Source organism: Clarias gariepinus, chromosome 12 (genome assembly GCF_024256425.1).
Source record: "Clarias gariepinus isolate MV-2021 ecotype Netherlands chromosome 12, CGAR_prim_01v2, whole genome shotgun sequence".
NCBI classification, from domain to species: Eukaryota; Metazoa; Chordata; class Actinopteri; order Siluriformes; family Clariidae; genus Clarias; species Clarias gariepinus.
In genome coordinates this window covers 23,065,692-23,126,639 of record NC_071111.1, presented here as the reverse complement: position 1 = coordinate 23,126,639, position 60,948 = coordinate 23,065,692, and the positions used below count along the sequence as shown (strand labels likewise).

The window sequence follows — 60,948 nt, the reverse complement described above, 5'->3', positions numbered from 1 at the left end:
TTTATAATCAAACAAATCAATTAAAATAAAATAAAAATCATTCAAAATGCAAACCTCACAGTTCACTGACAGACTGTTTCACATATTCACAGGTAATAATACTCGCCAACAAAAACATCTCCCAAAAAAAAAAAAAAAATCACATCACATTTTATTCAAGCAACCACATTATAACCTTGTCACCTAAAACAGTACTGACGAAGAAGAACTACAGTAAAGTCTTTCAATGATTAGGATTCAAGGCATCTATAAAAGACAGTCTTTTGGGGAAAATAAAGAGAAAAGAAAAAAGAAACATCCAGAAATGTTTAATAATAGGATTTGAAGAAATACAGATTAGGAAGAAACGTGTGATGCGTTAAACGCAGCTGATGCTTTTAAATAATAAAAATTTTAAAAAAGTATATCTAGAAAGCATTTAAGTTGAGACATCATAAAGAAATGAGTATATAAAATCAAATAAAAAAATTTTTATAATAATAATAATAATAAAAAAATTAAAAAAAAACACAGATTCGGGTATATGCACATCCAAGTGTAATAAATTCAAACTAAATGAGCTTGAAGATTTTAGATTTTTATTTTTCCATATACATTTACAAAGCATATTTACAACTGCAGATTTGCGAGAAAACAATAAACGAGCACTTCTAAAGGAAACAACCTGTACGCATTCGTTCACAGTGGCTATGCCTAAACCAAAGGAGAACTGTCTGAGCAGGAGGTGAGTACACAGTACAAGGTCCGAGAAGATCACCATCGTATAGCCCTGTGGTCATTTTGTTTAAGAGCCGTTTCCCTGAGGAATGCAAACTGTGATATGGTCAACAAGAGGTACGCACACACACACAATAAGAAACATGATCAAGTTTTTTCTTTTTTCTTCCAAGAAAGTTAGGCTCATCAAGAGCAACGCAATTAAAACACACCTCACAGACAAGGGTGTGTTTCCATGTGTGTGTTTGAAGCCAAGTTGTGAGAGCCATAACAAAGACACCAGCACTGTGCGTCCATATCGTACATAAAGAATTGGCTCCACACACTGGCACAAGCATCTACTGTTCCTCATATTTTGACTTGAGCCGTGAATCCATGGTGTGCTGTGTGCATGTGTGTATGTTTGGGGGGGGGGGGGGGGCAGGGCTCTCTGTGTCCATATTCCTGTCTGCTCCAACAGGGGGAGCTTTAGGACTGGCTGTAGGAGCTGCTCTGATTTCCGTTAGCGCTCTGGTCATTCTCACTGCAAGATATTGAAAAAAAAATTAATGACTTAAAAAAAGGAATTAATGAATGAATCAACTTTGAGCTTTTATTACGGCTATGTTCACATTACTAGCCTGAAGTAATACATTTCTGGTTTTTACACTAATGTAACAAAGATTTGTGTGTGTGTGTTTTTTAAGCACTATCTGAGAGCACAAATCTGATGTTTTTTCAGAGTCATTTTTAGATGCGGTCCGAGATTGGACATACAGTATATCCAACATGTGGTCACATGATTTAAATAACAATCGGAATTCATGTGACTTTTTGCATCTGTGTATGCGCAGGATGCTCGATGATGTCACCAGTCAGCACCAGCAATGCAGGGATTGCATAGCAGAGCCAACAACAGCTGCTAAAACAGATAAAGCGAGACATCTGGCTTTCTTCTGGACCTTAACAGATAAAGCCGACTAACTGCTTGCAAAATGCGAAAAATGGCATCTATTGTATAAAATTAATGAGTTCTTACACAAATACGATGTGTTTTAAGTCAGATAAAAGCTGACTATAATTACAGTGCTTTGGAAAAGTATTTGCATCCTTCCTGAATTGATTTATTTTTTGCATATTTGTCATGCTTAAGTAATTGAGATTATCAAACAAATTTTTATATATAATAAACTTTATATTTTAATATTTAATGAAATCATTTAAAGACTGCATTTTGTATTCACATGTATTTTTATGTTTGTATTTTAATATTAAAATTTTTAGATTACATGGATCATTTAAATGAAAAGTATTCCAAAAAAAAGGAAAAGGGCAAATACTTTATCACAGCACTGTTATGAATGTTAACCGCCATGACATGTCAATTCGATCTGAGCAAAAACAAATGTTCTTGTAATGTGAACGTGATTCTGTGATGTTAAACAAGCTAAAAAAAGTATTTGATTTAAACCGCGCCATTTCTAAGCCCCTGTTAGAGTTTTTATTTACATTTGAAATTGTTACTTTAAAAACCGAGATGTTATCTCACTTTCTGCACGCTCTTTTCATCAGACCGCTCTCTAATGTCATTAATACTATGACTAGTAAATTATTATCCACTTTAAAATGTGAATTAATCACAAATCAGCTATCAACTTTCTTTAAAGCCTGTTTTAATGGACAGCATACAGTCGGGATTTGATAAAATTTTCAACCTCATTCTTTGTGAATGCTCTAATGTGGGAAGCTGGACATTTCCGGCTTGTTGTGAATGCGGTATAAAGTTGTAAATCTGCGTGCATTTTGTACCTGTTGGGCGGTGGCTTGGGCTTCGGCACCTTGTTTAGCACGGTAGGCATTTCTTTACGGTCGTCGAAGTTCTTCCACTGATCGTACAGCTTCAGGATTACTCGGATAATCTCCAGGATCTGTCTCAAAACATGGCACCAGAGCAAAAAGGTTTAATCAACACCTGCATAAACTCAACTTGGATTAGGATTAACAATACTCAGCTGCACTGTGACGCCTCAATAATACAACAAAACAAAATCCACACAAAATTATAGTTTATCTACTTCTGAACGCTTTTTCCTGAAGTACTATTATATGGATGGAAATATTGATCAGCACTGATATTTGTGTATATTACATTACATTACATTACACTGCCTGGCCAAAAAGAAGCTTTGCACACAGATTTCATTTAATCACATTTAGCTTTGATTACGGCACACAGTGTGGTGTGAAATGATTCCTCATTCTCCCAGAAACACTCTTTCACAATTTGAGTCCTAAAATATGTCCGTGCCATCGGTGACGAATCATCGGTGAAGCAACCCCAGATCATAACACTGTCTCCAGAGGCTTGTACAGTGGACACTATGCATGATGAGTGCATCACTTCATTCTCTTCCCTTCTTACCCTGATGCACACATCACTCTGGAATAGGATCAATCTGGACTCATTAAATCACATGACCATTTTGTACCACTCCAAATTCTAATTCTTAAGCTCCCCAGCAAATGAAGCCTTTTTTCTGATTAGTCTTGTTAACAAGTGGTTTTCGATTTTAGTCCCAATCCCTGTGAGTTCTCATCACATTGTGAGTGTGTTTCTACCCCAAAGTTGATGGTTCAGCACCATCCTTTCAGGTTTTGATAACGTGTTAAAGAGTTCATAAACCAGTCCCAGTAATTACAAATCTCCTCAGTTGTTTTCTTTGCTTAATGCAGCCCAATAATTTGTCCCTTCTGAAAACTTTTATTTTGGCCAGGCAGTGTTTATGTAAGCTCTAATTCTGATCTTCTATGTAACTCTGAGCAGCATTACAGCCTTGTCCGGAGCTTGGAATTAAAGAATGCTGAACATACCTTATCCATATCCACAGAGAGCTCAGCGAACCACTGCCGGGCATCCTTCTGCTGCACTACACATGCCACGTGCAAACACGCTGAAGCAGAGAATTAAGCAAGGTTAAACCTTTAACGCCAGACATAACGTGTAGCCGAAAAACATTCTATGAAAACAATTTTTTTTTTTGTGGTTTATATATGTATTTTAAGTCATGTGATGGAACAACACAAGGCTTACATGCATAATTAAAGAAAATGAGCATCATCTAAATATATGAAAAGGTATGTGTGGGCTAACAATGCCATGAAGATTTTGTGTTTGAAGGAGAGTTAAGCCTGTTTTTTTAAAAAAAACTAATTCTTAAAAAGGTTTCAGTGATCCTGTAGGTGTAATATTCAGTATTACAGTATCCAGTAATGCATTTGTAGATTCATCACATATGAAATACATTATTTGTGCTCAGGCAGTGAGAAGGAAGTGCATACAAACAATAACAACATATATTAGGTGACCTTTCAGCACCATAAAGGAAAAAATTACCCAGCGCGATCATGAAGGGAGGGTAGAGCAGGCACAGGTCTGTCCTGTACGTGTCGTTCACGATCCTCCTGCAGAGGGAAAGACAGATATGACTGACTCCACTAATGCGTAAAACATCACAAACTGCTAGTACACGGAAGCCATTTACCTCAACAGCATTTCAAATTAATACATGATCAATTTAAAGGCTGAATATTTTTTGTAAAAAAATATGAGAAATCTTCCCAGAATGCATGCACTTAAAAAAATCATTTTAAAAATCTATTTACTTAGTCACATGAATAAGGCTCATTATCAGATTTAAGAAAAAGGAAACATGGCTGACTAGGAGTAAAAACAAAAGAGAGTCGAGCAAAGACTGAAAGAAATCTGTCAAGAAGGGATGGCACCAAACACTTTTTAATTAAAGGAGACAATACGTGAAGAGTTCAAGGTGGAGGTGGGTCTGCATCAAGGATCGGCTCTAAGCCCCTTTTTGTTTGCTCTGGTGATGGACAGGATGACAGATGAGGTTAGACAGGCGCCTACATGGACTATGATGTTTGCAGATGACAATGTGCTTTGTAGCAAGAGCAGGGAACAGGTGGAAGAAAATTTGGAGAGGTGGAGGTACACTCTGGAAAGCAGAGGAATATAGGTTAGCCGTAGTAAGACGGAATACGTGTGTGTGAATGAGAGGAACCCAAGAGGAACGGTGAGGATACAGGGAGCAGAGGTAAAGAAGGTGCAGGAGTTTAAGTACTTAGGGTCAAAGGTCCAGAGCAACAGAGAGTGTGGAAAGGAGGCGAAGAGGCGGGTACAGGCAGATTGGAATGGGTGGAGAAAAGTTCCAGGAGTGTTGTGCGATAAAAGAGTATCAGCGAGAATGAAAGGAAAGGTGTACAGGACAGTGGTGAGACCAGCGATGCTCTACGGCTTAGAGACAGTGGCACTGAAGAAAAGACAGGAGGCAGAGTTGGAGGTAGGAGAGCCGAAGATGTTGAGGTTCTCCTTGGGAGTGACAAGCATGGATAGGATCAAGAATTCATCAGAGGGACAACCCATGTTAGATGTTTTGGAGATAAAGTCAGATAAAGTCATTGTGAATATATCGGTAGAAGGATGCTGAGGTTTGGACTGCCAGGCAGGAGGTCTAGAGGAAGACCAAAGAGGAGATTTATGGATGCAGTGAGAGAGGACATGAAGTTAGTTGGTGTGACAGAAGAGGATGCAGAGGATAGAGTTAGATGGAGGCAGATGATTCGCTGTGGCGACCCCTGAAAGGGAACAGCCGAAAGACAAAGAAGAAGAAGAATACGCATGACTGCAGGTTGTAACGTTGCGATGACTGAATTTAAGTGTTAAATATAAGAAAAAAGGTGGCAGACATTCGGCAAGTTTACACAGTTGACTTCTAGTAATGGAATGGGGCGTTTTAAATGCTGAGGTCACTGTATGGTTAATTTGGTCTGTCTTAAAAAAAAAAAAGCTTTTTACATTTTACATTATTTTGCAGAAATTAATCTTTGGCCATAACTCTATTTATGCTCCTTTTCCCATATTTTTGCTTATATCTATCATATTTGTTTTGCAAAGTTACACTAACCGATTTTATGTGCCTTATTTCATGTATACGTGAAAACCCTGTCAAAAACATGGACTTGGGGTCGCGGCGAAAAAGAGTGCATGTTTTTGGAGAGTTCCAGGAACCCAGTGGAAACCCAGTGGAAACCCACTAATCACTGGGAGAACATGCAAACTCCTCAGACACGGACCAGACAAGAATCAGATCATCAACCCCACAGTAGTGCTAATCGATAAGCCATCATGCTGCTGCCTACTAATTAAATAAAATTATATAAAATTAATTTCATGGACGCTGAGTAGGTGAATGTAATATTCAAGAAATTACGACATTCAGAGAGCATTTCCATCAATATTGGTTACTACCACCATATAAATAAAACTGAATTAAATTGAATATCATGTTACAGATTAAAATAACCTCCATAACTATATAACCACTAATCACAACATTAGTTGAGTCAAAAAAACATTAGTCACAACAAAAAGCTGAGTATTAACCATTTAGGGCAGCAAGGTTTGGTGGTGATGGTCAGCAAGATCAGACTAGCTTTGTGTAACATCATCACTAATGGGCTGACCGCAGTCCAGACCCAGGCCGAGTGACACTTCTATCTGGACCCTGATGCTTTTTTGATAAATGAAAATAAGTAATATACCACTTAATCTAGCACTTTTTCTCTCAAGGTGGGCATGGCTATAAATGCCACTCAAAAGAGGCAATCAATGCCATGGTTTACTGTGTAAAGACAAAATGGGTGGAAGACACAGAAGTGAAAGCGTGACACAGAATGGCTTACTCCAAGAAAAGTAAAGTGAACCTTTAAAGAAGAATGGACAGATTACAGTTTTTCTCCATTGGTTTGGCTCTTTTCTTGAAACAGAAATTACATTCTCAAAATTCTAAGATCATTTGGCAAAACAGTGTTACAGTTTAGCACAACTTTATAGCTCACTTGCAAAAGCTCATATCTCTCCAAAAACAGTTCACTCATGCATCAAAACTAAATTCCTTTCCCATATAAAAAGTCAGTGCCACAAAAATGGCAAATATCCTTTTCAATTGCTTCAGCCCATTTCTTGAAACAGCCTGGACATTCTCAACACTCTTGGTGCTTTTGCCAGAATAATGTGGATGGTTCGGCATAGCACCATGGTTCACCTGCAACAGCTCATACCTTTCCCAAAACAGTTCACTCATGTGTCAAATCAAATTTCCTTCTCATTTAAACAGTCAGTGCCCCCAAAATGCTTTGTCCGTTTGGCATTGTGTAAGCACTGCAAGTCAAAATGTTTAGATGTTTTGTCACTATGGCAAAGGACCATAAAATATCCCTCATGTCCACCTTACAGTCTTAGCCCAGTCCTTCATTGACAATGGTTACTGTACTGTTTTTGTCTAGCTAACAGAATACAATTGTGTATAAAACTAAAGAAAATGGTATCTCCTATTTTTATTGTAATGATCAACCACACACAAAGTAACTTCCATATATCAGAGCAAAAAGAAACTGTTTACAGCATAATAAACTGTAATATAAACACGCAAACAAAACTAGAGTGCTATAAATAAAGCTGGCGTTTCATAACAGTTCTTCACTGCCCGCCGTCCTCACTCTCCTGACCATCCACACGCTGCAGTCTGTGTGGCCACAGATTCTCGTCCACATCACAGCGTATATTCTCCCTTGCGATGCAACGAGGGAAGAAACGGTGTGAAAGTCGCAACCATCCCCTACAATGATCTCCTGTTATATCTTCACATGCAGCGTCCATTGCATGGAGCAGGGACCTCTAATCTTAAGCCCGAGGCTCATACACACTCCACCTCCAAGCGGAGAAAAACTCCTCAATAGGATTAAGGAAAGGAAAGTAAGGTGGTAGGAACACCATGACCATCCTTGGATGAGTAATAAACCAGGCCCTGATGAGCGGGCCACGGGGGAAATTCACATTGTCCCATACAATGACATATTGTGGTAGGTGAGGCTCTACGAGACCTCTCTCATCCAAGACTGGGGATGTGAGTGGCCACACCATTCTCAGATATGGCAGCACACATAGTTATATTGCCCCCTCTCTGGCCTTGCCCCCTCTCTGGCATTGTCCTTCCAATGCCATTATTCTCTACAATAGTGGAAAAAAAACATCAAATCAGTCATACAGAAGAGTCATACACTACAGTTACAGATAACTACATAGGAATGTTCTATGTTCTCCAAATGTTCAGTATACTACAGGCCACTACTCCAGTGGTTCCAAACCTGGGCTACATGTACCCCTGTGCAGAGGTAGTACAGCGAGTATTTGACAGAAAGGGGAGGGGGAAAAAGATCAATGATAGACCTACTGAAATGTTACAGTAAAACCCACAGTATTAGATTTACATGGGAGGCCCTAATTGCAGTTTTTTAACCCTTTTTCCTCTTTTATGTTATATTCCTCAATATAAGGATTATACTGATAATTGCATCATATAGTAAGCTGCAGTTTTTTGGCAAAATGTTGAAGTCAAATAAATCAAATACTTTCATCCTGGATGACCTGGATACACAAATCAGGTAAAGTGGGAACTGAAGCCAAAAAAGTTTGGGAACCACTGCTTAATTGTAAAAAGGTTATAATGATGGACAACCAGTAACTGACTTACATGTACATACTGGTACCGCAGCTCTTTCACTCTATCAGAGTTCCTCTCAAATGGTACCCTGTAAATTTGCTTTATTGTCATCTGATGCTTCTTTAATGTCAAGTCAATTGTGGAGATGCTTATAGAGTTGACATTGTGGAATAAGGCATTATCTTGTAAGATTGCAGCATGGATCTGTCTCAATGTGATGGCATTATTTGCCATCACCATGTTACAGATCTCTTGTTCTTGTTGTTTATTGAGAAGTTTTCCTCTGCCACCCATGCAAGGTTGTCGTCCAATCCTAGATATAGAATTCAATGAACACTTCATTCGCACTGTATATACGAAAGGTTTGGATGATGCAGGAGACAGTAGAGCGAAGCACATTAGCCTGCATTTGGCAACCTGCCTCCGCCATGGTTGATGACATGGTCTATAACTGTGGCCCGAATTTCATCCGGGACAGCACAGTGTCTTCGTGCAACACGGCCCCTTCCACCTATTCCACCAGCATGCACCCTTACTCCTCCTCTTCCTCGAGCAGGCAGCTGCCCTTGTTCATTTACTTGGCCAGGTGCCTCCATGTTCAGAAATAGTACTGGTCCTGCATGGTCAAGCTTTTTACATACATGCTTGGCAGCATTCACAGTCATGGGCAGCACCTGTCAGGTAACTAAACATACTGTTTGATTGGTCATCTGAGATGTGTGAAACTCCTCCTTCATTAGTCAAGTTCTAGTTTTACCTGACTGTCATTTGCTATAATAAATTGTAATCAAATGTTCCAAGGATTCACCTACTGTATGGTCTTCATGGTATTATGGTTTTGACTAATTTTGACAATTGAACATGAAATTTTGACTATTGTGCATGTAATGACTTATACAATGAAATGACGCTGACACATTTTGGAGAGAACAACCATTAGACTGAGAATTAACAATCAGTTTAGATCAACAAGATCTATTCACTTGAATATTGTGCTAAATGTAGGCTATCTGTACTTAATCATTTGCAAAGATGTACTTAGACATTTGCAATTTGATGAAATGAATGAGAAATTCAATTCTGTTTGAACAATTGCCAAGTGGTTTGGAGGTTTGTCCATGTTGTTTTAAGAATGTAATTTAAAATCTGTTTCAAGAAATGAGCCAAACCAATGGAGAAAAACTGTAATACATGTTCATTCTTCCTGCGGGAACTTTTGTCTCAGAGTTTTGAATAGTTTGTCTCATGTGTTCCGACACTGTAGCGATAATAAAAAGCATTAACGTAAAGCACATAAAAACATATCCGCAGCAGTCTGAGATAAGGACGTATAAAATACTAAAAATGAAATCCCAGTGTGACAGAGCAACCCTTTTATATTTTACATTCATTTACAGACCGACTGTTGTAAATACAGATTAACTAAAGATTGTTGTTTCTATTCCATAAATATAAAAAATCAATGTTTAACCTGGTCACTTAAAACTGATGATAAATATCTGAAGATCTGAAAGATCTGAATCCTAACAAACATGAAATTCAAAGCTTGGCTCAAAGAAAATGTTATCGACCCGACCTTCATATATTTTAACTCAGTACCCCTGCTGTATAATATTAAAACACCGTTAAAAATTAAACACCGTCTTGGTGTTTTAATGTCCCAATGTGGAAGTAGGAAGAATTATAAAAAAGATATACTTGGATGAAAATACGGTTTGTTCCTTTTTTATTTCTTTTTATTTTATTTATTTAGCAGGAGAGAAGGTATAACATGAGGAGGAAAACTACTAGCACGAAAACTACCAACGTGTGCCTTACCATGCTAGCGGGAGGAGCATGTCCTCCTGTCCCATGTCCTGTACATACTGCAGTAAAGGTCTGTAAGGATGGTACACAATAAGACAGCAGTCCTGAAACACAGCCACGGACGTCAGTTAGTGCCGGCACTCATCAGTTATATAATTACAAATAAATTAATTAATAAAACACTATGTATATGAGGACACACTAACCATCAGCTCCAGCAGGTAGAACTCGCATTCCAAGATCTATGACGTAAAAGAAGGAGAATGTGAGAACATCATTCCTTCTAGCAGCCCAATAATAATTTCATAATTTCATGAGACATCTTTACTGATCAACTGCCTTTTTATTCCAGGGATCATTTTCACTATTTCAGTGTTTAGTTTCATGCACGATGATGAGGGCGAACATAAAAGTTCAGTCTAGAGAATGTGTCTTACTAAATGAGCAGGTCATGTGACTCTCGTTGTCTCAGATCATTGATCTTATAATATACAGCTTAAATCAGGAATGATACAAATAAAATAAAATAAATAATTAAGTAAATACAAACATCACAAGCGCATTCACTAAGGAAACGTTGGTGTGTGCATGAACTAATGAGCGCACTAATTAACGCTCACGGACATGATTGCTCATCACAAAGCACTTAACACGAGTGTGTGACTGAAGAGCCAGGCTGATTTTCCGGAGTGACACGACTTCATCACAGCAATGAGATTTTCACACCAGGGCATCTTAGAGAAAGTGTGTGTGTGTGTGTGTGTGTGTGTGTGTGTGTGTGGTAAATTAGTTACAAAAACAAGATGATGCATGGTACGTGACACAGACACAAACAAGTGCATGCACATACCACACACACACACAAGAGAGAGAGAGAGAGATGAAGTCAGGTCACATGATCTAAAGGCATTCTCAGTAAGCCAGTTATGAATCCGCTCCACTCGACCCGTGGTACTTACGTGGTTCATTCGGTATGGAAACTCTTTAGGGAAGGCGTAGGAGAACCGCGTTTTCACTGCGGAGACAAACACAAAACACTTCTGTCAACTTTTCAGATACAGAACACGACCGAGAAGAGTGTGTTGATGCAAGAACATTCCTCGTGTCTTCACTTACACACAGACGTGGCTGCAGAAATAAGACGGGTGTTTGAAACAACGCCGAATTCCTGTAACGCACACACAAACAGAAGAAAAAGGTAATGAGAGAGAGTTTTGAAGTTTTGCAGTTATAAATACATCCTAAAAAAAAGAATAGATTTTTTTTTTTCGTTTTTATACCTCTACTTTAGATGCTAGAAACACACAGGTAGGAGCCATTAACACCGGGTCTATGCTCTTCAGAGAGTACCTGCGGAAACACAGTTATAAAACACCATCAAAAAACAACTACTGCAAAAACAATTTTAACAATAATAACATCATCAGCCATGATATTAACATCAATAAGAACATCAAAACCAACAATGATAGCAACAAGATAATAACAAGACAACAATAAAAATAATACCACCACCTGCAATAACATTATTAAAAATAATGACACAACATCACAACTATAACAAAACTAACAATGATAGGAACAACAACACAACCACTATACCATTACAACCAACTACACAACCACCTCAACAACACCTACACAAATACAACCAAAAACACAATCACAACCAACAAGACTGCCACCAACACAATGAACAACAAAACAACCAACAGCACGGCCACCACCGCACCAACACAATGAACACCAACACCAATACAACCAACAACACAAACACCACCACACAAATTCTGGCACCAATAATAATAACACAACAATCACCACAAGACCAACACAACCACCACTTACACCAACGACACAACCACCACTTACACCAACGACACAACCACCACTTACACCAACGACACAACCACCACTTACACAAACAACACAACCACCACTTACACAAACAACACAACCACGTTAACACAACCAACAACATAACCAACCCCACAACACAACACAACCACACCAACAACACAACCACCACAACATAACCAACTTCATACCCACCACAACCACCAATACATACAACAACACAACCACCACCACACCAATACAACCAACAAGACAAACACCACACCAATAATAATAACCACCACCACCACACGTAAAAACACAACCTTCACCACAACTTACACTAATACTGGTACCAACAATAATGTCATTAATACAACCAACAACAGATTAACCACCATCAACCACAACCATACCAACAAATCATAGCAAAAATCATAAAAAACGATAATAATAATGGCAAAAAGAAAAGTAACAAGAATAACAAAATTACAATAATAACCATAAGAACAGTAACAAGAAGAAGACGACGAAGAACAAGCTTGATGACTAAACCCAGTTTCCCATCGATCCCCGTCTCATGTTGTTTTTCATTGATGGAGACACCATAAAAATCTCACACAAACCCAACCCAACTGTCTGAAACAGACTGCAGGACAAACACACACGTTTTTTTTTTTTTTTTACAATAACAGATGTTGCTCTGATCACTGGAGACGTAGAATTTAATCATGAAGTTCTCCAAAGCTCTTCATTTGGTACTCACAGAAACGGAGACTCACCTGGCGTAGAAGCGTTTGAAGTAAACAGTAGCTGTGGCGATGACCTGCTGTCGGAGCTTCAGGTGCTCTCCTAAAGCCTGGATCACTGAAACACCACCAGAGCGATATGGTTACGACCTGATCGCACTGCATCACAGTACAGACAGTGCTTTAATGTAATCACTAAAAAAATAATAAAGGCCGGTTGTTTGGTACCATTGGCGAAAAATATCTGCAGCTTCCAGTACTCCTCCTCTGTGAGGAACTGGAGGTCTTTCTGACGCTCGTTCAGAAGGTCCTGCTTATCCAGAACCCACTGCAGACTGAAGGGAGACAAGACGGCACTAATTACCTCAGCCTAGATATAATTAATGTAGAAAAAAGTGAAGCGCTTTTAATTTAAAAATGTGATTATCTTACATTAATTAACCTGATTAAAGCCTGAAGCTGTACAGGGTTTCAGATAAATATACAGTGCAGTAATGAATATGGATTATACCTTGTACACAAATTTCTATAGATGTATTCGGGTTAAGCTTATGGTAGAACATGAGCAGCTTTTAAATGCACTAAGCGTTGTTTCCTGTTAATGAGAGAAAGGCTACAGTACTTTTTACATAAAAAGCTGAAAGACTCATTCTGTTAAAAAGCAAGCAGTGTAATTTTATTTATAGTCTGAAGTCTTATCAATGTCACATCATTTATTTCCGTCCAGAGTCACATTAATTCCTCTTCAAGATCCTTTATTGATGATGGGGGAGTCGAACCACTGTGTAAAGTCTTCTCCAGCACATACCAAAGAATCTCAATGGGATTATGGTCTGGACTCTGTGGTGGCCGATCCTTGTGTGAAAATGAGGTCTCGTGCTCCCTGAACCACTCATTCACAATTTGAGCCTGATTAATCCTGGCATTATCATCTTGGGTTTAAGCCCGAGCTATCAAGGAAGACAAAATCCACTTCCAAAATTCATCTACCTCTCATCTTACCCTGACTTTGCATTGTGTCCGTGGAAATGCTCTTCCATTTACGATTAAACATAGCGGTTAGTTCTGTTAGTTTGGGACGATTTGATTTCACCAAGCATTTAAGCATCATCATTCAAACATTCCAGACCAAATTTCCTTAAAGATGATGGCTCATGCTATTCTTCCAGGTTTTAATTGTGTGTTTTAAAGTTCTTAAGTATTTAGTAAATCTCTTTAGTTGTTTGATGGAGGACAATAAATGGACCTTTCTGAAACACAGTAACACTTTGGCCATGACCACAGGGTGCGTCTTCTCACATGGTTGTTTAAGAAATGAGAGGCTACGTCAGTTAGGGTTAAATAATTTGCAGCTGAACCAGATTAATCATTGTAGTAATTGAAAGAAGCTAACGAAAGACTCTAACTTACTTAAATGGTTGTGATTTTTTTTGCCCATGCGGTGGATTTAATTATATTCTTGGAGGTATGAGCAAGTTAATTACACTAATTAACTAGCTAATAACTAATGTTGGTCACCAGCTTCGCCAGTCTTGTTTAGTTAGTTCCGCCAGTTACGGAAGGATGTGCATTACTGGAGCAAAACTGGAACTGGAACTGTTGTACAAAAGCAATATCACACTCAAGGTCATGCTGCTGTGCTCAATATCAGCACAGCTGTGATATCGTCAGTACCACCTGCACCCTTATCCCAACCAGTTCTCTGCTGTTCCTCTACCGTGTATGTGTCAAAAAACAAAGCACATATGTAGGTACTTTACCTGGACTTTTAGGGTCCAGGTTTGACTAAATTACACTCACTATACAGCTACTATAATCTTGTGTATAAAAAGTAGTATACATTTTTTTTTTTAGATTAGAACCAAACATAAACAGGCGTTTTCAAAATGTTATGCGTTATGATTTTGTAAGGTTCAAAACATTATTTTTACTCAAGTTCTATATTATTTGCAGGTTTTTATACTGGAAAGCATAATCTTTAATAGCAAAACCAAAGCACATGAAAAATAAAAATCCAGTCTGTGTTGTGATGTCTCATTTTGACAAAAGAACTGAACATTGGGGGTTTAAGAACTACTACAGTTACCATTACAAAAGCCTAGACTCTGATTAAACTAATAGTTAAAGCAGTAGTTTAATGTTATGTAATACTGTAATGTAGCTGAAGTGAATTAGAAAATGTACATGTTTTTATATAAACACCTCATCTCTATCCAGTATTCGCCACCTGCGTTACAAAAAATTATTGAACTAGATTTCCAGTTTTGCCGATAATTATTACATTCTGACTCGTTACAGCGTGTGTGAGAGAGTCACAACAAAAACATTATTATTATTATAATCACAAACACACTGCTCAGTGCTTAGCATTAGCTACAACATATGCTAACCAACCAAACTAAAGAATTTACCTCAGTGGAAAATACAAAAATACTTACTAATGTGAACTCTGCCAAAAGTTCCCTGCCATTGCTGTTAATCTGAGGTAGAGATATTAACTATAAATGATTTTAAATATTATACAATTTATATATAATAATAGACGAGTGTCGAGTTCACTGGAAATAGCGGAGCACCTGATAAAACACTCCGACTATCCTCTGTCCGACCGGAATACTGTCCGGGTGGGGAACAACAGAAGACCTGAATATGGTTCCGGTGCTGTGTCGAAGTTGGTTCCCCCATCAGGATGCGTTTTTTTAGCCCCACCCCCGTGAAATCGGCACAGGGAACGCGCATTTAGGAGAAGGCTCGCCCGCGTAGGGTTATGCGCGGACCACTGAGATTCTACGGAGCGCGATAAAGGCCAAAAAGGAAATTGTTAGCGTTTTTTTAATTCCCTGACGAACTCTAGCCATCAGGATGTGTTTCCCTTGTTATCTTGGACATATTTAGAATGATGAACCTCGGCCGAGTCACTTGTAGGCTGTAAACATATCAGTACATGCGTTGTATTGTTTATATTTAATCACTAGTATACACTACCCATGATTTTTTTATGCTATTAAAAAAAATACAGTATATATTTAATATAAAGAAATGGACCACTACGAGTGCTGATTTCTTTCATATGCAGTTTGGGTTTATTCAAATAGATGTGACCTAGTGAATTGACATCACGCGGATAAAATGCTTATTATCTCGCATAATAATAATAATAATTATTATTATTATTATAATTATAATACCAATTATTATTATTAATAATATATATATATATATATATATATATATATAATTATTATTATTACTACTACTATTATTATTGCTATTATTATTATTATTATTATTAATGTCTTGAGACTGTATCTGACGGGTCTCTATTTTGGCATTATGGTTTTGCTGAAAAGGCATATTTGATATGAAATATCAGACAAAATACTGACATGTTTACAGCCTACAAGTGACTCGGCCGAGGTTCATCATTCTAAATATGTCCAAGATAACAAGGGAAACACATCCTGATGGCTAGAGCTCGTCAGGGGATTAAAAAAACGCTAACAATTTCCTTTATGGCCTTTATCGCGCTCCGTAGAATCTCAGTGGTCCGCGCATAACCCTTCGCGGGCGAGCCTTCTCCTAAATGCGCGTTCCCTGTGCCGATTTCACGGGGGTGGGGCTAAAAAAACGCATCCTGATGGGGGAACCAACTTCGACACAGCACCGGAAAAAGACTTGTAGTGTGTGTGCTGAAGCCGCTTGTCGTCGTCATCGTCTATATCGACGCTTTATTCAGGGTCGCGAGCTTAGCCCAGGAGTCTTAGAGTAGAACATGCACACTTCAAGGTGCAAGTGGCTACTCCATTGTGACACCTTGCTTTTGTGTGTGTATATATATATATATATATATACACACACACACACAAAATTGCGTGTGTGCGTGCTCTGCTATAGATTGGCACCATGTCCTCGTGCCTTACAGTGTCTACAGGGATAGGATCCTATATATAGACACTCCAGGACATGGTGTCAATCCATAGCAGAGCACACACACATATGGACACACAGTAGGGGCAATTTGGGAACACCAGTTAACCTAATCTGCATGTATTTGGACTGTGGGAGGAAACCAGAGTAAAATCTACCAAGCATGAGGAGAACATGCAAACATCACACACATAGACCTAAGGCAGGAATCTCTGCAATCGAAGTGCTAACCACTATGTCACTATTTGCCGTCTATCACATCACATCACATCACATCACATCAATCATATATTATATCATATATCATATCATATCAATCATATATCATATGATATGATATAATACGATATGATGTGATTCATATCATATCATATTATATCACATCGGCCCGGGTTCGATTGCCAGCTAGTGCCTAAACCCCAGCCACTGGATGCAGCCGAAAAACCAACAACAACATTTATATTATATTATATTATATTATATTATATTATATTATATTATATTATATTATATTATATTATATTATATTATACACTGCCCAATCAGAAATTATTGGCCTGAATGCAGTAACAAAAACAATAAATGAGATTTTAAATTACTGGAACTGGTTTAATAACTGTCCGACACATTATCAAAACCCTGAAAGGTTAGTGCAGAACCATCAACCTCAGACCCCGCCCAGGTTGTACCCTGTCTCGTGCCCTAAGTCTCCTGTGATAGGCTCCAGTTCCCCTTTGACTCGGTATATAGGATAAAGCAATATAGATGATGAGAAAGTGAGTGAGTAAGTGTGTGAGGTTATTGAAATATATATTCTATAAAAATATTTATATAGCTATTAATATTGATTAGTTTACTGTAATAATATAAGTCAAGATAATATTAGTGTAGAATAGCTAATTACAGTAAAGCTTTATAATAAATAGATAGGTAAATAATTAAATAAATAAATTGTTGACTAATCATAATATTGTAAAACTGTACTGACTGACCTCAACCCTACTGAACACTTTTGTGATGATCTGGAGCCACACCCACATTAGCTCCTCACTAAGCCATCTTCTAAAAGTCCAGTGAAAAGCTTTCCCAGAAGAGCAGAAGTTTTTGCAACAATAAAAAAAAAAAAAGGTCTGGAATGGGATGTTCAGCAAGCACATCTGGGTTACAGTAGGTGTGTGGTTAGGTGTGTACAAGCTGTAGGCCACACAGTGTAATCTCAAAGAAAGATTTTGTACGTTCCCCCCGATGGAACAAGGTTATGCACATCACAGTTATCATACTGATGCCAGTTATTCTGTCTATTTCTAGCGGGGAAAAAACTTTTTCGCAGAGGCACGTCAGATGGCTGAGTGGTTCATCTGGGTGCTATACTGAGACTCGACATTCCTTAGCTTGGCTCAGGCAGATATATAAACTGCCCCGGCACAGAGAAGTCACACAAACCAATTCCAGCTGTTTTACTCTACAGCGTAGCACAGAGAAGGGAAACTCCATCCTCACCATGAGCCGCAGCCCAGAGCGCATCTCCTCGTACCGGAGGCACTTTGAAGGAGCACTTGCCTCCTCCTCCACCTGCCACATCAGGGTTTCCAGTCCAAGTCCACGCAGACGAGAAACCCGCCACCGGTCCGCCAGCTACACCCGCAGCACGCGCAGGGCTCACTCTGGCACCCGCAGCGCACGTCTCACTGGGTAAAACACCATTGTATCTTTTTATTTTATATATATATCTAAACAAATAGGCAAACTTTGATATGATTTACTCAAGAATGGATTTCCTGTAATAAATGACAGTGTTTATGAGCTAAGTGTTTATGATCTAATCTAATCTAATCTAATCTACCATACTTGGGTCTGCTTTAGTCCAGATGACTTGACTCTTAGGCTACTCTACCCTAAATAACTCTACACTCAGGATTCTTTTTTTCTCCCTTATCTTCTTCTTTCTATTTTCCTTTCTTGTTACTCCATTTCAGCAGCGTGAGCATGAGCGCCCTGTGTGCTGGTATGGGTCTCGGAGGGGGCCTGGATCTGGAAGCTGCTTCCGCTGCCAACCAGTACTACCTAACCACACGCACAAGCGAAAGACAAGAGATGGTCACCCTCAATGACCGCCTGGCTATCTACATCGAGAAGGTATGATCTGTCATTCTTCACTCCATCTATTCACCTTTTCCCGTTGTGCATTCAAGTTAATCAGGTCAACACGTTCATTTGCAGGTTCGCACTCTTGAGCAGCAAAACAAACTGCTCGAGACTGAGATTGAAGCTCTGAAGGGCCGCTACGTGAAGCCGTCAGGTTTGCGCATGTTGTATGAGGAGCAGTTAAAAGAACTGAGAAGGGTCGCTGACCAGATGAGAGCCCAGAGGGTAAGAATTGATGAAAACACAAAATGAATAACCCAATGAGTTAAAAGTTTAGATGTTCATTTGCAATAACACACAACTTTTTCCTGAAGGACATTGCTGTCGCTGCTAAGGAGGCCATGGTGGCACAGCTGGAGTTGGTCAAGGTGAAGTACGAGGAGGCACTGGAAGCTAGGAAGAAGGCTGAACAGGACATTGAAGCTTTCAAGCCTGTGGGTTTATTCATGATATTATATCAGATTATTGAATTCCAGCAGACATAGCCTAGGAGTTTCATCACTGGCTAAAAAAGAATGTGGAAAATGACTCATGGTTATGAATGAACATTTCATCCACTTGTTATGGAATTCAACTGCTAACATCTAAGTGTTAATTATATGACAACAATCTTTCAAATATTAAATGTAGTAATACCTGTTGCCGTTTTTTGCCTGCCAGGATGTCGATGTTGCCACTGCTGCCCGCATCGCTCTGGAGAAACAGCTGGAGAACCTGGAGGTGGAGATGGAGTTCCTTCAGAGGATTCACAAACAGGTATGGCTGTTACACACTGATTTCCTGACCTTATAGGTTATTACTGTAGGTACCATCAACCATCAACACTATGGCAGGAGCCATTTACATAAAGTAACCTTAACAACCACTTAACATTATGTTTAAAATGATAGAAAGCTATATTTTAAATGTTACTTATACTATGGAGGCACAGTGATGTAGTGGTTACCGCGGTCACATTGCACCTCCAGGATCGGGGTTCGATCCCTGACTTGGGTCTGTGTGCATGGCATGGTGCATGTTCTCCCTGTGCTTGGTGGGTTTCCTCCAGGTACTCCGGTTTCCTCCCACAGTCCAAAGACATGCAGATTAGGCTAAATGGTGTTTCCAAATTGCCCATAGTGTGTGTGAATGTTGATCGGAGGTCCAACCACGGTTGTGAAAATGGGAATCAATACAATGATCACCCTTGGCCTTTATGGTCCCCAGTTGGACTACAGAAGTTTTTATATGGCTGTATGAATAGAGTTATATTATATAGAAGGGAAATTTCTCTGAAGATTCTGTATTATAGCTCAGTGGTTAAATCATTGGATTACTGATCAGAAGGTCCCAGGTTCAAACTCCAGCACCACCAAGATGCCAACATTGGACCATTGAGCAAGGCCCTTAACCCTCAATTGTTTAGATATATAATGAGATAAAATGTAAGTTGCTTTGGTTAAGGTGTCTGCCGATTGATCTATTTCTTCAGCGGGGTAACTTGGGGTAGCCTACTTGAACACTCAAACCAGAACAAAATATTCCTTAAATGTTTTGAGCAGCATATTTTAAAACCTCATGTCTCACTGGTTCAGGAAATTGACGAACTGATGGCTCAGATTTATCAAACAGTGGCTAAAGTCGACATGGCCTTCTCTCTTCCTGACCTCGCATCCGCCCTCAAAGAGCTCCAGTCGCAGTACGACAGCATCGCTGCACGGAACCTGCAGGTAGGCAACATTTACTACAAACGTTCCTATAAAATTACAGTTTGATAGGTCATTATATCAACATGAATGTGGTGTAAACGTGGTGTGTCTTTATGTCTCCTGGAAGTGTAAACCTAAAAGGTGACACATTTAATGTAAACCTCATTATGTTTCTCTTGTGTCTGTTTTACCATTTTATCTGATTTCTGTTCAGGAAATGGACGCTTGGTATAAGTCTAAATTCCAGGACTTGAACACGGCGTCCACGCGCCACGTAGAATCTGTACGGGGAATCAGGGAAGAAGTCGTGAGCTACAAGAAGGACGTTAGTACATTACTACGTTTGTACTTCATTTCCACCCTTTGTTGTAGCATTTAAACCCCAATCTGTGTGTGTATATGTGTGTGTGTGTGTGTGTGTCCACAGATTCAGAATAAGCAACGAGAGCTGGATGCTCTTACCACCAGGTATGAGACTTTGTTAGCTCAGATTCGTGACAACCAAGAGAAATACAAGAAGGCAGAAGAGGAGTTACAGGTACGAATAAAGCACACACTGAGGATAACTACAGGGAGCAGAGCTTTTACTATAGAACAAAATGCTTGAAGGTTAATTAATGTCATTGTGGTGGGTTTTGTAGGCCCGCATTGAGGCCCTGAAGCTGGAAATGAAGACAGTGAAAGAGAAGATCACTCTGTTGCTGAAGGAATATCAGGATCTCCTCAACGTGAAGCTGGCTCTCGAGATTGAGATCACCACCTACAGGTAGTGTGAGGCTGTAGAAGGATTTCTTCATATTTTTATATTTAAATAATCTTATATTGCTTTATACGTTGTTTATACGTTATAAGGCAGGCGAAAAACCTACCACTGAGCCACCAGTGCCCTAGACAATGAGTGAGGGAGTAAGTGAGTATAATAAAATTTGCCCTTAAGAAAAGTGCATTAGCTTAGTCCAAAGGGCAACCTCCAGTTCTGAAAAATTAGTGTCAATATGTGCAGTTTCTTTGAATGACCACTAGGAGCTGGCTTTAAAAGTGAGTCAATCTCCACAGAGCCAAATGTTAAAACGGCCAACTTTACAACAGCAATGAACATTTCAGGCCTCTGGGTGGCGCAGTGGTAAAGTGCTCGCCCTATCATCCGGAGATTGCTGGTTCTGAAAAATGGTTTGATTTCTGGGTGATGCTGTAACCTCTCGCAGCCGGAGGTCTAGAGAGAGCTGATTGGCAGAGCTCTCTAGTACTTCGTGCTCCCACATTATTCACGGCTCTACAGCCAATCAGGGGCGTCTGTGAGCTCGCGCACGCGGAAGGAGCGGATAGCATTGTCCAACAGTGCGTGAGCGAGCAGTTTGAAAAGATGCGGTTGGCTGGCGTCACGTGGTTCGGAGGAATCACGTGATAGTCTTCGACCCCTCCCGGCTGAGTGGTAGTAGTAGGGAAAGCAAATCTAGCCAGCTTAGTAACTAAGGTAAATAGACGTGTTGCAACCAACAGATAGGCTCTGTTCATCCTGACCATTTGACATTGTTAAGAATTAGGCGGGTTCAGCTTTGGTCAAGATGTTGACCTCTCACATTTGACCTTCAAAACCACTCTTCAGAAAAACCTTATAGTTTGTGGCCTGGTGTTTTTTTAGTTAGTTTTAACTAATGCTAGCAATCCTTTATTGCCCCCCATATTTACAAAGCTCTGGCCCAGGAGTGTCTCTATAAAATGATTCATGGGAGGCACATCCAAACGAGCTTTCTAGACCGGAAGTCAACTGGTTTTCTCATCTGTGGAATATTTTTATCCCAAGACCATGGCTTAACACATTTTCTATCATTACTATATATTTTGAATATTATTCAAACACAAATCTGTAACATTTGTTTTTTGCCTCTTCAGGAAGCTGATCGAAGGCGAGGACATCCGTTTATCAACAATGGTGCAGGGCATGTCTCTCATGGGCATCAGTGTCTCCGGGAGTTTTAGCACCTCGGTTGCGAAGGTGGGTGGAGCCTTGGCTGAACTGGCTGCTGGAGCAGGCGAGGTAGTCTCGAAGCTGCCTTTGTCTTCTAATGGGCACGAGACAGCCACAGAAGAGGTCTCTCACGAGCAAGCCGTGGAACTGACCGAAAGGAAGACCGTCCTTATCAGGTACAAGTATCCTCAGTGCAACAGGAATCACAAACACAGTATGCCTAAGTAGTGCATTTGTCTTCCCTATAACCCAGGCTTATTGTAAATAATCAAATCTATACTGTACATCTTTACTTGATAACATTATATTACTGCAGTAGTATTTCTTGACGCTGTTCGCTCTTGTTTAGAACAGTTAAGACAGACGAGGACGTAATTCAGAGAGACACGCAGGAGCGCACCATCACCATCTCCGGAGCAGCAGATGAGACAGAGGAGTAGTCTAATATCACACTAAGAAATCCATCTCTCTACAACAGATCATTTCTTCCACCCTTTAATAATTATCCAAAGATCATCCTAAATTATTATCTAATCGTTACAATTCGGTATCCTTCTTTTACCCTGTTTGTTGATTGTAAACAAAGGAGAAAATGAAGTGTATTAGAGATGTAATACTCATATCCCATTAAAAAAAAACTCATCATATGGTACTCATCTGCTACAACTAAACGTATGCTAATGCACTGTATTCTAGCTTTTAACCTCTGATTCTGTTCAACCACATGCATGAAATAATAAACATGACTGCAAAGCATCATTTCTTGAGTAGCAGAAAGTTATTTTTCTTTAATTGTAAAGATAAGAAATACTTACTGACTAGAAAGAATGACTTGAAAGAGCAATAGGAGGTTATGATCACTTGCTTTTAATGCAGTTATTTTTTTTTTCAAAAAAATAACACTTTTTTATACGATTGTATTAAAAAACTAACCAATAAAAAAATCACTATATTTATTTCATATAAAAATCATATAAAGTCAAGTGCAACCAAGAAGTGCAGCTTGTGCATCACACGGTGTTCTCTCGGCCTCACTTTAAAGGCTTTGGCTCGTCTCCGACTCCTCCGGCAAGTCGATACACAGCCAGGCTTACTTAATGTGCCAAGGCGTCTACACTCTCCTGCACACAGTAACACACATCCACGTTACTAAAACAGTGAAGATGACAGAAACTGTGAGAGAGAGTGTGAGCGTGTGTGTACCTGCGTGTCAGCTTCAGCATACACAAGGAAAAACTTATTGTGATGACAATAAGACAAAACCTTGAGAGGAATCAAACACATTTTAGTGATGTCAGTTAGGATAACCATAAATCAGTCCCTGGCATATTTGTGTGCCATGAGGTTGAAAGTGCAATACAACAGGAAAGGTGTTTAATAAATTAGTTTGTATTAATTAACGTAAATCACACTACAGAAATCAATTTGACCCTGGTGGTATGTGGCCACAGTGCTACCCTGCCACCACACTTGAACCTTGTCCTGTGTGCAAGTTGTTTGCCTATTAACAAAGACCAAAGAGCTACAGTATCAAAGCAAGTCTGGGATAAAGCGTAAAGACCTTGACTTTGAGCTGGCGGTTGGGCAGATCTGTGTAAATGACATCCCAATCCTGAACGCTTATCCCTCGGATAGCCAAGACCGCCTCGATTAGCAGCATATCTGAAATGGCGTCACCTGTAGCCTACAGCAGAAATGTGCAAAGTATATTAATATATATACGAAGATACAGTGATTGGAGTACTGATCCTGAGGCTGTAACAAAATAATGAAACAGTCTGTGTTGGTGGTCGAACCTGGTTGATGAGGTTAACGGTGCTCTCCAGGAGTTTTGCCGCGTGTCTCTTCTCATCACTCGTGTCTGGGTCTTTGGCCAGCTTCCAGATCTGCTCTTCTGCTTTTTTACTGAAAAGAACCTTAAATACACCAAGAAAAAAAAAACTAACTGGATCCGTACTCCTAAAAAAGTCATATTGTAAATGTTATACAAAGATGACGCTTACAGTTCCATGGCCGTTGGCTTCGAAGTAAACTCCAATGTCAAATTCCTGAGCTGCGTGATGGAGATGCTTCACTCCTGTCTTCGTACAGCACACTGTAACCTAAAAAACCAAGAGTGAAGATAAAGTATGTGCAGTCACTGTTATATCAGAGGACAATCTTATACTGTACTCAGCAAGTCAAAACACCTTCATGACGTGTTCTAGGTACTGTGTAGAGCTTCCGTTGGCATACGCCGTTTGGACCACAGCGACCTGCAGATTTAGCCCGGCCTATACAAAAACACACCCATAAAATTAACCCTAGTGGTAGAAACAGGCATTCTGCATGTCATAGTGCCAGTTTAAATTTCTTGCTGCCAACAGAACTGCTGAAAGAAAGAGAGAGAGTATATGAATGTGTATGTTATCTACCCGTGTCAAAAGCTCCTTGAGGTAGGTGCTGATCAGAGTAGCTGATTTATCTCCGTCCAAAAGATGGAAATGGCCAGCAGAGTCAGTGTAATAGTAAACAATACGATCTGCATCACCGTCAAAGGAGCAGCAGCGCTGACCTGGGCCCATATGCATCCCTACAGAGAGAGTGTTAAAGGGAAAAGAGAGAAACATTCATGCATTGTGCTGTGTATTGTTGTGTAATATAGGTATGATGTAGTATAGTATGGTGTATAATAGTATGGTGTAGTACCCTACCATGTAGTATACTACATGTGGAATTGTTTAGTGTAGTAGTGTTCTGTAGTGTACTATAGTAAAGTATAATATACTGTACTATAGTACAATGTAGTGTATTACAGTATAGTGTGATGATGTGTAGAACAGTATGGAGTAGTGTAGTGTAGAACGATATAGTGTACCGTGTACAGTATACGCTGATCTGCCATAACATTAACACCACCGCCAGGTAAAATGAACAACACTGATCACCGACTATAGTTTCTCATAATATCCTTGTGTTGTAGCGGTGCCATAGCAACCGTTGGTGTTGCAACATAGGACCATATAATAGAGCTAAGGTGTGGTCATTAAGCCAAAGTCTTAAAAACATACACACACGCATACACAAACACACACAGGAAGAAAGTCATACATATTATCCGAAAAGTACAAGTCCCGTCAAATTAAAAGGAGTACTTAAACTTGTTTTTAGGATCAGAGAAGTTTGTTTTGAAAAATATAAAACATATTACAGATAAATAGACTTTGACTATGACCTTTTAAACTGGAAACCCCATCCAGCACAGCCCGTGACAGGATCTCACTGCTTGGCCTGGGTGACAGAGTGTACATACAGTCAGTTTGCACAAATATTACATTTGCACTTAATATCTCCCCGGTACATTCTGACTCTGTGCTATGATACCAGGTGTCTCTGCCAATGAGTACACTCGGTGCCTGACTCATGTTGATGGATTCTTTCTAATAATCTCCTTCAAGATGGTGCATAAAGCATTCTGTTCTGCATTGGCCAGCTGTGTGCCATAGCCTTCCCAAGCTAGAGTCACCATCTCTCCCATCGGGTCAATCAGCTTCACGCCATTGTCCTCCTGAGAAAGGACAAGGATGGAGAGAGAAAAACAGGAAAATATGTGTACATCGACACATCTACACACAACCCTTACATTTTTATAAAAAATGTAAAAAAAAATCTGTAATACAGTAACACCACCATACCTCCGGATTGTGAGAGGCAGTGACCATGATGCCAATAGCGGCCTTGGTTTTTTTGGACCACAGCGTGGCCAGCAGGCCCATACGGAACATCACATGGTCCAGATGATTTACAGTGGTATAAAAAAAAAAATCTAGTTGCTTTCGCTGTACATCCTTTTAGACGTCTTAAAACCTGCCAGGAGAATTCACCATTGATGCTCTGGCCCCTGGGGATGAATTCTTGAGGCACAATCCCACGAATGTGGAAAAAGATGATAAGCATGCACTTGGTTGCCCTTTTCGGTTGTAAAGATTATAGGCTCTTCCACTGTAGAGACTGTTGCTTTGTCTCAGGGTCGTACCCACACACCCGGATTTCATTACCGATTCTTCATTAAAGATCCGGCACGCTAACGGAATTCTTGCCATACATTCAGACAAGCATTTAGGGAGTGCCAGTTAGCCTACTTTGCATGTCTTTGGCCTGAGAAGGAAACTGGAATACCCAGAGGAGAACATGCAAACTCCACAGACACCAAAAGATGCGGTTGATTCTTTGCTTGCCAATTCCGTGGAATCGAGAAAGTTAGCCACAATTTTAACTCATTATTATGAAATGAAATGATGGGACTACGCCTAAACTTAGGGCAAATATTTTCTTGGAAGTTCCTTTCTGGCTATGCACACATATATCTATTCATGGATTCATTCTTTTTGCAGTATTACTAGTGTAAAGACCTCTTTAACTCTTTTTAAATAAACAAAAGCAGCATAACTCTCCAGTTCTACTCATTAACTAACATTGTTTTAGTTAGACAAACATTGTGTGCTGACTAAAACCTCCAAAAGCGAATGATAACGATAGCAGCTACCAATAAAAATGGCCAAAAATATGTGGACACCTAACCATCACACCCATATATGGTTCTTCCTCATTGATGGAAGACCTGGTTTGCCATTTTTTTAGTAGAAGAACTTGAGAGTCCTGCACAGAGCCTTAACCTCAACCCCACTGAACACTTCCGAGATGAACTGAAACACCGGTTTCAGTTTTATCTAATTCTGAGCTTTTTTTTTTTTAACTTTTAAAAAGATGTAGCTTAGGTGGGAATTTAGCCAAAATTTAACTATCACCATAAGTGTCACCAACCTGTTCTTAAAGTGCATAATTTAACTAAATGATTTTAGCGTTCTTGCTGAACTCACAAGCATGTTGGACAATAAACAGCACCCCTTCCACATGATTTATAGCTCTCTATCTATCTATTATTTAGAAGGGAAGCCCAGGACAAACAAAGGAGGTATTTGAAATAAAGAAAATGTAGTTTTATTTCCCAATCATTACACACTGATATTTAAGAGCCATTTCTGTTATGATTAGCTGTTTTGGGTTGTTAAAGATTCACGTTCAGCTGTTCAAACAGAGGAGCTAAACAAGCATTAGGAGGTGTCCTTAAGCATATTCCTGAAAAGTTTAATGTGAAATAGGTAAAACCCTTTCCCAGCCATCACAAGGATTTGCATTTAAACATAGTCATATTTATCGTCTCATAATGCATAATTATGGCAATTTGAATGTAACTGTGCATTGCATATAATTAGAATTTTTTTCCAATTGTGATTGGGTTTGGCGTGCAGCAGACAGAACAGACGTTACAGTTTTTAATGATGCCAAGAATAGCATCACACATTACACTATTAAAAAAAAGGGAAGGTTTTACCTAAATTTGCTCTTTTGCCTAAATTATTCGGCGACATAAAAAATGTTCTTGCAAATGTATTGTCAAATTTTTTTCTGGACAAACACAGGCTTTTATGGACAAATGAATGCTTTGCAGCTGCTCCAGCAGGACACAAGGTTTGGGGGCTTTATGCTGTTGTCTTGTCTTATGCTGTGCTCACATTTCAACCAAGTTCATACAGAGAGAAAAAGGGGGGGGGGGGATAGAGCAGATTGTCTTTTACTAACTTCTAAAGGCTCTTTGTTGCTTGGGATTTGGACATTCTCTTCTTGTAAAAGTAGGACTTACAAAAGACCAAATTAAAAGGTTGACAAAAACATATTAGTGCCTGTGACACAAATAACAGGCTCTAAAAACTCAACAACTAAAAATCTGTTGTTGGTCTTTCGGTCGCTCATTTGATCCACATACAACTTGGCACAGGTTTTATGCACAATGTCCTTCCTGACACAATCTTCTCATGTTGTCCAGGCTTGGAACTAAATGGTCTTGGGCATTAACTGGAAATTGAACTTACAGTATATCAGGCATGGAACACCTTCCTGACTTAACAATACCCTCATAAGTGAGGGTTGTGTATTATATTCTGTTGTTGAATGTAGGAGGAAAGGAGCATTCTAGAGAGACTTTACTTTCCAAAATCAATGTAAGATGATTGCTTTATCACTTGATATAATAGAGTCAGTTGCAGCTGCAGTGAATTCTTAAGCCCTGAGGCAACCCCCACTGTACAGGAACAGATTGAAGCGGTGGATCTATCTGTTTTGCCAGAGGTGGAACAGGCCCAGGTTCGGGCCCTTCTGTACAAATTTTAGTCTGTGTTCCCATCCCATGAGGGTGATCTAGGATGCACTGATTTGATTTTTCACGACATTCCTCTGCTGGATCCTGTTCGGCAGCGGTACTGGCGGATCCCACCATTAGAATATGAGGGGCCTGTTGGTTTTCCACTGTGGATTTGGCTAGTGGATACAATCAGGTCCTTGTCACTGAGAAAGATAGGCCTAAGATTGCTTTTTGCACCCCTTTTGGGTTGTTTAAGTGGAATCTGATGCCCTTTGGGCTCTGCAATGCTCCAGGCACCTTCCAGTGTTTAATGGAACTAATTTTTGGGGATCAGTGGTGTAGGTCTTTATTACTTTATCTGGATGACATAATAGTCATAAACAATTTTAAAAATAATAATAATAAATTGTGTATGTGTAAGAAAAATGTGTCTAGACAATAATGAGATGAATGAATGAAAGTACAATATAACAGAAATTCTTCAAATTAACATGAAGTCCAGTTCAGCATAGGGATGACTTTGTAGGTGCAGAGGGCAGATGGTGTCTGGATCACTGGGAGCACAGGAGCAGGATGTGTAGCTCCAACCATCATGAAGCAGAATCCAGCTGGAGCTGGTCCTTCTCTGGATGCCTCAGGATCCTCGCAGGATTGGTTTTTGTCTACTGAAGCTGGTACAATCTCCAGATGCCTCGAGATGGGTAGAAACAGAACAAATGGAGAGAATTAGTGTACTTGCCATTCAGGATAGATGTACTGAAGTATGAAGTTATGGGATGAGTTATGGTATGCCAGATTAAAGAGATGCGTCTTGAGTCTACTTTTAAACTGGGAAACTGTGTCTGAGCCCCGAACACTGTCTGGAAGGCTATTCCAAAGCTTTGAAGCTAAATATGAAAGCCCTACCCCTTTTGTAGATTTTAAAATTCTGGGAATTACAAGAAGTCCAGAGTTTTGTGATCTTAAGGAGTGTGGTGGATTGTAGCGTATCAGAAAACTGGTTAGGTATGTGGGAGCTAAAACATTTAAAGCCTTGTATGTAAGTAATCCCCTTTATGGATGTAAGTAATCCCCTTTATGGATCGCTGCCTTATTGTGGTAAAGGGGCTTGCGTAGTTCAATGAAGCTATGAACGGACAGGTCATAGCAGAGAGTTTGTCATTTTGCTCTGACAAAATGTGATCCACTGGAGAAGGAAATGGCAACCCACTCCAGTATCTTTGCCATGAAAACCCCATGAACAGTACCAAAAGGCAAAAAGATATGACGCTGGATGATGAGCCCCTCAGGTCGGAAGGTGTCCAATATGCTACTGGGGAAGAGCAGAAGACTAGTACTAGTAGCGCCAGAAAGAATGAAGCGACTGGGCCAAAGCCGAAAGGACGCTCAGTTGTGGATGTATCTGGTGGTTAAAGGAAAGTCCGATGCTGTAAAGAGTTTTACTCCATAGGAACCTGGAATGTAAGATCTATGAATCAAGGCAAGCTGGACATGGTCAAACAAGAGATGACAAGACTGAACATCGACATCTTAGGAATCAGTGAACTAAAATGGACAGGAATGGGTGAATTTAATTCAGATGATCATCACCTATACTACTGTGGGCAAGAATCCCTCAGAAGAAATGGAGTAGCCTTCATAGTCAATAAAAGTGTAGAAAAAAGCAGTACTGGGATACAATCCCCAAAATGACAGAATGATCTCAATTCGAATCCAAGGCAAACCATTTAACATCACAGTAATCCAAGTCTATGCCCCAACCACTGCTGCAGAAGAGGATGAAGTTGACCAGTTCTATGAAGCCCTACAACAACTTCTAGAATTGACACCAAAAAACGATGTCCTTATCATCATGGGGGATTGGAATGTAGGAAGTGGGAAGCCAAAAGATAACCGGAATAACAGGCAAGTTTGGCCTTGGAGTACAAAATGAAGCAGGGCACAGGCTGGTAGAATTTTGTCAAGAGAATAGGATGGTCTTAGCAAACACTCTTTTCCAACAACCCAAGAGACGACTCTACACATGGACAACGCCAGACGGTCAACACAGGAATCAGATTGACTATGTGCTCTGCAGCCAAAGATGGAAAAGCTCTATACAGACAGTAAAACAAGACCAGGAGCTGAGTGTGGCTCAGATCATGAAATTCTCATTGCAAAATTTTAAAACTTAAACTGAAGAAAGTAGGGAAAAGCACTAGGCCACTCAGGTATGAACTAAATCATATCCCTGATGAATATACAGTAGAGGTGGCAAATAGATTTAAGGAATTAGATCTGATAGACAGAGTGCCTGAAGAATTATGGACGGAGGTTCACAACATTGTACAAGAGGTAGCAACTAAAACCATACCAAAGAAAAAAAATGCAGAATTCCAGAGACTAGCTAGAAAAGATAAGAATGCCTTCTTAAATGAACAGTGCAAACAAATAAAAGAAAACAATAGAATAGGGAGGACCAGGGATCTCTTGAAGAAAATTAAAGATATGAAGGGAACGTTTTATGCAAAGGTGGGCATGATAAAGGACCAAATGGCAGGGACCTAACAGAGGCAGAAGACATTAAGAAGAGGTGGAAAAATTATACAGAAGAACTATACAAGAACGAGCTTAACATCCCTGATAACCACAATGGGGTGGTCACTGACCTAGAGCCAGACATCCTGGAATGTGAAGTCAAATGGGCCTAAGGAAGTCTAAGCAACAACAAGGCTAGTGGAGGTGACAGTATTCCAGCTGAACTATTCAAAATCTTAAAAGATGATGCAGTAAAAGTGCTACACTCAACATGCCAGCAAATTTGGAAAACTCAACAGTGGCCACAGGATTGGAAAAGATCAGTTTACATTCCAATCCCAAAGAAGGGCAATGCCAAAGAATGCTCAAACTATCGCACCATCGCACCCATTTCACATGCTAGCAAAGTTATGCTCAAAATCCTACAAGCTAGACTCCAGCAATATGTGGACCGAGAACTTCCAGAAGTACAGGCAGGATTTCGAAAAGGCAGAGGAACTAGAGATCAAATTGCCAACATACGCTGGATCATGGAGAAAGGTAGGGAGTTCCAGAAAAACATCTATTTCTGCTTCATTGACTATGCCAAAGCCTTTGATTGTGTGGATCACAACAAATTGTGGCAAGTTCTTAAAGAGATGGGAATACCTATATGCGGGTCAAGAAGCAACAGTGAGAACTGGACACGGAATCACTGATTGGTTCAAAATTGAGAAAGGAGTTCGGCAAGGCTGTATACTGTCCCCTTGCCTATTTTACTTATACAGTATGCAGAGCACATCATGAGAAAGGCGGAGCTAGATGAATCACAAATTGGAATTAAGATTGCAGGGAGAAATATCAACAACCTCAGATATGCAGATGAAACCTCTCTAATGGCAGAAAATGAAGAGAAACTAAAGAGCCTCTTGATGCGGGTGAAGGAGGAGAGTGCAAAAGTTGGTTTGAAACTCAACATTAAGAAAACTAAGATCCGGCCCTCTCAATTCTTGGCAAATAGATGGGGAAGAAATGTAGGTAGTGACAGATTTTATTTTCCTGGGCTCCAAGATCACTGCAGATGGGGACTACAGCTAATAAATTAAAAGATGTTTGCTCCTAGGGAGGAAAGCGATGGCAAATCTAGACAGCACACTTACAGCAGAGACATCACCCTGCCAACAAAAGTGCGTAAAGTCAAGGCTATGGTTTTCCCTGTTGCAATGTATGGCTATAAAAGTTGGACCATAAGAAAAGCTGAGCGCCAAAAAATTGAGGCCTTTCAACTCTGGTGCTGGAGAAGACTCCTGCGAGTCCCTTGGCCTGCAAAAAGATCAAACCGGTCAGTGCTGGAGGAGATCAACCCTGACTGCTCTTTAGAAAGTCAGATCCTGAAGATGAAACTTAAATACTTTGGCCACCAAATGAGATGGAATGACTCACTGGAGAAGAGCCTAATGCTTGGAAAGATTGAGGGCAAAAGAAGAAGGGGACAACAGAGAATGAGGTGGCTGGATGGAGTCACTGAAGCAGTCGGTGTGAGTTTAAATGGACTCTGGGGGATGGTAGAGGACAGGAAGGCCTGGAGGAACATGGTCCATGGGGTCGCGATGGGTCGAACACGACTTCGCAACTAACAACAACATGTAAGTAATACTATTTTGTAATTAATTCTAAACTGAACAGGTAGCCAGTGCAGGGATTATAATATTGGGGTTATATGATCATATTTTCTGGGTTTTGTAAGAACCCTGGGGGCTGCATTTTGGACTAACTGAAGCTTGTTTATTGAGGATGCAAGACAACGACCTAGTAATGCATTACAATAGTCCGGTCTGGAGGTCATAATGCATGAACTAACTTTTCTGCATCAGATACAGATAAGATGCTTCTAAGTTTGGCAATATTTGTAAAATGGAAAAAGGCTGTTTTTTAATATTGGAAATATGATTTTCAAAGGACAAGTTGACTGTCTAATATTTTGCCCAGGTCTTTTACTGTTGAGCTAGTAGTAACAGTACATCCTTCTAAACGCAGGCTGAATTGTGAAAGCTGTTGTGTGCTGGTTTTTGGGCCGATGAGTAATATCTCTGTCTTGTCTGAGTTTAGTAAAAGAAAGTTATTGGTCATCCAATCTTTTATGTCCTGGACACACTCGACAAGATTAATACTCATTAATCTAGACAACTTAGATATTTCGTCTGGTTTTGTTGAGATATATAATTGGGTATCATCAACATAACAATGGAAACTAATCCCATGTCTTCTAATGATGTTACCCAAGGGAAGCATGTATATTGAGAACAGCAGAGGTCCTAAAACTGACCCTTGTGGGACCCCATATTTCACTGCCATTACACCAGACGGTTCTCCATTTAGATCTACAAAATGGTATCGATCAGACAGGTATGATCTAAACCATTTTAATGCCTGTCCCTGAATACCTATGTGATTTTGTAAGCGATCTATGAGAATATTATGATCTATAGTGTCGAATGCAGCACTAAGATCAAGCAAGACTAGTATTGAGATGCAGCCTTGGTCCGAAGCTAAAAACAAGTCGTTTGCAATCTTAACTGGTGCAGTTTCTGTACTATGATGGGGACTGAAACCTGACTAAAATTCTTCAAGGATGTTGTTTTCCTGCAAAAATGTGCATATTTGAGCCGATACTACTTTTTCTAATATTTTTGATATAAAGGAAAGGTTTGAAATCGGTCTATAATTGGTTATTTCATTTGCGTCCAAATTAGATTTTTTAAGAAGCGGCTTAATAACGGCCAACTTGAAAAGTTTAGGGACGTGACCTAAATATAATGAGGAATTAATAATGTTTAAAAGTGGCTCTCCAACCGTATGCATCACTTCTTTTAAAAATCTTGTTGGGATTGGGTCTAACAGGCACATTGTTGATTCAGCTGAGGTGATAAGTTTATAAAGCTCTTCCTGTCCTATACCTGTAAAGCACTGAAAAACTAAATGTCAAACTTCAGGCTGAACTAGATCATGAGATGCTATTAGTGGTTGAACCTCCGTTATTTTCTTCCTGATGCTATCAATTTTTTCATTATAGAAGTCCATAAAGTCTTCACTACTAAAATGTTGTGGAATACTCTCTGCAGGCATCTTAGGTTTTGTTAGGCGAGCCACTGTACTAAATAAGAATCTGGGATTGTTTTGGTTTCTTGCAGAAAGTTGGCTAAGATGCTCGGTCCTAGCAGTTTTTAGAGCCTGTCTATAGCTGTTCCAAGATGGCGCCGGTGAGGTCGGCTGCCGTCACGACTGCTCCGACCAGATTTTCTTTGTTTTTGTTCTTTAAGTTAGTTTTTACCGTTTTAAAACCAGTCAAATTACCACCATGGAGTACATTAGTTATGATAGAGACACTCTTGTTTCTATTGGTATACAATGTACTCACAATTCGACGTTTTTAACTCCGGATCCGAGCTGGCCGAGTGAGATCCTGAGGGAAAACAAAGGACGCGACGTGAAGCGGCGGCCCCGAGGGAAACGAGCCGGCGTCAGGAACAGGCTGAGAGCCCGTGCACACCGCACACCTCTGCCTAGCATCCTGCTCGCCAACGTCCAGTCACTGGAAAACAAGCTCGATGACCTCAGGGCCAGGATAAAGTTCCAGAGAGACATTCGGGACTGCAACCTCCTCACTGAGACATGGCTGAACCCAGCGGTGCCGGACCACGCCATCCAGCCGGCCGAGTTCTTCTCGGTTCACCGCATGGACAGGACGCGAGACTCTGGGAAGTCAAGGGGAGGCGGCGTGTGTTTAATGGTGAACAGCAGCTGGTGCAACAGCGCGAGTGTTGTTCCTCTCACACGCTCCTGCACACCAAATCTGGAGCTACTGTCCATCATGTGTCGTCCTTTTTACCTTCCTCGGGAGTTTACATCGGTCATAATCAGCGCCGTTTATATTCCACCACAAGCGGACACGGACACTGCCTTATGCGAGCTGCATGAGGCACTCACACAGCAACAAACACAACACCGGGACGCTGCGCTTATTGTGGCGGGGGACTTTAACAGTGCCAACCTCAAACGTGCAGCGCCAAACTTTTATCAGCATATCACCTGCCCCACCAGGGGCGAAAGGACACTGGATCATTGCTACACCACAGTCAAGGACGGTTACAAGGCACAATCTCGCCCTCCGTTTGGTAAATCCGACCACGCCGCCATGCCAAAATACAAACAAAGGCTGAAACAGGAAGTTCCGGTTCAGAGGGAGGTCGCGCGCTGGACGGACCAATCGGTGGCCGCGTTACAGGACGCACTCGATGACGCAGACTGGGACATGTTCAGAAACAGCTCCGATGGTGACGTCAGCGTGTTTACGGAAGCGGTTGTGGGATTCATCGGGAAACTAGCGGATGATACCGTGGAGAAAAAGACTATTAAAACGTTTCCCAACCAGAAGCCGTGGGTGGATAAAACCATCCGCGACGCTCTGAAATCTCGCACCGCTGCCTACAACACGGGACTCGCGTCGGGGGACATGGAACCATACAAGGCTGCGTCATACAGCGTCCGGAAGGCGGTGAAAGAGGCGAAGCAGCGCTACGGGAGGAAACTAGAGTCACAACTCCAACAGAGTGACTCTAGGAGCCTGTGGCAGGGATTAAGGACAATAACGGATTATAAAGCACCAACATCCGGTATGATAAACGCAGACGTGACTCTGGCAGACGAGCTGAACACTTTCTATGCTCGCTTCGAGGCTGCAGCTAAAGACGCTAGCGATGCTAATGCTAGCGGCGCTAATGGCTGCAGACAGGAAGTCACTGCCAGCACCGGAAGCGCGTTCATCATCACCGAGCACGACGTGAGGAGAGCCTTCAAGAGAGTGAACACCAGGAAAGCAGCAGGACCAGATGGCATCTCAGGCCGCATTCTCAGAGCCTGCGCAGACCAGCTAGCACCTGTGTTCACTGAGATATTCAACATCTCTTTATCTCAGTCGGTGATCCCCACATGCTTCAAAGAGTCCATTACTGTTCCAGTCCCAAAGAAACCTCATCCTGCTTCCCTCAATGACTATCGCCCTGTAGCCCTCACTTCAGTAGTGATGAAGTGCTTTGAACGCCTGGTCAGAGACTTCATCATTTCTTCACTACCAGACACACTGGACCCACTACAGTTTGCATACCGTCCAAACCGTTCCACGGATGATGCAATCTCACATCTCCTCCACACATCTCTCACTCACCTGGACACTCGGAGGGGGAATTATGTGAAAATGCTCTTCATCGACTACAGCTCTGCATTTAATACCATAATTCCCTCCACACTCACCACCAAGCTGGAGCACCTGGGACTCAGCTCATCCATGTGTCAGTGGATCTCCAATTTTCTGACTGGCAGACCACAGGCAGTAAGGATGGGCGGCCATGTCTCAGCCTCCATCACTCTCAGTACTGGAGCCCCCCAGGGTTGTGTTCTGAGCCCCCTGCTGTACTCTCTGTACACCTCTGACTGCGTGGCCACTACCAACTCCACCACCGTCATCAAGTTTGCTGACGACACTGTCGTGGTGGGCCTGATCACCAACAACGATGAGACGGCCTACCTGGAGGAGGTTGGAAATCTGGAGAACTGGTGCCAGAGAAACAATCTCCCCCTGAACGTCAGCAAGACAAAGGAGCTGATAGTGGACTTCAGTACAAAGCAGGAGAGGAACTACCAGACCCCCATCATCAACAGGAGCCCAGTGGAGAGAGTGGACAGCTTCAGATACCTCGGTGTTCACATCACGCAGGACCTGACATGGTCCTGTCACATCAACACCGTGGTAAAAAAGGCCCGGCAGCGTCTGTACCACCTCAGACGCTTGAGAGACTTTAGACTGCCCTCCAAGGTGCTCAGGAATTTCTACTCCTGCACCATAGAGAGCATCCTGACGGGAAACATCACGACCTGGTTCGGGAACAGCACCATGCAGGACAGACGAGCTCTACAGAGGGTGGTGCGATCAGCTGAGCGCATCATCCGCATCGAGCTCCCTGACCTGCACTCAATCTACACCAAGCGGTGCTGGACCAAGGCCAGGAAGGTCGTGAAGGACCTCAGCCATCCCAACAATGGACTGTTTACTCTGTTGTGGTCTGGGAAGCGATTCCGCTCCCTGAGGGCCAACACAGAGAGACTGAGGAGGAGCTTCTTCCCGCAGGCGATAAGGTCTCTCAACCACACCACTAGGCAAAACTAACACAATATTTTCACAGTTCTCAAAATCAATCAATCAATCTTTATACATCCATGGACACTATGGACAACTCCACGCACATCACATCTACACTACATGTTCACGTTTACATTCTGGACCATTACACAAAGTCACTTTAATAACCATTGCACAAAGTCACTTTTTCTATGCATACTTGCACAAAATTATAGTTCTATGTATACAATATATTTCTATTTTCAGGTTCTATTTTTTCTAGTTAAATTTTTATTTAAATTTTTTATCATATTTCTTATATTGATATTTATTACTTATAAGTTTTAATTCTCTTTTTAAGGTCACTGGCGGTCGTGTAAGCATTTCACCACATTTCGTACTGTGTATGACTGTGTATGTGACAAATAAAATTTGAATTTTGAATTTTTTTTTTTACTGTCTTTAAACGCAATTCGAAAAACTTCTAATTTAGTTTTTCTCCCTTTTTGCTCGAGGTTACGGGTTGCTCTCTTTAGGGCGCGAGAATGACTATTGTACCAAGGTGTCAGTGTTTTATCTCTAACTTTTTTTAATCTGATGGGAGCAACAGTGTCTAATGTACTGGTAAAAATAGTGGCCATGCTGCTAGTCACTTCATCTAGATCGTCTGCAATTAGGGGTCTAATAAGAAATTGGGACAGATCCGGCAGATTACTTGTGAATCTGTCTTTAGTATTCGGATTCATATTTCTAACAAATCGATAACGTGGGGAGACACAGCTAATCTGTTCTACGGGTAGAGTATATATCAGGAGGTGATGATCTGTGATATCATCACTTTGAGGTAAAATCTCTATATTAGAGACATCTATACCATGGGATATAATTAAATCTAGCGTATGATTACAGCGGTAAATTGCTCCATTTATATTTTGTTTAACCCCAAAGGAAGTTAGTATGTCCATAAATGCGAGGGCTAAAGCGTCGTTAGCATCATCTACATGAATGTTAAAGTCTCCTACTATCAACACTGTCAAGAGTTAACCAATAGGTCTGATAGCACATGTCCAAATTCTTTAAGAAAATCGACATATGGCCCTGGGTTCTGTACACGGTGGCCATTGTAAAATATAGCAAGGGTTTATTATGTATTTCATTGAGTGCAACATTAATGATGAGCACTTTAAATGAGTTAAACCTGGGCCTTATTTTCTGAGTAACAGTAAGTACATTATTGTAGATAGTGGCGACATCACCACCGCGACCAGTTAGACGGGGCTCGTGCTTATAAAAATATTCTGACAGAATAGAATCATTCAGACCAATATATTCAATTGGCTTCGGTGAGGCAGAGTGCATCAAGGCAATAATCTGATATCATTTCATTAACAATAAGTGCTTTAGGCGCAAGGGATCTAATGTTGAGAAGTCCAAACTTTAGAGGTAGATTTCAAATACTTATTTGGCCTTTTTCTGGTTCAATGGTTATCAGATTGTTTCGGCTGGATATAACGAATTTATTCTTTTTTTTCCACTATTAAGGGAACAGACACAATTTCTATAGGACAATCTATGTGTGTGCGTCTATTAATATGGTGAGTTGTATTGTGGCCAGGGCCAGGTAGTATAGGGCCAGGGGTAGCTCAGTGGTTAAAGGGAACATCCAGAAACATGTTTCAGTAAATGTTAATATGATCTTTAGGGTCCTAATGAAAAGTTTGTAATATATTTAATTAAAAATTCTCAGTGGTTGTGTAAAAAAAACACTACTTTTAACTGGTAAAAACAAGCTCTGTTCTCAGCAAGCTATTTCAGTGCATGTTCCTTTAAATGCTTATGATCTCTGCTGAGCCCGCCCCCCCAGTTCTGTGGGGCGTGTCTTCACAAAACACGTGGGGTATAGCCACGGGAGTGGAGTCCTTGTAGCTTTGTGGGTAATGCAGTCCAAACTGGAAAACGCTGGAATATAGAGCCTGAGCCTGTTTTCTTCAGTCGTTTTTGGTTTGATTTAAATACGGAAACTACGCGGAAGTTTGTAATATCGCCTGAAAATGCAGAAATTAAAAGAATGGAATTGCATCGACTCGATTTGTCTTTTTCATCACTGCATGGGCATGAATTAACGGGCTGTTACGCTGGCGCGAGCAACAACAACATCAAGCGGAGAAACTTACTGAGAGAGATACGGGCGCGATGTGTACTGATGTGTTTACATGACTTCTTAATCTTCGACAGACATCGTTATAAACCATCTAACGTAACAAAGGTAAGCATTATATAGTTTTCCGACTACGTACACCGTTTGCAACTAGACAATCACCTTAATGCATTGTTTATTATAAACGATCGATTAGGGATTATATAGAGACGGATGTACATAGAGAAGAAGCCATAACCATGTTCTATGAGAGTATAAGTTAACTTACACTCCGCATTCATCGTGATTATTAGAAAAGGCGATCTGCAAAGAGTCATAGAAAAAGAAATTACTCACTGAGCCTGGTGAAGATGAAGCAGAAACACGAAGCGTTAGTACAGATCCATTTTTTAGGAGCAGCTTCCTAGTAAACCCTGCTTTATATTGACCTGCGTTTATAAAGCAGTCTGGTGAAAAATGATTATCGCAAACATGAACGCATTTAGGTAAATAGGCAGGGACGTTAGCTTTAAAAACTAAATTCAGCCACTGTGTCCTCAGCGGCTCAGATATTGGTAGTGAATGACGACTGCTGTGTTCGCTATTACACCCAACAACTGTACACAACACTCGCTTAGGCGCCATTTTGCTACAGCGGCGAAAAACAATGGCCGACAGCTTTTTCTCACTCGGGGCGGGTCTTTGCTAAAACACCAGTGTCAATCAACTAGTGTAGGAGCGGCCTGTGCGATGTGGCGTCACATCGACAAGCATTTGCGATTGGCCTGATTTCAGAAGGGGCATGTTATTGTAATAAATGAAAAGAAAACCACTGGGCGGCTCTTTATCATCGTAGAGTGGTTGTGTACGCACTCTCCTAACACACAGTTCAGTCCAAACAGCTTAAAAAAGTGCATGTAGGCCTGTATGACCCCTTTAAGGCATTGGACTACGGTTCAGAAGATCCCAGGTTCAAACCCCACAACCACCTTGATTTCAGGCTGCTAAGAACTTGCAGCCAGTTGTCCAAAGTTTTATGGGCCATTTGCTAGCCTCTAGACCAAACGAAATTTTGGCTATTGATTTCACTTTGAATTGAGTAAGGTAACACATGTCCATCAATCTCTGCTAAAAGTCAGAGTGCAAGCAGATGTTTCTGGGCCCACAGGAGTTTCAGTGGCCAGTGAGGTCACAGTATGAAGTAGATTTGTGGGTTTTAGTTTCTGAAACTCCCCAATTATGTAATAGGCCAGTAAGACAGGACCCGGGCCTGTGGTACCCCAGGGGGTGGTTGAGGCTATTGAATCAGTCACCTCGGGGTTTCCCAGGTGCTTGACTTGGGTTTCCCAGTGACCAATACCTGCAGGACAAATCAGTTCATTGGGAGCGTCTTTTTATACAGAACGGGATAACAGTGGTTTTGTTGCTACTTTGTCTTGTTACTTGACACTGTTTGTGTATTTGGGTTTTGGTTGTATAATTCCTTTCATTCTTGTTTTTGTTGTTTGTTTGTTTCTAATTTGTTTGCTTTCTTTTTTCCTTTTTTATTATAGTGTCAGTTGTTTCTTGTTAATGATGAGTATTGTATATTGCTTTTCTTATTCAGGCTTATTGTAAGTGTGTGTTTTTTGTGTCTGGTCGTTTTGGGCCCCTGAGCTAAAAGGCCAGCTGTTCTAGTACCGTGGTGGTGGTGTCAGGAGCACGGAGTGTGGATTGGTTGTGATCAACTACCTCACTGTGGTTGTGGTATAGGAATAATTAGTTTACAGCTAGCCTACCCGGCTACAAATAAGCCTTTGTGTCCTTGTAATCAGTGGGGTATTACGCTGTTTAACTCATCCAAGCTGTATTTTTATTGGTCTTTTAGGTCATATCTGTCAATGTATTTTCAATAAACATTTTGCATACTGATTCCATGTCTCTGCCTCCATGGTAACGAACTTGTGTGCCTGAGTCGATTCAGTATTCAGTTCCCCTTATTGTAAATGGGTGGCGTAATCAGCATTAACATGTATTCCTTAATGCTCTGAGTATACACAGTAAAATTAGACCCGTGGCTCGCCACACCATGAAGCCAGTTTTTTTTTTTTGTAAGAGGCTTAAAGACATGGCATTTCTTATGCTTCCAGTTTTGCCAGATGTCATCAGCCTGAGGTGGCAGGATTTGCAATTTCGTTATAAACCTGGGAAAGGTATTTATTCGTTATTACTTAACACATAGTTCATTTTAAATTCAAATAAGATAAAATACAAATATGACTGTGCTGAACAAGGCCACAGCAACAGGGCTAAAGTTGTGTGTTAAGGCAACTTGTGTAGACCATCTTTCTCTAAATGGTGTGGTGTTTGCAAGTTCTCAGCGTGAAAATCTGAGTTTTCTTCAGGTACTCCTGTTTTTGTACACGGACACGCAGATAAGGCTACTTGGCTTTTTTTTTATTATTAAAAAAAAGATGCATACCCCATCATCAAATTTCAGCATTTTGAGATTCAGCATTTTAAGATAACAGAACAGTGTTATAATTTTGAGACAATTCATCTAAATTTGGAAATAATCAGGTACTGTAAATAAATAAGGGCAAATATCTACACTTAATGTTAGAATTTTAAGATAAGAAGTCAGAATTTGAATTCGCTAAGTAAAGAATTTACATACACAAATCAACCAGAAAGTTAGAATGCAAAACAGGTGGCTCCAACGTGTTGAGGTGTAACTCCATAAGACTTCTGGGGGGAGGGGGCTGGGTGCTATGGTGTCTGGCACCAGGAAGTTGGCAGCGGATCCTTTGGGTGCTGTGGGTTGTGGGTAATTGGACTTGCATCCAATGGATGCTCAATCAAATAGAGATCTGAAGGGTTTGGAGGGCAGATTAGTGTCCTTGGGTTCTTTGCCCGCTGGGCCCGTGTGCCACAGGCTATGGTGCACTAGGTTTTCTGGTGCCTTTCTATCATTGCCAGCATTGACTTTTTCATTGATTTGTGTTTCCTTCTTTTTTTTTCTAGGAGATTAGACTGGATAGCCTGGTCTTTGGTCCCCACGGGCATAAATGGATCCATGGTGCTCATGGGCCAGATAACTGATAATCAACATTAATGTGTTAATGTTCTGTGGTGTTAATGTTTTGGCTGATCAAAGTCAGAATTTTAAAGTAAGAAGTAAAACATTTCTGAAGCTATAATCAGAATGAGTAAAATTTGAGAAAAGAAATTTAAGTCAGAATTGAAAAAAATATGGTAAAAAAGCAAATGTGACAATTTGGAGTCAAACACCAAAATAAGTTCTCGGTTTAGAGAGACTTTGAGATCAGTCTGAATTCTGAGATAATACAGTAAATACAATTTTATACAAAATAAAAAACAGAACTCTATGAAAGTAAGTATTTTGACATAAGTCAGAATAGAAATTGAATCATTTTGAAAACAAATTAGGTAATAAGTAACAATTTTAAGTCAAACACTGAATTAAATCCTAGGTTTTCGAGATACTTTGAGATTAGTCTGACTTATAAGATAATAAATACAATTTTAAGATGAATCAGAATTTCAACTAAGTAAATATTTTTACTTTGACATAGGTCAGAATTTTTGAGATTCAAAATTAAACATTTTAAACATGTTGAAACAAATATTAAAACAAGAAAAAAATATATTTTATAGAAACATGATGGTGTATCTGTTTTAATACACTTGTACTGTGTAAAAATATTTGTGATTCTGAGGTTTTGAAAGTCATGTACCGTATACTAGAAATACGAATTAGGGTGACACCTCACACTCAATCTGAGTTATGGCTTTAGAAACAAAAGTGCCTTGTTCTACTATTTTAATTAACAGCAAAGCAGAGACTCTTTGTGTACATACAGAACCCCTACCCCTATTCCCAGCCCTTCTTTTATCCGCAAATCACAAGTTCACCTCCAGTGTGAGGAATGCTGTTGGCATGTTACTCTGCCCTCCCCCACGAGTACTGTATTTTATTCTCTCTTTGACGAGCACAATTTTAGTAGTGTGGGACAGAAGCAGAGATGGCAAACCAGAAAGCTGAGGATGAAATAAGGGAAGATAGGGTTCACCTGAGACGCAGCATTAATCTGGTGTCCGCGGTCTCCTTTATCATAGGCAACATGGTGGGCAGTGGGATCTTCATCGCACCCAAAGGAGTGCACATGAATACAGGCAGTGTGGGACTCTCTCTGATCGTCTGGGTGCTCTGTGGTCTCCTTTCTACATTGGGTATGCTTTAAAATCTTGTTTGGCAGTACATTACTGTATATATAAATATGCAACATGAAGAGCTAGATGTTCCAAATTATTACACCGGAGAAAATAATTGGGTGTATCATATTTTACATTCGCAGTGATCTAGTATCTTATCTATCTCTCTATCTAGATACAGTGGCATGCGAAAGTTTAGGCATAGCTAGTCAAAATTTTTGTTAATGTAAACAGTTAAGTAAGTGGAATAAAATAATCTCCAAAAGGCATAAAGTTACAAATGGCCCACAAAGAAAGTTTGGGCTCCCTGTATAGTTACCCTTACGGAAAAAAATATGCAAACTGTAGAAACTATATATATATATATATATATATATATATATATATATATATAAATATAAACTTAGTTATTAATATATTGCGATATATGGACCATGTGTGGACCAGCAAGGTTGCCACAGTGGACGATCCGACCCACACACAAGCTTTGCATGGTTTTTACGCTCAATGCCCTTCCTGATGCAACCCTCCCATGTTATCCAGGCTTGTGACAGGCACTGCATCCAGTGGCTGGGAATCGAACACGGGCCTTCCGTATGGCAGGCGAGAAACCTACCACTCAGCCACCAATACACCCAAAATACCACTATTTACAGTGGCTTGCAAAAGTATTCGGCCCCCTTGAACTTTCCACACTTTGTCATATTACAGACAAAAAACATGAATAAATTTTATTGGAATTCCACATGAAAGACCAATACGAAGTGGTGTACATGTGAGAAGTGGAACGAAAATCATACATGATTCCAAATTTTTTTGTAAATAAATAACTGAAAAGTGGGGTGTGCATAATTATTCAGCCCCCTGAGTCAATACTTTGTAGAACCACCCTTTGCTGCAATTACAGCTGCCAGTCTTTTAGGGTATGTCTCTACCAGCTTTGCACGTCTAGAGCCTGAAATCCTTGCCCATTCTTCTTTGCAAAACAGCTCCAGCTCAGTCAGATTAGATGGACAGCGTTTGTGAACACCAGTTTTCAGATCTTGCCACAGATTCTCTATTGGATTTAGATCTGGACTTTGACTGGGCTATTCTAGCACATGGATATATTTTTTTTTAACCATTCCATTGTTGTCCTGCCTTTATGTTTAGGGACGTTTTCCTGCTGGAAGGTGAACCACCGCCCTAGTCTCAAGTCTTTTGCAGACTCCAAGAGGTTTTCTTTCAAGATTGCCCTGTATTTGGCTCCATCCTTCTTCCCATCAACTCTGACCAGCTTCCCTGTCCCTGCTAAAGAGAAGCACCCCCAGAGCATGATGCTGCCACCACCATATTTGACAGTGGGGATGGTGTATATACAGTGGTGTGAAAAAGTATTTGCCCCCTTCCTGATTTCTTATTCTTTTGCATGTTTGTTACACTTAAATGTTTCTGCTCATCAAAAACCGTTAACTATTAGTCAAAGATAACATAATTGAACACAAAATGCAGTTTTTAAATGAAGGTTTACGTGATTAAGGGAGAAAACAAACTCCAAATCTACATGGCCCTGTGTGAAAAAGGGATTGCCCCCCTTGTTATTAAGGTCAGTGTTCATGACTCCACCATAAGAAAGAGACTGGGCAAAAACAGCCTGCATGGCAGATTTCTAAGGCGCAAACCACTTTTAAGCAAAAAGAACATTAAGGCTCGTCTCAATTTTGCTAAAAAACATCTCAATGATTGCCAAGACTTTTGGGAAAATACCTTGTGGACCGACGAGACAAAAGTTGAACTTTTTGGAAGGTGCGTGTCCCGTTACATCTGGCGAAAAAGTAACACAGCATTTCAGAAAAAGAACATCATACCAACAGTAAAATATGGTGGTGGTAGTGTGATGGTCTAGGGTTGTTTTGCTGCTTCAGGACCTGGAAGGTTTGCTGTGATAGATGGAACCATGAATTCTACTGTCTACCAAAAAATCCTGAAGGAGAATGTCCGGCCATCTGTTCGTCAACTCAAGCTGAAGCGATCTTGGGTGCTGCAGCAGGACAATGAACCAAAACACACCAGCAAATCCACCTCTGAATGGCTGAAGAAAAACAAAATGAAGACTTTGGAGTTGCCTAGTCAAAGTCCTGACCTGAATCCTATTGAGATGTTGTGGCATGACCTTAAAAAGGCGGTTCATGCTAGAAAACCCTCAAATAAAGCTGAATTACAACAATTCTGCAAAGATGAGTGGGCCAAAATTCCTCCCTCCTGTAAAAGACTCGTTGCAAGTTATCGCAAACGCTTGATTGCAGTTATTGCTGCTAAGGGTGGTCCAACCAGTTATTAGGTTCAGGGGGCAATTACTTTTTCACACAGGGCCATGTAGGTTTGGATTTTTTTTCCTCCCTAAATAATAAAAACCATCATTTAAAAACTGCATTTTGTGTTTACTTGTGTTATCTTTGACTAATAGTTAAATGTGTTTGTGTAACAAACATGCAAAAGAATAAGAAATCAGGAAGGGGGCAAATAGTTTTTCTCACCACTGTATATACACAGAACTTTGGATTACGAGCATAATTTGTTCCGCAAGTGAGCTTGTATTCCAAAACATTCGTAAACCAAAGTGGATTTTCCTATGGGAAATAATGGAAATTCAAATTATTCATTCCACAGCCCAAAAAAATTAATACATGAAAATAATTAACCCAAATTAACACACTTTACCTTAAAAAAAAAAAAAGTAAAAATAAATCCAAACAGATAAGTGTTTCCGTTTATGCGTGCAGGCGCTCTGTCTGTCTGTCTGTGTTTGTGTGGTGTTTGTGTGTTTCTCTCATTTGCGCTGCGGAGTGTGTGTTTTATGTGTGCGCGTGTAATTTGACACCGTGCCGGTTCACACGCACTCTTATCTCGGTTCACACACACTCTCTCTCTCCTCTCTTCCTACAGTGTACTCTGCCTCACACACACACAAACGCACACACTACGCAGCGCAAGAGAGAGAAACATACACACACATAACGCACACACTTAACGACAAAGAGGGAGAAAATGGATTTGGAAAATGGACCACTAATGAGACTTTCTTTTGCTTTACACGCTTGCACACACGTGTTATAAGAAACAGTACACGCGCACTGTACACACGCGCTTTCAAACACAAAATAAAATATGTTTTACACACACACACATGGTCACAGTGTTATAGTAAACAGTACACATGTGCTGTTGATTATACCACATGTTGATTATACCAGTAAGTGACGAGAACTAAGACCCAGCAGGAGAGATGATTGCCCACAATTCCGCAGCGCAAGAGAATAAAAAACTGTTGGCTCAGTTGTGATCACATGACACTTGAGCCCAATCCCAATTCTACCCCTTACCCCTCGCCCCTTCCCCTTGTCCCTTGAAACGAAGTGGAAAGGGGAAGGGTTAAAATATTTCCCCTAAGAAATGGGACACCACTACAACACTGTTATACGTCATCATACGTATCCGTTCATTTACATGTACACATACAGTATGGCCGTAAGCAAAACAAACAATGCGTTATCAAAAGCTCGGCAAACTGCCGTGCTACTGAACTTTCATATTTGTTTGTAGCATGTAGTAAAGTGTATATGACATAAAAATATATTTTTGCAATATTGCGCAATCGGCGCTATCCGCTAGCAAACTTTAGCGTTTTTTTTGCAAACGTTTTTTTACAAAACATCACCATAAACACAAACACAGGACTGAAATTAATATACATATAATAAAAACTTGTCATAAAAATCCTTATTAATGGCAAAAAATCGTTAAATTTACGGGTCTGCTTGCTCGAGTGAGCGGCCATCTTGAAAATTTCGTTAGCCCTTCGTTTGAAGTGAGGTCCCGAAAAATCTTCGTTTCGAGGGCTATCTGGCCCTTCCCCTTAGCCCTACCCCTCCAACCAAAAGAGAAATGAGACACCCCTACCCCTTCACGTGAACGCGCCAAACGGAGGGGTAGGGGTAAGTGTAGGGGTAAGGGGTAGAATTGGGATTCACCTTTGGTGTCAAAACAGGCATTTGGCAGAAGCAGAGCGACTTACAAAAGTGCTTACAAGTTTAAGTGCTAAGAATCCTTACACTGGATTAAAGGTTACTAAGCACCTTCAGTCAAACACTGTTAGTGTTGATGACCTCATAGGTCAATCATCAATCACATACATTTAATAATAATTTTAAAAAAATCCAGAATATATATTTTTTGGCCTGTGACTGTTGGTTTCCATAAACCAAACTATAGCACTGGGCGTCATAGTGATGTACCAGTTAGTACTGTGGTCTCACATGTCATGTCTCGGGTCTGTCTGCATGGAGTTTGCATGTTCTCCCCATGCTTGCTGGGTTTTCTTTAGGTACTTTGGTTTCCTCGTAAAGTCCAAAGATATGGTTACCAAATTAAGATTGGTACCAAATCCAGGGTGTTACCCACCACATATCCAGGCTCCCTGCAACCTTGTATAGAATAAACGGTATAGAGAATGAGTGAATTACAGCACAGACTTAATCAGGAAAGAGCTGCATAATTTCAAGGATAGGTGCATAATTACCTAATTGTGTCCAGGAAATGCAAACATGATTGACAAGCAGTTTGAAGACTTCCCTAGGCTGATGATGTGTTTATGTGTGTAATCTCTTTTGTCTTGTGTCTCATTAAATTCAGGTGCTTTGTGTTATGCTGAGTTGGGTACGAGTTTCAAAAAGTCTGGCGGCCATTACACATATTTACTTGAGACCCTTGGGCCACTTCCTGCATTCCTGAGGCTTTGGTCCGAGTACGTTTTCCTCAGGTCAGCTTGAGTCTACATCACAATGCAACAAAAAGCTGTAATGAGATCTGTGATTTGCACACCAAAGAAAGCTTGACAGTCAGTGAGCTTGACACGTTTTCCCACAACAGCCAGTACACAAATTAGTTTTTCTTTTAAAGGGCACATAAAAATAATCTATTTTATGTCCGTGACACAGAGGTGGGTAGAGTAGCCAAAAAATTTACGCAAGTAAGACTAGCTGTACTTCAAAATAATATTATTTAAGTAAAAGTAAAAAAAGCATTTGGTTAAGAGATACTCAAGTACTGAGTAACTGTTTCAATCACAATTTCCAATTTTTTTTTCTTTAGAAGAAAAGTATTTATACAAATATATAAGAATGTATCTGTTTTAGCAGACAGGGAAGACACCACAGTATAAAGCTGTTCTTTTACAAGCGAAACATGCTTTGTATATTATGCCAGGGATTCATCATATTTTTTGGGATGCATAAAAATGTGCAACCTGTGTGTTGGCAATTAATTCTGTACTAAAATATGATTATATATTCATAGACTGTTCAAATAAAATTATATGTACAATTAAAGTTAACATATCACACAAACATGAAAAAAGCATTCTATACTCACTGCAAGATTGCACACTAACCGCAAGATTCCGCTATTGGCAGCATGGATTTATGGGCGTTGTGCAAAATTAGAGAAAGATACGGAAACTTTTGTTCACGCATGCAGGACGGATTCACAGGTAGGATAAATTTATAGAACACCGGCTAAAGACGGGGTTATTACAGCTGATTGGTGAAACGAAGTGATGTGATTATTGTTGCTGTGTCTGATTGGTGAAACAGTCATATGGTAAGTGTTTGGTAAAGTCAGGGCTAACTGTGGTTGTGTTGCTTTTCTCTTTGCAGACCTGCAGTCACCGCATACGTTTCACTGGCTTTTGGACACTATATCATAGAACCCTTTTTCACGCCATGCCCAGCTCCTCTACCACTAATCAAACTGACTAGTTTTCTTGGAGTGAGTAAGTATACTTTTTTTCTTTTTTTTTTTTACTATGGCAATGTCTAAATAAATAGCACGGTGGTCCAGTGTGTAATTTTGCTGCTGCACAGTTCCTCCTATCTGTGTTCACTCCTTCAGTTTCCTCTGCTTCTCTCTAACCTCCCAATAACATGCTGGCAGGCAGATTGGCTAAACTCAATTGCCCCCTAGTAGGTAATGTATGATGGACAAGGGTTCCACCCATGGTGCATCCTCACAATGTCAGATTGTGTTCTTAAGACATCTCACTCCTGAACGGAATAAAACCCATCTTACCCATAATATCCAGTACAATAATCGTATGCATTTATATCTTGGGCCTTTTTTGAAAATACCTTTCTGCTGTTTCAGCATTTCTGGTGGCGGTGAACTGCTGGAGTGTATCACTGTCCTTTCGTACACAGGTTTTTCTCTTGATCATTAAACTCTTTGCTCTGGTTCTGATCATCGTCCCAGGAATTACAGCCCTGGCCAAAGGTAGATTAGGAATTTTTTTATTAGAATTGTGTGATCCGGCTGTAGCGAGCAGAAGGTTTTACTTAAAAACTTGCCTTTAACTCTCTCTGCAGGGCGAACTGAAAATTTCGAGAATGCATTTAATTCTGAGACGCTCACATTGTCCAAGCTGCCTTTAGCTTTCTACTCAGGCCTTTATGCCTTCTCCGGATGGTGAGCGATAACTTTTATTTTTAAAATAGTAAATAGATCACTGCTCATATACTTAGCAAAAAAAGAAACGTCCCTTTTTCAGGACTGTGTATTTCAACAATAATGTTGTAAAAATCCAAATAACTTCACAGATCTTCATTGTAAATGGTTTAAACAATGTTTTCCATGCATGTTCAATTAACCATAATCAATTAATTAACATGCACCTGTGGAATGGTCGTTAAGACCCTAACAGCTTACAGAAAGTAGGCATTGCCCGGGCGGTGTCTTTGGGATCATTGTCATGCTGAAAGACCCAGCCACTTTTTATCTGCAATGCCCTTGCTTATGGAAGGAGGTTTTCACTCAAAATCTCACAATCTCATGGCCCCATTCAGTCTTTCCTTTACATTGATCAGTCGTCCTGGTCCCTATGCAGAAAAACAGCCCCAAAGCATGATGTTTCCACCTCCATGTTTTACAGTAGGTATGGTGTTCTTTATATGCAACTCAGCATTCTTTCTTCTCCAAACACAAAGTTCTATTTTTTCGTTTTATATCGACCTTCATTTGACATTCTCCCAATCCTTTTCTGGACCATCAAAATGCTCTCTAGCAAACTTCATACGGGCCTGGAAATGTACAGCTTAAGCAATGGGACACATCTGGTCGCAGCATGTTGCTGATGGTAGCCTTTGTTACTTTGGTCCCAGCTCTCTGCAGGTCATTCACTACCCCCCCCTGCAGGTCATTCACTACCCCCCCCCCCCCACACACACACAGTTCTTGTGATCTTTTAGACCTCACTGGATGAGGTCTTGCATGAAGCCCCTGGTTGAGTGAGATTATCAGAGGTCTTGTATGTCTTCCATTTTTTTTTATAATTGCTCCCACAGTTGATTCCTTCACACCAAGCTGCTTAATTATTGCAGATTCAGTCTTCTCAGCCTGGTGCAGGTCTACAATTTTGTTTCTGGTGTCCCTTGACAGCTCTTTGGTCTTGGCGATAGTGGAGTTTGGAGTGTGACTTTTTGAGGTTGTGGACAGGTGTCTTTTATACTAATAACGAGTTCAAACAGATGTCATTAACATAGGTAACGAGTGTAGGACAAAGGAACCTCTTAAAGAAGTTACAGGTCTGTGAGAGCCAGATATCTTGCTTGTTTGTAGGTGACCAAACACTTATTTTCCACCATAATTTGCAAATAAATTATTTAAAAATCCTACAATGTGATTTTCTGGATTTTTTTTTCTGATTTTGTTACTCATTGTTAAGATGAAAATTACAGACCCCTCTCATCTTTTTAAGTGGGAAAACTTGCACAATTGGTGGCTGATTTAATACTTTTATGCCCCACTGTAATGTATATATATATATTAGTGTGTGTATTCTGTAATTTTTGTGACTGCCTTGCTGCTTAATGGAAGTTTACCTAGTTTATACAGCACATACAGTACATACAGCACTGTGCTGTGAAAACCAAAAAAAAAAAAAAGGATTTTGCATGAAAAAAATTCTCCAGCACACTCAGTAAAACCTAACAGCTACACAATTAGTATCTAACACTACTGATAATTTTCAAGCAAACTGTTTTCACACCAACTACTGACTGTGTTCTCACATTTTATTACTCTTCAGTGGTATTTATGTTATCACTGTCACTTTGCACCTCCAGGGTCTGGGATTGATTCCTGCCTCGGGTCTGTCTGCATATACAGTAGTTTGCATGTTCTTCCATGTTCTTTTCACTGGCATTCCCAAATTGCCTGTAGTGTGTGAATGAGCATGAATGTTGACAGGAGGTCATACCAAGGTCGTAAAAATGGGAATGGATACAATGGTCAACAATGGCCTCCACAGTCCCTAATGGGACTATCCTAGATGGATAGATGGATGTAGTGCTGTCACGCTCTCAAAGACCGCTTCCGTCTGTTGACATTTCCTTTCTCATGCTGTCATGCTCTTCACCTCGCTGGCTTGTTTACCCACTCTGTCATCTCTCCTCACACGCCCCCGGACCGCCCCGCCGGCACACAGGTTTCTCATCCGGCGCTGATTTCTTCTGACTTATAACGTGGCGCAGCATGCAAGCTCGCTGCTGGTTTATTGTGCATTTTTGCCGCAGTTTTCTCGCGTTCAGTTCATGATTTTTTTTTATGTTACCGACCTCGCTCACCACCCACCTATGGAGGGGAGCCAGGTACAGGCAGATCTTTTCTCGCCCAGTGCTCACTGATTTTTGAGCTACAAGCCTTTACCTTCTCCTCAGAACGGTCGCGGGTGGCCTACGTCATCACCCTCTTTACAGGCAGAGCCCAGGAGTGGGGCACAGCTCTCTGGAAGGCTCGCGATCCATGTTGTTACGACTTTGATGCCTTCTCCAAGGAGATAGAAAGGGTCTCCGCCAAGGATCACGCTCCACTTATGATCACGCCATTAAACCCCCGCCGTCACCAGTGGGTGGAACAACAGGGCACTATCTGATACCTTCCTCGAAGGCTTGTCAGAGGCAGTCAAGGACCAGCTGGTCTCTCAGAAGCTACACGCCGACCTTAACGAACCCTGTCCCCTACTCCCCGCTATGCTAATCATCGGCGGCAAAGCTCACAGGATTCAGGCTCTCATCGACTGACCATAACCAGATCAGCGCCACTAAAGTCAGGAAGCTAGAGGTCCCCTGCGCTCCTGTTGAACCCCCGCTCTCGGTTCAGGCCCTAGATGGCAGTGCTCTACCTGCCATCACAGAACGCCCCCTCCCATTTACCCTTAGGACCTCAGGGAACCATTTTGAGGAGATCTGTCTGCTGGTCATTGATAGATACCATGCTGCTGTAGTTCTTGGTCTTTCCTGGCTTGCCCTTCATTGCCCACAGATTGACTGGACTAAGCAGACCATCACGGGCTCCTCATGTTCCAGGTCTTGCCTTCTCTCAGCTCTCCCTTTTGCTCCAGCTAAGCCTGAGGATCCCCCGGAGATATCTAATGTTCCCGCCGAATACCACAATCTCAAGTTAGTCTTCAACAAGGCTCGGGCCACCTCACTCCCTCCTCACTGACCTTATGACTGTCCTATTGACCTACTTCCAGACACCTTCCCTCCAAAGGGCGTTTCTGTGACGCGCCAAGAGCAAGGAGCCATGAACGAATACATCACAGGGGGCCCTCGCCACTGGCATCATCTGCCCATCCTCCTTACCCGCAGGAGCGGGGTTCTTCTTCGTCAAAAAGAAAGATGGGTCCCTCTGTCTATGCATAGATTACAGAGGGCTCAATGAAATAACTGTCAGGAACCGTTACCCCTTACCACTCATGTCTACAGACTTTAAGCTTCTCCAGGGAGCCACAATCTTCACAAAGTTAGGCCTGCGCAATGCATATCATCTTGTCCAAATTAGGGAGGGTGACGAGTGGAAGACCGCCTTTAATACTCCACCCACCCTGCACATGCTCTATTTCAACCTCTTCCCTCGGGCAGAAGGCTGAGGAGCCTTCAGTGCAAGACCACCAGGCTCAAAAACAACTTTTACCCTGAAGCAATTAGACTGCTGAACTCTAGCCATGCTCTGTAGGTCCTCTCCCATTAAACACAATTAAACTTTTAGTGTTATATATAACTCTATGGTGCAATACATATATATAACCTTATAAGTCGAATATACAATGTGTGCAATACAGCCTCTGAAAATGTGCAATACACTATGTATAGTTTATGTCTAATTTCTTGCATAATAGATCTCTGACTGCTCTTATTTATATTCATGTATATACATATTTACACCCTCATATTTATACTACTATGCTATCTCTGTGGCTTAAACGGGACCTGGGTCCTAATTTCGTACCAGAACATGGAAGTGTGCTGGTATGACAATAAAGCTCCTTGAATCCTTGAATACCCTGACCGGGCATTATGAATACTTGGTAGTGCCTTTTGGACTCACCAATGCCCCCGCCGTCTTCCAGAGCCTGATCAATGACGTACTCAGAGACCTTTTGAACCTTCATGTATTTGTCTATTTAGATGACATCTTGATCTTTTCTCACAACCTGGAGGAGCACCGGTGCCATGTTCGCCAAGTATTACAGAGACTTCTAGAAAACAATTTGTACATCAAGGCAAAGAAGTGTAAGTTTTACACGACGACTACCACGTTTCTAGGGTTTGTCATCTCCCCCTCGCAGCTGGAGATGGAACCGGCCAAGGTCCAGGCAGTCTCCAAGTGGCCAACCCCAGCCTCGCGACGAGATCTCCAACGATTCCTGGGTTTTGCCAATTTTTACTGCCGGTTCATTCGAGGGACCAGCTCTGTCGCCGCCCCTTTAACCTCTCTGACTTCATCCAAGACGCGCTTCTGTTGGAACAAGGAGGCAAAGAGAGAGCCTTCATCAAGCTCAAGAAAAGGTTCACCTCGGCTCCTATACTAATCATGGCCGACCCTTCCCGCCAGTTCGTAGTGGAGGTGGATGCATCCAACACCAGCGCCGGAGGGATCCTATCCCAAAGGTCACCACAGGATAACAAGCTGCACCCCTGTTCTTTTTTTTCCCATCGTCTGTCCCCGGCCGAGAGGAACTCCGACGTGGGCGATCGAGAGCTACTAGCCATCAAGCTAGCGCTAGAGGAGTGGAGGCACTGGCTGGATTCCCATTTCTAGTATGGACTGATCACAGGAACCTCGAATACCTACATAAGGCCAAGAGGCTTAATGCCCGACAGTCTAGCTGGTCCCTTTCCTTCTCCCAGTTCAACTTTGTCCTGTCCTACCGGCCAGGCTTCAAAAACATCAAGCCTGACGCTCTATCATGCCAAATCTCATTTCCCCATGACTCTACTCCATCCGACACTATCCTGCCCTCAAGTTGTCTGGTAGCTGCCGTGGAACTTGACATTGAGGCAAAAGTTAAGCAGGCATTGACTCAGGAGCCCGGCCCAAGCAATGTCCCTTCAGATTGTCTCTTTGTTCCCCTCTGTCTACGCTCACAGGTCCTGGAATGGGGTCATGGATCCAAGCTGTCCTGTCACCCAGTCTCTGCTCAGACATTCTTTATCCTTTAACAGCGCTTCTGGTGGTCCACGATGGTTAAGGACGTTTTCAGCTTTGTGGCAGCCTGCGACATCTGCACCCGCTGCAAACACAACAAACGCCCACCGGCCGGCCTCCTCAGACCCTTACCCATACCCCACCGCCCCTGGTCGCACATCTCGCTGGATTTCGTAACGGGCCTACTCTCATCTGATGGGAACACCTGTATCATGACCATCGTTGACCGTTTCTCCAAGTCCGTCCACCTGGTTCCACTCCCCAAGCTTCCCTCCGCCAATGAAACTGCTTAGCAGTTAATCCTCTATGTTTTTCGTCTCCACGGTCATGCCACAGTCATGCTCCACGTCACGGTCGTCTTCACCTCATGCTTCTGGAGAGCTTTTTGTAAACTTATTGGGGCCACCCCTAGCCTGTCTTCTGGCTTTCACCCCCAGTCCAATGGTCAAACGGAACAAAAGAACCAAGCTATGGAAATTGCCCTCCGGTGTATGACCACCCAGGATGTTACTACCTGGAGCAAGTTCCTGCCATGGATCGAGTATGCTCACAACTCTCTGCCGTCTGCCGCCACAGGCCTCTCTCCATTCCAGTGCTGTTTGGGCTACCAACCACCGCTGTTTCCCACTCAAGAGGAGGAAGTAGGAGTTCTCTCGGCGCTACATTTTGTCCGCCACTGCAAACGGACATGGTTACGAGCCAGACGATCCCTACTGCAAGCGTCCAGGTCGTACAAGAGACAGGCTGACCGTCATCGTTCCAAGACTCCCAAGTATCACGTGGTAGACAGAGTCATGTTTGCCACCAGGGACATCCCCCTAAAGACACTTTCATGCAAGCTCTCTCCACGTTTCATCGGTCCATTTACAATAACCAAGTTATTGCAAATCCGTGCGCCGTACAACTTTTACTTCCTTCGTCCATGCGACGCATTCATCCCACCTTCTACGTGTCCCAGCTATGACGCATCGTAAACTGTCCTCTAATCGAGCTCGCCGCTGGATTATTGTGAGTTTTTCTTGCAGTCCCGCAGTTTTCTCGCGTTCAGTTCATGATTCTTTTTCACATTACCGACTTTGCTTTGTTTCTCTTTTTTTGCCTCTCGTCTCACGTTTTGGATTTATCACTGCACTCGGATTTAACGGCTTTGAACGTTCACTTTCGTTTCTCGACTACAGCTCTGCTTCGTGTTTGTTTTGGGTCATTGCCCTCGCTGACGGATTACACGGATTTAAACTTCCGCTATCGTCCCTCGACTACAACCCTGCTTCACCCCTGTTTTGGCTCTACGCCCCCCGCTGACGGATCGCAAGGTTTTGAACTCTCCCTTTCGTCCTTCGACTACGGCACTGCTTCTCATCTCTTCTCATCACGGAGCTCGCCCAACGCCTCACATAACAACCTGCTTCTCTGCACCTGGATCCATCTCTCCGCCTGCTCGTTTCATCTTTCCTGACAAGTGCTCTTTATAGAAGTTTATGTAAAAATTTTTTCAAAGGCATCTTTGCTTAAGGCATTTTTTTGTATGTACCCAAGATTTTTACACAGTACTGTAAGTTAAACAGCTGTTTTACTGAGTGTTCTCGAGAATTTAAGATTTTTTTGAATTCTCCAGATTTGATTTTGATTTTTTAAACTTTGTCACACTTGCTCTCTTTTTATTGTAAAACACAGGAGCCTACATTATTATTAATATTATTATTATTATTATTTTAACTGCTACCTGGTCTGTCATGTAATATGTTGCTTTCTTTACAGGCATGCAAATAAACTTCTGTAATGTTATTTATTTAATAATTTATGTTAATATAATAAAGTTATGTTTGGAAATAATTAATGATTTTGTACATAATAATGATATACAGTACAAGCATTTTTGTAATAAAAATCTAGTGCCTATGACTTTTGCACAATACCGTACACATTGCTGTTTTTGTTTTCAGGTTTGTATTAAATTTTGTGACAGAGGAGGTTATCAATCCAAAAAGGTATGTATATAGAACTGGGAGAATTTGACTGCATTGCCATGTCGATTCATACATTTTGTAATTACACTTCTTTCTTGTATTTCTTAGAAACATTCCACTGGCCATCATTTTGTCCATGATTACAGTTAGTATATTATACCTGGTGGTGAACGTGGCGTATTATACCGTGATGACTGGAGACGAGCTGCTGATATCCGACGCCGTAGCAGTGGTCAGTGTAATGGAATTTCTACATTAAACATGTCAAGAAGTGCAAATTAATAGTCAAATCAAACTTGTTTTTTTGTTTTTTATTTTTTCCCTTTGGCTGTCACAGACTTTCGCCAGCAAAGTCCTGCCCAGAATGGCATCAATGGTGCCCTTACTGGTGGCCATGTCCTGTTTTGGAACCTTGAATAGTGGCATCTTTTCAACACCTAGGTATAAAATCTTGTAGACATCCACATGAATATTTCACCTTGTGTGTGTGTGTGTGTGTGTATTGTAGCGTTTTACCGCCGGAAAGGATGTTGGGGGGTGAGCTTACTTGCTGCCCAATGCAATGGCTGGGAGTACTTTATTAAGCACAGCACTGTATAGCATGAGCAACACATTCACACAAGAACCACATCCAATTTAGCCTAAGCATAAACCGGAGCACATTCCACACGTCACACACACCCACACACACACAACATGGCCGAAGCCACTACCCCAAACACTCTTCCCCAACAGGGTGAACACATAGTAACCCCCGCAAGGCATGCTGGTCGTCAGCCGCCGCCCCGCCCACGCCACTATATATATATATATATATATATATATATATACACACAAGCTACACACACACACACACACATATATATATATATATATATATATATATCCCACAAATTACAAAATATATTTGTGTGTAGGATGTTGTTTGTGGCAGCCCGGGAGGGACAATGGCCAGCTCTGTTTTCTATGATACACATCCGAAGAAATACACCAATGCCTGCTGTATTATTTATGGTAATGTACTGTAAGGTATTATTGGCTGTAATTCTAATGCATTATCACTTTCATAGTAGGAACTTGTTTTTTGATTGTTGACATTTCTTTTGATGAGAGAATTTTTTAAAGAACTTGCCCGTTCATCGTTTGTACCAATCAGATATAACGCTTTAAGCTTTCTAACATGTTAAAAAATATATGTCTTATAAACTTAACGAGAGAAAACAAAAAGAGAGGCCGGTGAGTAATTTTTGTATAACGAAACAGTTTGAAGGTGACACAATGACTTAGTGGTGATTTTTAACAGTTCCATCGTTAGATTTAATGTGGAATGTCATACATGGCTCAGTGGCACTGTGTCACTTTTGGGTTGGGGGTTTGAATCTTACCTCCTGTGTGTATAGTTGGCATGTTCTCTCCGAGCATGATGGGTTTTCTCTGGATACTCCAGTTTCCTCGCACAGTCCAAAGACATGTGGTGAGGGCCGACGTTTCTTTCTGACATCCCTGCATATTAATGTGCTTCCTCAACTCCCAGCACACCTGATTTCATTAATCAAGGAATTAGCAGGCTTTTCTTAATTGAACTGGGTGCAGTAGAGCAGAAAACAACACTTACCAATGCAGGGCAGTGGTCATCCAGGAATGAGTTTGAGAAACACTGGTGTGGGCTAATTGGTCTTTTAAAATCGTCCTGTAGCTGAGTGTGTATGCGTATGACTGAGTGTGTGTGTGTGATTGTACCCTGCCTTGCGCCCTAAATTACCAGAGATAGGGATAGTGCCCCAAGTTACTGCGGGATAGGCCCCCTGCAATGAAGGATGAATGCTTGGAAACAAGTTAGTTCCTGTTCTCACTTTAATTTTATATTTTCATTATTAGTCTGAGAGTAAAAGGATTATCTGCCATATAGGTCCTTGTCTCTGAGGTGTTCCTGACAAAAAATATTGTTAAATTGTTTTAATTGCTTTTATTTATAAATGACTATCTCAGTTGTTATGGTTCCAGGCCCCTCCCATGGTTATCATATTGGCAGGAGGAGAAATTTATCCACTGATCAACTTCGCCTCCTTCTCGCGTTGGCTTTTCATCGCCCTTGTAACACTGGGGCTCCTCATCCATCGCTACCGATTTCCAGATCATCCAAGAACTTTTAAGGTTTGCAAAAGATGAATAATGCTACCAAACAAGACAAAAGTTAAATGTTTTAATTTATTGCTTATCTTCCTTTTTTTTATTTGAGCCTAGGTTCATCTGGCTGTTCCTGTGACCTTCACCGTGGTGTGTTTCTTTATCGTGGGTTTGTCTCTGTATTCAGACCCATGGAACACTGGCTGCAGTTTAGCTGTTACGTTCACTGGGATCCCAGTTTACTACCTGACCGTAAAGCACTCTTATGTACCAATACGTTGGAGAAAAGCCTTTGGTGAGTTACACCTTCTCTTTCTCAGGTCCAAAAGTCAATATATCATTGCTGGTAATAAGTCCTGTCCAAGCACACACATTCATTTATATTGATTAAGCATGCATGTGTTGGAAGCAGGAAAAATGGGTAAGTAAAAGGAGCTGAATGACAACCAGGGAACCGGCAACAGGGTCACCTAAACAGCCAGGTGTGTGCATGGCTTAGCTTGGAAAGAGCTGGCGACAGGATGCACTGTGAGAAGAAGACAAGCCAATAAAGGAAGTGTGATGTTCTGATCAATGTTCTTGGAAACCATGGATCCCAACATTAATGTGGATATTACTTTGCCAAATACCAACCAGCTGAACAGTGCTAGTGACCAAGGTACATGTCTTCATGAAAACAAGGTTTCCCTGTTGGCAATGCCCCCTTTAAGCAAGATGATGCATCAGACTGCAACCACTGTTCAAAAAGGGATTAAGGTTAAGGAACATAACAAAAGGTTAATGTGTTGATTTGGCCTCCAAATTCTCCAGCTTTCAATCTGATTAAGAATATGTTGGATGTGATGGACAAACAGGTTTGATCTGTGGCATCTCCATCTCATCTTACAGGACTTGAAGGATCTCTTATTAATAACATAGTGCCAGATTTCACAGCACACCTTCAAACGTCTAGTAGAGTCTATTAGATGTATCAGAGCTGTTTTGACAGCACAAGAGGAACTACACACTATTAGGCAGGTGGTTTTAATGTTATGGCTGATCAGTGTATATCTATGGGCAGGTTGTCCAAGAAGACTCAGGTTGACCATTCTATCCCAGAGCACACACTCATTCACACACTACGGGCAATTTGCGAACACAGATTAGCCTAATCTCCATGTCTTTTAGCTGTGGGGGGACCCAGAGGAAACCCACCAAGCACGGGGAGAACATGCAAATTCCATGCACACAGACCTGAAGCAAGAATTAAACCCGAACCCTGGAGGTGCAAGGCAACAGAGCTAACCACTAAGCCACCATGCCTCCATATTGGGAATTTGTGTCCATTTTTAGAAACATTGACTTTTTTTCTCATACTGTTAAAATTTCACTATTATTATTGCCCTTTAAATTAGTATTTTGTGATGTGTTTCTTCTTTTGCTCTGTTTACTTTCAGATTACTGCACTTTGCAACTTCAGATCTTGTTGGAGGTGGTACATCAGGAAGTTCACACCTACTGAATGAGCACAAAAATTAGACTGATTGGCAGTGCACAGGATATATAGAATAAAGCAATGTAGATGATATAGGATAAAGCAGTGTAGATGATGAGAGAGTGAGTGAGTGTGTGAGGTTATATATAAAAAATATATTCTATTAAAAAAATTATATATTGCTATAATTTTTGATTTACTGAATTAAACCTGATTAGTTTACTGTAATGATATAAGTTAAGATAATATTAGTGTAAATTATC

The 60,948-nt window shown here is 41.0% G+C and overlaps 3 protein-coding genes and 1 pseudogene across 5 annotated transcripts; 2 read left to right on the top strand and 2 right to left on the bottom strand.

Moving 5' to 3' along the window:
* Window positions 1–293: 293 nt before the first annotated feature.
* Window positions 294–15,257, bottom strand: ccnc (cyclin C). The gene is made up of 12 exons (XM_053508144.1): window positions 15,103–15,257; window positions 12,893–12,999; window positions 12,698–12,782; window positions 11,360–11,429; window positions 11,196–11,247; window positions 11,039–11,094; window positions 10,286–10,321; window positions 10,092–10,183; window positions 4,091–4,158; window positions 3,568–3,647; window positions 2,506–2,624; window positions 294–1,240 (listed from the first exon to the last, which is right to left on the bottom strand). The coding sequence occupies exons 1-12, from the start codon at window positions 15,132–15,134 to the stop codon at window positions 1,186–1,188; spliced, it is 852 nt and encodes a 283-aa protein (XP_053364119.1). The 5' UTR covers window positions 15,135–15,257; the 3' UTR covers window positions 294–1,185.
* A 2,789-nt stretch (window positions 15,258–18,046) lies between these two features.
* Window positions 18,047–23,152, top strand: LOC128534458 (glial fibrillary acidic protein-like). Of its 3 annotated transcripts, none has more exons than XM_053508889.1 (11): window positions 18,047–18,283; window positions 18,571–18,727; window positions 18,812–18,961; window positions 19,051–19,170; window positions 19,397–19,492; window positions 20,311–20,445; window positions 20,639–20,749; window positions 20,852–20,962; window positions 21,066–21,190; window positions 22,318–22,569; window positions 22,743–23,152. In XM_053508889.1, exons 1-11 carry the CDS (start codon window positions 18,093–18,095, stop codon window positions 22,831–22,833), a joined length of 1,539 nt encoding a protein of 512 aa, XP_053364864.1. In that variant the 5' UTR covers window positions 18,047–18,092; the 3' UTR covers window positions 22,834–23,152. The 3 variants fall into 3 exon arrangements, with proteins under 3 accessions (XP_053364864.1, XP_053364863.1, XP_053364865.1); XM_053508888.1 differs by having other exon boundaries at window positions 18,568–18,727; XM_053508890.1 differs by having other exon boundaries at window positions 18,568–18,727; window positions 22,748–22,836.
* A 604-nt stretch (window positions 23,153–23,756) lies between these two features.
* On the bottom strand, window positions 23,757–26,475 carry LOC128534110 (phosphoacetylglucosamine mutase-like; annotated as a pseudogene).
* A 16,923-nt stretch (window positions 26,476–43,398) lies between these two features.
* Window positions 43,399–60,798, top strand: LOC128534017 (cystine/glutamate transporter-like). The gene is made up of 12 exons (XM_053508272.1): window positions 43,399–43,615; window positions 48,269–48,395; window positions 49,291–49,406; window positions 49,778–49,903; window positions 49,996–50,095; window positions 57,061–57,105; window positions 57,193–57,316; window positions 57,422–57,525; window positions 58,002–58,098; window positions 59,089–59,238; window positions 59,329–59,506; window positions 60,648–60,798. Exons 1-12 carry the CDS (start codon window positions 43,408–43,410, stop codon window positions 60,710–60,712), a joined length of 1,440 nt encoding a protein of 479 aa, XP_053364247.1. The 5' UTR covers window positions 43,399–43,407; the 3' UTR covers window positions 60,713–60,798.
* The last annotated feature ends 150 nt before the right edge of the window (window positions 60,799–60,948 follow it).

Bases quoted from the DNA above. Each gene is read 5' to 3' on its own strand.
- ccnc (XM_053508144.1), bottom strand. From the start codon at position 15,134: ATGGCAGGGAACTTTTGGCAGAGTTCACATTA. The intron at 11,248-11,359 runs GTATAAAAACGA...TGTGCGTTACAG, and splicing joins TTCTAGCATCTAAAGTAGAG to GAATTCGGCGTTGTTTCAAA. The intron at 10,184-10,285 runs GTTAGTGTGTCC...GCTGTGTTTCAG, and splicing joins TCTACCTGCTGGAGCTGATG to GACTGCTGTCTTATTGTGTA.
- LOC128534017 (XM_053508272.1), top strand. From the start codon at position 43,408: ATGGCAAACCAGAAAGCTGAGGATGAAATAAGGGAAGATAGGGTTCAC. The intron at 48,396-49,290 runs GTCAGCTTGAGT...TTCTCTTTGCAG, and splicing joins TCCGAGTACGTTTTCCTCAG to ACCTGCAGTCACCGCATACG. The intron at 58,099-59,088 runs GTAATGTACTGT...TTATGGTTCCAG, and splicing joins TGCCTGCTGTATTATTTATG to GCCCCTCCCATGGTTATCAT.
- LOC128534458 (XM_053508888.1), top strand. From the start codon at position 18,093: ATGAGCCGCAGCCCAGAGCGCATCTCCTCGTACCGGAGGCACTTTGAA. The intron at 20,446-20,638 runs GTAGGCAACATT...ATTTCTGTTCAG, and splicing joins TCGCTGCACGGAACCTGCAG to GAAATGGACGCTTGGTATAA. The intron at 22,570-22,742 runs GTACAAGTATCC...GCTCTTGTTTAG, and splicing joins AGGAAGACCGTCCTTATCAG to AACAGTTAAGACAGACGAGG.